At 44.3% G+C, this 72,089-nt stretch overlaps 3 long non-coding RNA genes across 3 annotated transcripts; all 3 read left to right on the forward strand.

Annotated features, from left to right (window-relative positions):
- Window positions 1–24,043: 24,043 nt before the first annotated feature.
- LOC115538010 (uncharacterized) lies at window positions 24,044–24,308 on the forward strand. The gene is made up of 2 exons (XR_003974992.1): window positions 24,044–24,145; window positions 24,269–24,308. It is a non-coding gene; the product is annotated as an uncharacterized LOC115538010 (long non-coding RNA).
- An 18,734-nt stretch (window positions 24,309–43,042) lies between these two features.
- Window positions 43,043–59,216, forward strand: LOC115538067 (uncharacterized). The gene is made up of 2 exons (XR_003975037.1): window positions 43,043–44,060; window positions 58,579–59,216. It is a non-coding gene; the product is annotated as an uncharacterized LOC115538067 (long non-coding RNA).
- LOC115538122 (uncharacterized) lies at window positions 47,577–49,069 on the forward strand. The gene is made up of 2 exons (XR_003975092.1): window positions 47,577–48,155; window positions 48,612–49,069. It is a non-coding gene; the product is annotated as an uncharacterized LOC115538122 (long non-coding RNA).
- Window positions 59,217–72,089: the final 12,873 nt, after the last annotated feature.

The raw sequence follows: 72,089 nt of genomic DNA on the forward strand, positions 1-72,089 counted from the left end.
TTTGCCCCACGTGTTCTTGCTGTGTTGTTGCATGCAGACTGTTTAATGTTTTACTTCACTTTGCACAGTTTCTGTAAAGATCTTCTGAGTGGGAACAGGGAAAGATAGCAGCAGTCAGACTTTTACATTTGATAACAAGGCATACGAACAAAAAAACATGTACCTTTATTTTCTTTGAATAACGTGATACATGTTACATGTTCAAAACATAATAATGAGCAACGTAAGACACAAGAACACAAGGTCAAGATCTTGTCTTTGTCCACGCTGTTCCAATCGGAGGGAGCAGAGCACTGTAAGGCCTTCACCCCAGTTCAGTGTGGACCGTAGGCACACATCATTCACATAATCCCTGTGGCCTTAGGCTTTGAGGCAACCTAAAATAATGTGAAAGCACACCATTTAATTGTTTCACCTATATAGTTGCCGTATAGATTTTCACAGGAAACATTGCAGCTGCCAGACATATATAATTGTTTCACAAGACAGAATACATATTACATGCTATTTTTGGAGAAATTACATGCTTTACAACATTCCAAATGTAGACCTGCATATACAATTTAATCAAAAGATAGAAAAAAACATTTTGTTAAATAACTAAAAAGGTAGGCTGACAGAAGTTTAGATCTTTAAACAGCCTTATAGCAATATTATTAATGATGATTATAATAATACTGTGTAAGTAAACGTACACATTATAAGAAAATGCAAAAATGTGTAAAGGATCTGTGATTCCTATGTCCCATGACACGTAGCATCTCAACCAACATCTGACACCTCATTGAATTATGCAAAAGGACTGTGGGATTTTCTCCTCTTGTTCACCCTTATAAGTTCTCAAGTGTAAAACAGGGCATCTTCCTCCAGGTGAGCTTCAACACAAACCATGTTCTCTGTAGCTGTACTGCTGCTGCTCCTGTCTGCTGGCTCTGGTGAGGCTTCATGAGAAAACGTGTTTGTTCATATTTGAAGTAGCTCATTCATGACCAAAAGCTTATATTCTCTACAGGTGTGAAATGTGAACAGCTTACTCAGCCAGAGTCTCTGACTGTCCGACCTGGTCAACATCTGACCATCCGCTGTCAGGTCTCTTATTCTGTTAGTAGCTACTACACACATTGGATAAGACAACCTGAATGACACGCACTGGAATGGATTGGTTATATTCGTACCGATGGCAAAAAAGTGAAAGACTCCCTTAGTAGTAAATTCAGTCTTGCCGTTGATGAGGCCAGTAAAACAGTAACTTTGCAAGGCCAAAACATGCAGCCTGGAGACTCAGCTGTGTATTATTGTGCCAGAGAGACACAGCATTACAAACTGTTGTCAAGGATGAACAAAAACCCTACACCTGTGAGGTTAGATTACTTTAATCCTCCAGAGGGGGAGCTCTGAACAAAAAAAAATATTCAAAATAGATTATTTAACTCATGAAAATCAGCTGAGAAATGGAGGCGGAGATAAATACCAAGTAAACATTTTGTTTACTTTATTATTCATTGATCATTTAGGCCTACTGATTAACTTACCGACCAACTTGTTTGAAATAGAAAACAGGGATATATTTTGTTAATAACTCATGCAGCTATTTCTCGTGAAGATGTTCACCTAATTCATTATTCTAATTTGTGTTAAATGACTTTCATCAAACTTGCGTTATTTCTATTTTCAATTGTAGTTTTAATTAACATACTTAATCCTCACAGCTGGACCTGGAAGCAAAGCATCAGCCAGACATATATCATTTAATTAAATACAGAACATATAGAACACCTGATTATTAGACGGATAACATTCATTACAACACTCCAAATTTAGACCTGAAATTAAAATGGCATAAAAGGACAAAAAAAATCACGTTATTGAAAAAAAAAAAATAGGCTAAAAATATCATGATCAAGACTTACAGCGTACGCACAATAACACAATGCTTAGATCCTAAAACAGCCTTTGTTCTCACATGACATTTTAAATTATATTGATGTTATTTTTAAATGCAAGCAATTATTAATAATGACATGTATGATTATAAATCTTAATAACCCTTTAAAATAAGAAAATATAAATAATATAAAGAATTATTATAGTAATATGGTTTAAGTAACACACTATCAAATTATGCAAAAACTTGTAAATGATCTATGATTCCTGTCCCCCGAGTCGTGCAGCACCTCAGCCACTCTGTGGCGCCTCATTGGGTTATGCAAAAGGGGCTGTGGGTCTTTCTCCTCTCGCTCTTCCTTATAAGTTGTAAAGCGTAGAACAGGACATCTTCCTCCAGTTCAGCTTCAACACAAACCATGTTCTCTGTAGCTGTACTGCTGCTGCTCCTGGCTGCTCGCTCTGGTGAGGCTTTATGAGAAAATATACAACCCATAAGAAAACATATTGATACATAGTTGAAGTAGCTTATTCATGACCAAAAGCTTATATGCTCTACAGGTGTGAACTGTGAACAGCTCACTCAGCCAGAGTCTCTGACTATCTGACCTGGTCAACCTCTGACCATCCGCTGTCAGGTCTCTTATTCTGTTAGTAGCCACCACACACATTGGATAAGACAACCTGAAGGACACGCACTGGAATGGATTGGTTATATTCGTACCGATGGCAAAAAAGTGAAAGACTCCCTTAGTAGTAAATTCAGTCTTGAAGTTGACGAGGCCAGTAAAACAGTAACTTTGCAAGGCCAAAACATGCAGCCTGGAGACTCAGCTGTGTATTATTGTGCCAGAGAGACACAGCATTACAAACTGTTGTCAAGGATGAACAAAAACCCTACACTTGTGAGGTTAAATTACTTGAATCCTCCAGAGGGGGAGCTCTCAACAAAAAACATCATTCAAAATAGATTATTTAACTCATGAAAATCTCCTGAGAAATTCAGGGGCAGATGAATGCCAAGCTCTCTGGAACATTTTATTTGCTTTGTTATTCATAGATCAGTGAAGCCTACTGACAATCTTTCCGACAAACTTGTTTGAAATATACAAACAGGGATATATTTTGTTAACAACTCATTCAGCTATTTATTTTGAAGACGTCTATCTGGTTCGTTATCCTAATTTGTGTCAATGACTGTTATGAAACATACTTTATTTTTGTTTTCAATTGTAGTTTTAATTAACAGAGTTGGCATATTAATCTTCACAGCTGGACCTGGAAACAAAGCATCAGCCAGACATATGTAATTTTAATTCAAGACAGAACATATATAACACCTTATTATAAGACAGATAACATGCATTTCAAGAATGAAAATTTAGACCTGAAGATAAAATGGTATAAATGGACAGAAAACCTCACGTTATTGAAAACCAAAAAGTTAGCCTTACATATGTCTTGATCCATACAAGACTAACAGCCTACACACTATAACACAAAGCTTACATCTTAAAACTGTCTTTATTCTACCATGACATTATAAATTATATAAATTGTATTTATTTAATACAAATAAATATAAACAATGATATGGATCATTATAAATCTTAATAACACTTAAAATATATGTAAATATAAAAAATATTAATCTGGTTTAAATAACACACTATCAAATAATGCAAAAACGTATAAATGATCTGTGATTCTGCCCCCCGATCATGTAGCATCTCAATCAACATTTGACGCCTCTTTGAATTATGCAAAATGGACTGTGGGTCTTTCTCCTCTCGCTCTGCCTTATGAATTGTCAAGTGTAGAATAGGACATCTTCCTCCAGTTCAGCTTCAAAACAAACCATGTTCTCTGTAGCAGTGATGCTGCTCCTGGCTGCTGGCTCTGGTGAGTTTTCATGAGAAAACATCCAACCAATAACAAAAAATATTGATTAAAGAGCCCATGCCATTAAAATCACATTTTTCCTGTTGTTTGTTAAATAACATAGGTCTGAATAAGTTTGTGAGCTGTGGTAAGTTTGAAATCTATGCAGTTTGTCTGCTGAATGCAATAGGCAATGAAAGGAAAAAGGCAGAAGAAATGAGCCAATCTGGATAAGGTGACACTGTGACGTAGCGTTGTCAAACTATTATTCATGGCCCTGCCCACTTGGTTGGTTCGTAACCACCCACAAGAATTCTGAAGGAGTCGTGATTGAGCTAGTGCTAAATGCTAATACGTGTATGGTAGTTGCTTAGTTCGTAGTAACAGGCTAGTTACAGAATTTTGAATGCAATGGCAGAACGACATCGAAGTACATGAACTGCGACATGCTGCCTGCCGCCGGTTGCCGCGGCGCGAGGCACCACCGCCGCGAAGCACCACCGCCCGGCAGCGGGCAGCCGGGCGGTGGTGCCTTGCGCCGGCAGCAGGCAGCAGGCAGCGCGCGGTTCTGTCTACTACAGATTGATGTGGAAGTGGAAGAACCAGAGACGTCGGAGAACCCGACGAAGTCCTTTGTGATTCATTATATCGTCTGGACGTGCACACAGCTTTTGGCCGTGATAATATGTATTATTTGATATAGATATCTATGTATTATATGATATTATTTAGATATAGAGCTCCAGGACTGTAACGCAAGTGTTGTACACTTCCTTGTTATTTGGATAACCGTTCTGCTGTTGGTGTGATGGCGCATAACACGTCGGACTCTCGTCTCTGGTATTTCTACAACGAGACTCGTAGTGGGGGTTATCTCAGCCATGGTTGAGAATGAATTGGGGGAAAGGAACATTGGCTTTGACTCCCTGAAGTAGGCATGAACCACAACATGGAGGAGAAAGGGATTGTTGACCGCGGTCGTCTCCCGACGGAGCCTCGCTGCCGATGGACCACCGCTTCAGGAGGCGGTGATTAGCGCTGACCGCTGCCGAGGCGGCGGGAAGCAGGGCTCAAGCGGGATACATTCGCGGCCAACAATCCCACACCGTCACTCAATACAATAGAGTGACGTAGACTGATAATCCCGCTATACCCGCCCAAGTTCGGATGTGGGTGGTGGTTGTACCGAAGCAAGCAGACCGAGCCGTCTTGGGTCATCAAGCCTCGTAAGGATAACTCATAACACACTACATGTCACCCTCCCAACCCATAACAAAGGTCACATTCTGGATTTAATCTGCTGCACTGACATCACTCCCACTAACCTCGATGTCATTGATTTCCCCATCTCCGACCACAAAGCTGTACTTTTTGACATTCATACCCAACTACACAAAACCTGGTGACTCACTACAATATCTGCCTCTCCTCTTCCCCTACCACCTTGGCCCCCCTGAAAACCCGCTCAGTCTCATTCACCCACACTGCTCCCTGGTTCACTCCTCATCTGCGCAGCTCAAAGCCACTGGTCGTCGACTGGAGCGACTCTACAATAAGACTCAACTCACTGTGCACAGCCAAATGTATTCTGACCACCTCCATCACTACAAGAATGCCCTCACCACTGCCAAAACCTCATACTACTCCAACCTTATCAACACTGGTACAGGCAACAGCAGAGTCCTCTCCTCAACAGTCAGCCACTTACTTCAGCCTCCTAAAACCCTCCCTCCAGACATTTCCACCACCCAATGCACTGCGTTCCTGGACTTCTTCAGCTCTAAAATCACCATTCACCTACAACTGGCCTCATCTCGCACCCCCTCTGATGACCCACCCTGGATGATCACCTCTGGCCAACCTTTCATCAGCTCCCTCTCTGACTTCACCCCAGTAACAGAACAGACCGTTTCAGAACTCATCCGCAAAGCCAAAACCACCACCTGTCAGCTCGATCCTCTTCCCACCTCCCTTGTCAAAGCATGTCTACCGTCCATTTCCCCCATGATCACCAACATAATTAACTCCTCCCTCACTACTGGTACCGTACCCCCCACTCTCAAGCTGGCTGCCATCACTCCCATCCTGAAAAAACCTGGTGCTGACCCAACTGACCTTAACCATTACCGGCCCATCGCCAATCTCCCTTTCATCTCCAAAACACTTGAAAGGGTGGTTGCCGCACAACTACAGTCCCATCTTGACGCAAACAATCTCCACGAACCGTTCCAATCTGGCTTCCGTCCAAAACACAGCACTGAAACAGCCCTAGTCAAAATCACCAATGACCTCCTCCGTGCAGCCGACTCTGGATTGCTCACCATTCTCATCCTCCTCGATCTCAGCGCAGCATTCGACACCATCTCCCAACCTCTGCTCCTGGACCGCCTGACTGGCATTGGGATCACTGGTGCTGCACTCTCCTGGTTTACATCCTACCTCACCGGCCGCCAACAATTTGTTCAACTAAGCAACCACAAGTCTGGGTGTTCAGGTGTCTCACTGGGTGTCCCCCAGGAGTCAGTCTTGGGTCCACTCCTGTTCACCACTTACCTCCTCCCGCTGGGCACACTCCTCCGTCACCATTGGGGTCCATTTTCACTGCTACGCTGACGACACACAGGTCTACATCTCCACCAAACCCACCGCTGCCATCCCCCCCACCTCCCTCATCACGTGCATGGAAGAGATCCGGAGCTGGTTGAGCAGGAACTTCCTGAAACTCAATGGAAACAAGACTAGGGCTGCAACAAAGAATCGATAAAATCGATAAAAATCGATTACTAAATGCGTTGGCAACGAATTTGGTCGTCGATTCGTTGTGTCGCGCGATTAATAAGTTACTCGTAGGCGCAGCACTGTTTACAGCGGGGTCATCCCTATGTTCCCCGGGTTCTATGTTCCCCGTTTTTCCCAAAAAGGGTCCTATGTTCCCCTGTAGCCATACATACCGGGGAGCATAGGACCCTTTTTGGGAAAATCAATCAATCTTTAAAAATATTTAAACTTCGATGCGACATTCGCGTGATGACAGCCAATCGGCGTTCAACAGCGTGGCCACTGAGTGACATGTGTAACGTAACAGCCAATCAGCGTTCAACCGGCCAACCGGCCAACTCAGTGCAGCGCAGTCCGGGGTGAACTGCAGCATGGAGGAGGATTGTTGCCGTTTGCGACTCCCGGAGCTCTTTATATAATAGTATATAATATAATATAATTGTATAATAATATCACGGCCAACAATACCACGGGAGCTCTCTTAGGGCTTGGGCTTCTCGGGGTTCGTTTTACCGGCGTATGAATAGACTGCGTCAGGTTCTCCGACGTCTCTCCCTCTTCCACAAAAGGTAAAGACATCCAATGGTATTTGGCAGTGATGGTGGAAAAAGTAACAGACCGGGGAACATAGAACCCTTTTTTTTTAAAAAAGGGTCCTATGTTCCCCGGTCACATACATATCGGGGAACATAGGACCCTTTTTTGGGAAAAGCGGGGAACATAGGACCCTTTTTTAAAAAAAGGGTCCTATGTGCCCCAGTCTCATACAAAGAGGGGAACATGGGACCCGGGGAACATAGGACCCGGGGAACATAGACACGCTCCCTTTGCAGCCAGCCGCCGACATGTTGGATCATGGTTCATGCACGCCCACATCGAGCTTGTGTGAGCGACCACAGCTTGTATTTTGGTCATATCTTAACACTGGACTGTAGGCCTACATAAAAGTGTTGTACCTTCACTGTCTTTGGGTTAAAAAAACTCCTTCAACTCAGTATCCGTCTAGTAGTCCAACCGAAAACTGTCAGCTGCTGCTGCTGCAGACGTTGTGCAGACGGGCTCGGAATCGGCACCGCGTGCATCAACAGTCATGAAAGCAATATTACAAGTTCTATTTCAAGGAGTCTCAAAAATGGTATCAATAGGTTTGACCGGTTAATCATGGACATCCCTTATATACATATAAAAGTATATCATACATTGTATGTTTTTTTTTGTGTTATCCCAGTTATGTTTTTTTAATTGTTTTATTATTTAATATTACTTTTAATAGTTCCGGGACGTTGGAGCAATAACCTGGTGTTTTTACACTTCAGTCTGCACTGTGAATTTGAAGTAATGTTCAGTTTTTGAATAAAGATGTGGTAATTACAAATGTTTCTTTTTTTTATCCGATTCATCGATTAATCGAAAAAATAATCGATTATTAAAATAATCGTTAGTTGCAGCCCTAAACAAGACCGAGGCCCTGCTCATCGGCTCCAAATCCACCCTCACCAAATCACAACACACCCCAGCTCCACTCATAATCATTGATGGATTCCCAGTACCCTTCTCCTCCAAAGTCAAGAGCCTTGGCGTCATCCTGGACAACACCCTCTCATTCACACCCCATATTCACAACATCACCCGGACTGCATTCTTCCACCTCCGCAACATCGCCAGACTCCGCCCAACACTGAACCAATCCATCACTGAAATCCTAGTTCACTCATTTGTCACATCACGAATAGACTACTGCAAGGCCCTCCTCACCGGACTCCCCACCAAACTCATCAACAGACTGCAGATCATTCAGAACTCAGCCGCCCGGATCATCACCCGCACCAAATCATCTGACCACATCACCCCTGTCCTCATCCAGCTTCACTGGCTCCAAGTGCACTACCGCATCCAATACAAAACCCTACTCCTCACCTACAAAGCTCTCCACAACCTAGCCCCCAGTTACCTCTGCGACCTCCTCCAAGAATACACTCCCTCCCGCTCCCTCCGCTCAACCTCTGCTGGACTACTATGTATCCCCAACTCACGACTCATTACAATGGGTGCCCGGTCATTCAGCTGTTCAGCACCCAGGCTCTGGAACTCCCTCCCCCCACACATAAAACAGTCAGACACCATTACAACATTCAAGTCACAACTCAAAACTCACCTGTTCAAACTCGCACACAACGTCTAACTGATGGTTAGGATCGTCTTGATTGTTTTTTTGTTTTGTCTTGTTTTTGTTTTATTTATTTATTCATTTATTTATTTTATTTTATTTCCACAATGTCTTGTTTTTAAACGATTTATGATGACTTTATGCTCTGCAAGGTGACCTTGGGTGCCTTGAAAGGCGCCTCTAAATTAAATGTATTATTATTATTATTTAACAATGCTGTTTGCCAATGCTTGTAACTAAGAAAAAATACAAAGCAATCTTTTTACAAACATGTTTATAAGCGGGGAACTACACCAAAGGTATAACATGGCTAAAGCTATAATGGAGGTTCACGTCTCGTAAGAGTTCTGTTGCCGACGAATATATGCTAACAGCAGCTCTCATGCAGGGTATTGCATTATATGGCCAGCTGGACATATCATAGGATATAGGCTACACTCTTAGGAAAATCTGAGGCATTGGAATAGCGGTCTAGTGATCTAAATAAAGAAGAACCTGGATTCGGGGATATACAGGGACGGCTGGTATAAATGGGCTAACAGGGCTAAGCCCTCCCTACCTTTTACAGTAAAAATGAAAAAATATTATTAAAAACCTTTGAACATATTGTTGTATATTTTCGTAGAACCTAAAGCAGCAACAGCACCAAAAAGTGACAGAAAAACCCAGGATATATGATATATCTTGGGTTTTTTCCTGTGAATGGGCTAAATGTATTCAGCCCAAGCGGAGTAGCATAAGCTTCCATTCAATTTTGATTGACAGGTATCGTGACACGCCCCCTTCATATGCTTCCCATTTGGGCTAAAGTCATTCAGCCCAAGCACAGTAGCGTAAGCGGCCATTTCATTGTGATTTGCAGGTGTCCTGACCAGTGTTGCCACAGTTACCTTGAAAAAGTAATCCGATTACTGATTACTAGGTACTCCTTAAAATAGTAACTTAGTTACTTTACTGATTACTTGATTTTAAAAGTAACTAAGTTAGATTACAAGTTACTTTATTAGTTACATTTAGCTGCGACAACACCCCCTGCCACCTCAAAATAAAAAATTACAACCGGTTTTGCCCCCCCTTGTCAACAATTGTTCTTCCATCCCCCCCCCTCAAGGTAGACACTCGCCTCTGATAGATTGAGGTCTTTGGAGACTTACGCTTCACACGCACACTAAACAGGCAGACAGACAGACACACACACACCACTCCATCGCTCTCAACGCCAATCGGTGATCTGGTAAAAAAATAGTAATGCACAGTGACTTTGATGAGTAACTTTAATCTGATTACTGGTTTGGAAATAGTAACGCGTTAGATTACTCGTTACTGAAAAAAGTGGTCCGAGGCCAGTAACGCGTTACTAGATGTAAGAGCCAATATGCCAATAGTTGATTGATAATAAATATTTAGTTTAAAATGATAAAAAAAAATGCTAATAGTAATTTTATGTTAATTCGTAATGTGTAAAACTGTTAATAATTTAGTGAGGTGTAAATGTTAAATATGTTATACTCTATGTTTAACGGTAACGATGGTGACGTAATTCAGTTTGGAGTCTAAAGGTACGAACACACCAAACGCGTACCCGCGTGTAGACGCGTATAAAATCGGCAATTTTTCCATAGGGAACCATTGGTTTACGCGCGTATGAGGCGCGTTCATGCGTTAAGGTGCGAACACACCAACCGCGTACCTCGCGTATAGACGCGTATAAAATCGGCAATTTTTCCATAGGGAACCATTGGTTTACGCGCGTATGAGGTGCGTACACGCGTATCATGCGTACCAAGCAACATTTTACTCGCGTTAGGGGCGTATGAGGCGCGTATATATATATATGCGCGTACTCGAGGAGTTCAAAAAATTGAACTTTTTACGCTCATACGCGTGATACTTAGCCGCAATAGCCAATCAGCGTGGAGCTTGTCCCGACGTCACTGGCAGAGTGATTGGCGTTCTGAAGCTTACAACGTCAAAGAGCGAGGAGGCAGAAGAGCAAAGTTCGTTGATTTGGTGAAATACATAGACCGCCAAGCTAAAATAATGATGGATCCCCTCTTCGGTAATCTACCAGACAGCCGACCAACCACGGTTGTGAAGGTTGAACAAAAGGAAAGACACCCTTTTAGGAGAGAAGTCTGTGGAAGCAGCTTCGCTACCAACGTTTTCACAGAAGATAAAAGGCCTCAAGGAACATATGTGATGCCAGCTAATCCAGGCAAGACCAGGATTGCATTTGAGAAGCCGTGTTTGTACTGCCAGGAGTCTCACACTCTAGCTTCATGCAACAAAATTAAAGATCAGCCTCACAAAGAACGTGTGGAGTTCCTGAAGTCAAATGGCTTGTGTTTTGGCTGCTTAACTCCCGGCCATCTCAGCAAGTTCTGCAAAAGAAGGATCGAATGCAAAGAATGTGTGCTAAGGCATCCAGACATTTTACACATAGTGAAAAGAGAAGGTTCTGTCTTACCTGAGAGGAAAGGCAGTGCTCACGGAAATGAAGTTTCATGTGCTCAAGTTTCTGTCACGCAAGAGTCCTGTAGTCTAACTGGGGCCGGAAAAGCTGAATGTGTGCTGTCGATTGTACCGGTGATGATTAAATCAAAAAAGAGCGACAAGTATGTGAAGACTTAAGCCTTCATGGACCCGGGAAGTACAGCAACGTTCTGCACGGGAGACCTGCAAAAGAAACTGAACGTTAAAGGTAAACCAACACAGATACTTCTCAGCACCATGGGTCAAGACGAACCTGGAGAACAAAAGCTCATAAGTAGCTACGTGATATCAGACCTGGAAGTGTGCGGACTGGAAGATACTGAGCATATCGATCTTCCTAAGGTGTACACTCACAGCAACATACCAGTTCACGCTGAAAACATACCCAGCCAATCCGATATTCAACAGTGGCCATATCTCAGTGAAGTGCGTTTGCCAGGATTGGTAGCAGATGTAGGCCTACTTATTGGAGCCAACTGTCTGAAGGCCATGGCGCATTATTAACAGTCAACATGGAGGACCATACGCCGTTAAGACTGCCATTGGATGGGTAGTGAATGGGCCCATGAGAAAGGAACTGGAGGACACAGAGAACAAACCGCCTCAATATTCAGTGAACAGGATCTCATTGATTGAAGTTGAGAAGTTACTTGTCCAACAGTATAATACTGATTTCCAAGAGCGCAACTACGACGACAAGGAAGAGTTGTCGCAAGAAGATAAACACTTCATGCAGTCTGTGCACAAAACAGCAAAACTGGAGAACGGACATTACAGCATTGGATTGCCGCTTAGGAACGAGAAGCTCCAAATGCCTAATAACCGCTGTGTGGCGGAGCAGCGCATAGCCAGTTTGCACAGAAAGTTCAAGAAGAATCCTGAGTTCTTTGAAGAGTACAAAGCCTTCATGGACAGCATCATAAGCAAAGGCTTCGCTGTCCAAGTTCCGGCACACAAGCTGAACCGTGACGACAACAGGGTGTTCTACATACCGCACCACGGGGTGTATCACCCTAAGAAAAGAAAACTACGAGTGGTCCTCGACTGCACAGCCTCGTTTCAGGGCCGGTCTTTGAATGGTGAACTACTACAGGGACCCGATCTGACCAACACGTTGGTTGGTGTCCTCTTAAGATTTTGTGAAGAGCCAATAGCCATGATGGCAGATATCGAGTCGATGTTTTATCAAGTTCAGAAGAAGAAGACGCAGATCTCCTCCGCTTTCTGTCGTGGCCCAATGGTAACTTGAATGGGCCCATGGAGGAATACCGGATGGCAGTGCATCTATTTGGGGCCACCTCATCGCCAAGCGTTGCTTCGTACGCACTTCGGAGAACCGCTGAGGACCACAAAACCACTGCCACTCCAGAAGCCTTTCAAACAATTCTGCAGAACTTTTATTGTTGTTGATTGTTTAAAGAGCGTAGCTACAGAAGAAGACGCTGCGACATTGACAAGTGATCTCCGCACCTTGTGTGCCATTGGAGGTTTTAATCTAACGAAGTGGATGAGCAACAGCCGGAAGGTGTTAATGTCCATCCCAGAAGTACACAGAGCTAGTGAAGCAAAAGACTTGGATCTAAGCCAATACGCACTACCAGTCGAGAGGACTCTCGGCATACAGTGGGATACAGACATGGATGCTTTCACTTACAGCATGAAGCTGCAAGACAAGCCGATGACGAGGAGAGGCATTTTATCCGTCGTCAACTCTGTCTACGACCCCCTCGGTTTCTTGGCGCCAGTCGTCCTGCCAGCCAAACTTCTGCTAAAAGAGCTTTGTAAGGAGCAGCACGGTTGGGATGAAAGCATTGGCAAAAAACATGCTGAAGATTGGCAAAAATGGAAAGAAGATGTTACTCACCTTACTGACTTCCACGTGAGCAGATGTTTAAAACCTCCAGATTTCGGATGCACTACCGTGGCACAGTTACATCATTTCTTGGATGCCTCTGAGTACGCATACGGCACTGTGTCTTATCTGCTGCTAGAGAACAAGCAAGGTGGGAAACATTGCTCGTTTTTGATGGGGAAATCAAGAGTGGCTCCGCTCAAGCAGGTCACGATACCCCGGCTTGAACTGACTGCGGCAGTCGTGGCGGTGAAGATGGACAAGATGTTACGGCAAGAGCTTCAACTTCCACTCCAACCGTCTACCTTTTGGACAGACAGCCCTACCGTACTCAGGTATATCGACAGTGAAACAGCTCGATTCAAAACTTTCGTTGCAAACAGACTTACACTGATTCCCGAAGCCGTCTCAGTGGAACTACGTCGGCACAGCAGAAAACCCTGCAGATCAAGCTAGCAGGGGCCTGAAAGCCAAAACATTGATGCAAGAAGGAACATGGATTAAAGGACCGAAATTCCTGCTGCAAGGCGAACATGATTGGCCCAAACAACCTGTGCCAAGGAAGGAAAGCCTTCTAGATGACCCAGAGGTCAAGAACATAGTTTCAGTCAACACAGTCATAGTTGAAGATAACGTGGAACCAATTAACAGATTGATCGACTACTACTCGGACTGGCATAAGCTGAAAAGGTCGGTGGCCTGGATTCTACGGCTGAAGGAAACCTTGCGCCAGCTGAAAGATGAAAGAAAGGAGTTCTCGAGAACTGTCAATCAAACCGAAAAGGACCCCGAAAAGCGAAGATCAAAGTTAGAAAAACACATGGAGAAATACAGAACAACAAAAGAAAAGAGACCACTTACCTTAGAGGACATTGTCGCTGCAGAGTCCATATTAATCCAGTTCAGTCAAAGACAACTGTACCGAGAGGATATTAAAGCTCTGCTAAAGGGAAAACAAGTCAGTCGAAACAGTCAGCTGCTCAAGCTGGATCCGAATCTGCAAGATGGCACATTGAGAGTTGGCGGAAGACTCAACAAGTCGGCCATGCCAGAGAACGTCAAGCACCCAGCGGTACTCTCTAAGCACTGTAGAGTCGCCACATTGATCTTGAGAGACATACACCAAAGAACAGGACACTGCGGACGCAGTTATGTCATGGCACAACTAAGAAGCAAGTATTGGATCCCGCAAGCCAATTCTGCTATCCGAAAAATAATCAACAGGTGTGCAGTGTGTCGCAGGATCAGTGGAAGAGTCGGAGAGCAAAAGATGGCAAACCTGTCTGAAGACCGCATCTTGCCAGACAAACCTCCCTTTACGAACACTGGTGTTGATTTTTTCGGGCCGTTCGATGTTAAGCGGGGCCGGAGTACAGTCAAGAGATATGGCGTACTGTTCACTTGCCTTACCCTTAGAGCCGTGCACATCGAAGTTGCAGATAGCCTCGATACAGATTCCTGCATTAACGCGATTCAGTGTTTTGTGTATAGAAGAGGTCAAGTTACTATCATGCGCTCTGACAACGGCAAAAACTTTGTTGGCGCTGAAAGGGAGATGAGGGAAGCAATTCAACTCTTTGATCATGACAAAATCGAAAGAGTCTTGCAACCAAAGGGAATACAGTGGATATTCAACAGCCCGGCAGCTTCCCATCAGGGTGGGGTTTGGGAAAGACAGATTTGAACAGTGTGAAGAATCCTCAATTCTTTGTTGAAAGAACAAGCTGTGAATGATGATTGTCTTCCGACAGTTCTGTGCGAGGTTGAGAGCATCATCAACGGCAGGCCTCTCACAAGTATCTCGGACGACGTGAATGACCTCGAGCCTCTGGAGATCATTCATTGCTGCTGAAGTCGCAACCCACCATGCCTCCAGGCATTTTCAGCAAAAACGACACATACACAAGAAAGCGCTGGAAGCAAGTCCAATATATAGCAGACTTGTTCTGGACCAGATGGACTCGTGAGTACCTCCCACTACTCCAGGAGCGGCAGAAGTGGTCGAGACCGCGAAGAAACATTTCTACTGGAGATGTTGTTTTGTTAGTGGACAGTTCTTCGCCTCGAAACTCCTGGCTCATGGGAAGAGTGGTTGAAACCTTACCGGACTCGAGCGGAGCGGTTCGAAGAGTGAAGATAAAGACCAAGACCAGTATTTTGGAAAGGCCTGTTAACAAACTGTGTTTGTTAGAAGAAGCAGTGTCAAGAAAGAACGTTTAAAAAATGGAAGAATGTCAAGAAACCGGTTTGAGTTGGGCATTGTTTTATTTTGGCTCTTGATGTTTTAGTTTGTAATTGCTTAGTCCACCTGCCTAACCAATTAGGGGCCGGGTAATGTAAGAGCCAATATGCCAATAATTGATTTATAATAAATATTTAGTTTAAAATGATTAAAAAATGCTAATAGTAATTTAATGTTAATTCGTAATGTGTAAAACTGTTAATAATTTAGTGAGGTAAAAATGGTAAATATGTTATTCTCTATGTTTAACGGTAACGATGGTAACGTTATTCAGTTTGGAGTCTAACATTGATTGAAGCTACATAGTTTTTTTAACGTGCGTAAGACCGTAGTTTATATAGCCTAGTTGTTGAAGACGTGTATTTTGTTTGAAGACTTTTAAGTAAACATTTAAAAACGAAGGAACATTGTCTAGTCTTTTCACCGGCGTTGCAAACGCTGTCAGCTGACTCCAACAAGTGGTACAAAGGACGAGTAGGAGTGAGACTGAGTGCCACTATACTAGGTAACGCGTTACTGGAATCACTGGTCGTGACACGCCCCCATTTGGGCTAATTTCATTTAGCCCAAGCACAATAGCTAAGTTTCCATTGACGTTTGATTGACAGGTGCCCTGACACGCCCCCTTCATATGCTTCCCATTTGGGCTAAATTAGTTTAGCCCAAAGGCTGACCTTGGACTTACAGCTCGCACAGTAGCTACAGTACAGTGACCTTCGACCAATCACAGCACAGTAGCGCAAGTGCAGTATGGCGTTTGTGTAGTATGTGTTTTTAAACGTTTCTATCATAATTTATTTATTTATTTAAATGAAGAAACTTTAAATGTATCCATGAAATTTAGTTGTTTCTGTCACACAAATGAATTAAATGCTGATTCATCTATCTGACATTTGATTATTACGCAGTGCATTACGGAATGCACCTTCTTTTACATATTCTGCACCTTCTGCACATAATGCACCTTCTTTTACATATTCATATTCTGACCGCAGGAGTGCGGTCAGAATATGGCCGGTAATAGTGCATTTGTAAGCGGGTCAACAACGTTTCGTATCGAAACATTAAAAAAGCATATTTCTAAATAACCCAACATGACGTGACAAGTGTGTAGAGAAAGTTGCCCCTCTCCCTGCTGCATTTCAGCAACAGGCAGTAACAATAAGGTTCTCTAAGGAATCGGAAATGATCAAATTTAATGTTGCATACAACATTGCCAAAGAGGAGTTGCCATTCACCAAATTTAAATCCGAAATTATTCTCATGAGGAAAAATGGATTAAACGTCAACCCGACGTATAGCAATGAGATGGCATGTGCACAATTCATTGCGGTAATAGGCGACCCCTTAAAGCAAAAGACAGCTGCGGACGTCGGAAACTCCATATACATGCCCTTCATGATTGACGTCTCTACCAAAGAGTGTGTGATCGTCTACAGCCACATTTTGCGCTAAGGGAGACCGGTTAACATTTTAATTGTTTAATAATTTAAGCACAAAAAATGTTTTATTTTGCTTAAAGTGTAATTCCGGCGCAAATTCAACCCAGGATCTTTGTTTTGGCATTAAAACCCATCAAATAAGCCTTCCTGATACCTTTTTCATTGAAAATCGAGTATTATACTTTGCCGGGCGCAATGTTTGGCGTCCATGTTGTTGACTTGGGGCATAGTGTTTCGCTTCCAAATCCGCATTTTTGAACCATTAAATAGCACCAAACATCTGCAGTAGCATGACTAGGGTCCCTACACATAAAACGAAGCACAAACAACTGAGTTTGCAAACCCGGAGTTTATTTAAAAAGACAGTTTAACAAGCATTCGACTTGTGTGGAAGTCCACACAAGTCGATTGCCGAATGCGCCGGAGTTCAGTTCAAGGAGGAAAGTTTTGGAATTTAAAATTTGTATAATATATATTTATAAATAATATATAGCAAGTGTTGACACGTAAATTAAAGGAATTGCATCTGTAAGTTACTTTTACAAAATAATTGAACCATCTCTCTCTTGACTTCAAGCTGTGGATGGGTCGTCTTCTCCGGTGCTTGAGCTGTCCTTCACTCTATGCTTCAATCACGTGTGCAGTGCGTCTTCTGTCAACAACGTGCCATGCTTGATTGTAGCGAACAATTATTTTGTAACTGTAACTTACATATGCAATTCCTTTAATTTACGTGTCAACACTTGCTATATATTATTTATAAATATATATTATACAAATTTTCAATTCCAAAACTTTCCTCCTTGAACTGAACTCCGGCGCATTCGGCAATCGACTTGTGTGGACTTCCTGTAAACACGGACCTACCGGTAATGCTTGTTAAACTGTCTTTTTAAATAAACTCCGTGTTTGCAAACTAAGTTGTTTGTGCTTCGTTTTATGTGTAGGGACCCTAGTCATGCTACTGCAGAGGTTTGGTGCTATTTAGTGGTTCAAAAATGAAAGCGAAACACTATGCCCCAAGTCAACAACATGGACGCCAAACATTGCGCCCGGAAAACGATTTTCAATGAAAAAGGTATCTGGAAGGCTTATTTGATGGGTTTTAATGCCAAAACAAAGATCCTGGGTTCAATTTGCGCCGGAATTACACTTTAATGGTTTAGTTCGAAATGTTAAATTTCAGCTCAATGAAGCACTTTAAACACCTTATTTTTCTTTTTATTTATAATTGTGCTTCAAATAAAGATTCACATTTCTTTACACCTTATTGTTTAAAAATCATTCACATTATATGAAAGTTATGAACAGAGATATAAAGGTGACCTCATGGCGTCTGGAGCCCTGTGAAGTATTGATAAATGTAATGCATTCGTTAGCCCACCCACCCAAAATCCCCACCAGCCGTCACTGAGGATATACAGTACTGTAGCTTGTATCTGGGGGACGAGACAGACGAACGGCAAAACAACCATGGAAACACGGACGCATGTAGTGTGAAAAAGGCCCTTGTTGTCACGGTCTCTCCCACCAAATCCTAGCTTCCACTAGTACCGCCCTCTGTCAGTCTTGTCTGTCCCTGTTTGTTGCTGTCTCAGTGTTTCATGTGCGGGGGCGTGGCCTCCGCATTCCAGCACAGTTCCCCGACCCAGCCTCGTTGATCACCCGCACCTGACAGTCATCTCCAATCAGGATCACCAGTATATCTACCCCAGCCTTCCAACCATTCGTTGCCAGATCGTCAGTTGTACTTACCCTGTTGAGTAGCTTCCCGATTCTTCATAACTGTATTCCTAGTGTTGTAGTTTACTTGTGTTCAAGTCTGCGCATCCCTAATACATCTGTCTCTCTACCAGTCATCACCATCACGACTATACTTCAACCCTGCTCTACTGAGTACCATCATCATCGAATCGTCGGGTGTGACTGGCGGTTCGGCGGCCAGCCGACTCATCCAACCCCGGTTCGGACTACCCGGTCCGTGGATTCAGGATTACCCCTAATTAGGGATGGGAATTGATAAGAATTTCACGATTCCGATTCTGCTTATCGATCCGATTCCTTATCGATTCTCTTATCGATTCTCATTGGGTGAGAAAATAAGTACAAATGTGTTTGTTTGTATTAAATCTCTTTAATATCTAATCAGAAGTGCGTCTAGTATTAGGAAATGGTACATTTTCAAATCAACTGGTCTAGACAAAAAAATATACTTTTGGCTTTTTAAGCCCAAATGCCAACATTATGTGCCATAAAACTAAAAACACAGACTGTTAGTTTAACATGCATCTATTGATGCACTTAGACACATCATCAGTGATGGAACCTGGGGTCATTGGGTGTTTAGGGTCTCGAAACATCATACACCCTCATCCAGGCGACCCAGCCGGGATTGATCAAGTCCCAACTTGTGTCTAAGTAGCATGTACCCACGGATCGCCCCTCTTGATCCACAGCCATCTAGAGGCCTTCTCAGCTGCCTCTGTGGTGGTCTTGATGGCCTTTCTCTGACGTGCACCTGGGACTCCAAGCACGCTGTATGCTTTGCAGAGAGATCGCGCTGCAAAGCCTCTACAGCCCACCTCTATTGGCACACACCAGGCACGCCACCCCCGTCTGGGGCACTCCTCCACTAAGTTGGCATACTTGGCACGCTTCCTCTCATTGGCCTCTTCCATGCGCTCCTCCCAGGGAACTGTCAGCTCCAGTAGGACCACCTGTTTGGTTGAATCTGAGAACAGAACTATGTCTGGTCTCAGGGTGGTTTCCACGATGTGCTCTGGGAATCTGAGCTGCTTCCCCAGGTCGGTCTTCATCTGCCAGTCCGGTGCGGTTCCAAGGAGTCCCGCTGCCCCCCGTGGCTTGAGCTGAAAAGAGTCAAGTAAGAGCTTGTGCCTTTTGGAATGCTAACAGCGCTCATTTGCATTCAACTTGTAACAAAATTCAACTGACATAAACAAAATGAAGTATTGATTAGACAGAGATTTAATAACCGGTTCTCGATTCCCATCCCTACTGGACCATCCTTTAGGAAAGGAAAGGAGCTAATGCTGTCCCACAATTCCTTGCGGCAGGAACATTTTAATAAATTCATCAATCGGCGGTTCAATCAACATGACCGACAGTTATGTCATACAATCATATTTATGTCATAACTGGGATTCACGTCGATAATTATGAATGGACGGGAGGTTAAACTTGAGAAACCATTTCACGATGTGACAATCATTTCCGTTCACCTTTGTGCCTATACTTTTACTTCAGATCCTTGGTAATGAAGTTAATTTTTTTCTCTGGGTTATATAGCCTGCATGAAGCAACTCAAATAATGCAAAGTATCTTAACATGTGCGCTTAGGAGACTATCTTCGGAAAGTTGTAGGTTCACCAGGACAGATCAACGTCAAAATAGTTACATCTTATGTACTTTCCTCCGTTCGCAGTCCAAGCAACTGCTGAATAGTTCTTCAAGGAAAGGGTTCAAATCCGGGATAGCTTTTAACTCACTTTATTGTTAAAGTAGGAATGTTTCGGTATGGTAACTATGACTATGGAACAAACGGAGAGGAGACGTGTTGAACACGTGTGAGAGATATAACTTTAGCTACTTCGAGCCACGGGCAAAGGCCCATGACTGTCCGCGGGTGTGGGTGAAAATCTCAGGTGCTCTCCACCTCGAGTCCACAGGTAGAGAACGTCAAGTGGACGTGGCCTATGCAGTGGCGTGGCCGGGTGACGTAATGGCTCCGCCCCTGTCTAAAGATGAGCTAAAGTAGTTATTGCAGCTTAAGTGTTCGATCCTGCTTCCTAGTGGCTATGTGAGGGTAATGCAGCTTGTGTGTTTGAATCTGCTTCTTATTGTCTATGTGGAGGCAGTTCAGGTTCATAAAATACGTAACACACCTATGCATTCTCCTTCACATCGTTCCTTGACCTCATGGCGTTTTCCATCAAGATCAAAGAAAAGTCGGAATGAAAAACGAAATAGAATGTAGATTCATTAGACCCTAGGCTAAAATGATCCGACTGCACTTACACTAGGCTGCCGTGGTGTAACCACAATGTTCAAAGATGGGCTACTCAAACGCATCTTAGAAACTTTGCCCCATGTGTTCTTTCTGTGTTGTTTTATGCAGGCTGTATGACATCCATTGAAAAATATATAACTTCATTACCAAGGCTGGAATTTAAATAGAAAAACTGGATAAAGCTTCCCAGTCACAAAAGCTAAACAAATTGGTTGATAATATTTAAAGGTGGCAAATGTACAATCGGAAAAAAATCTTACCGCTTTTTTCATTGTAGGATGATTAAGTAGTTTGCTATCATACTAATAATGATTAATGAGTATGATTACTGTATGATATTAATTTTTTGCTTCACTTTAAACAGTGTCTGTAAAGATCCTCTGAGTTGGAACAGGGAAAAGATAGCAGCAGTCAGACTGTTACATTTTTTAACAAGGCATACAAACAAAAAGATATGTACCTTTATTTTCTTTGAATAACATGATATATGATACATACACACAAGAACACAAAGTCAAGATCGTATCTTTGTTCCAATCAGAGGGAGCAGAGCACTGTAAGGCCTTCACCCCAGTTCAGTGTGGACCGTAGGCCCACATCATTCACATATCCCTGTGGCCTTAGACTTTGAGGGAATATAAAGTAACGTGAAAGCACACCATTCATTTGTTTCAGCTATATATTTGCCTTATAGATTTTCACGGCTGGACCAGGAAACATTGCAGCAGCCAGACATATATAATTGTATCATAAGATAGAATACATAAAACATGATATTTTTGGATCAATGACATGCTTTACAACATTCCAAATGTAGACCTGCATATAAAATTTAATCAAAAGACGGAAAACAACATCTTTAAGGTAACTAAGAAGGTAGGCCGACAGGAGTTTAGATCTTCAAACAGCCTTATAATATTATTATTAATAATGATTATACTAATAGTGTGTAAGTAAACATACACATTATAAGAAAATGCAAAAATGTGTAAAGGTTCTGTGATTCCTTTGTCCCATGACACGTTGCATCTCAACCAACATCTGACACCTCATTGAATTATGCAAAAGGACTGTGGGGTTTTCTCCTCTAGCTCATCCGTATCTCTGTCTTGTTTCTCCCCATGTCCTGTCAAATTTCCCTCCTGTGTGATTACTGCTCCCTCCCCTAATGTGTTTCTGCTGTTCCTCGTTGCATATTTTTAAATTGTAGTTTTAATTAGCAGAGTTGGCATATGAATCTTCACTGCTGGACCTGGAAACAAAGCATCAGCCAGACATATGTCATTTTAATTCAAGACAGAACACATATAACACCTTATTATCAGACAAATAACATGCATTACAAGACTCAAAATTTATGCCTGAAAATAAAATGGTATAAAACGACATAACCTCACGCTATTAAAAATAAAAAGTTAGCCCTACATATATGCTGATCCATACAAGACTTTGCACAATAACACAGAGTTTACATCTTAAAACCGACTTTATTCTCACATAACATTTTTAATTACATCAATGTTATTTTCTTAATACAAGCAAATATTAATAATGATATGTATGATTGTAAATCTTAATAACACTTAAAAATATGTAAATATAAAAAAATGGTTTCAATAACGCGCTATCAAATAATGCAAAAACATGTAAATGATCTGATCCTGCCCCCCGATCATATAGCATCTCAACCAACATTTGACGCCTCTTTGTATTATGCAAAAAGGGCTGTGGGTCTTTCTCCTCTCACTGAGCCTTATAAGGTGTCAGGTGTAGAACAGGACATCTTCCTCCAATTCAGCTTCAACACAAGCCATGTTCTCTGTAGCTGTACTGCTGCTGCTCCTGGCTGCTGGCTCTGGTGAGGCATCTTGAGAAAATATCCAACCCACAGAAAAAATATTGATGGATTAAGTATCTCATTCATGACGCAAAGCTTCTATTCTCTACAGGTGTGAATTGTGAACAGCTTACTCAGCCCGAGTCTCTGACCGTCAGACCTGGTCAACCTCTGACCATCCGCTGTCAGGTCTCTTATTCTGTTAGTAGCTACAACACACATTTTATCAGACAACCTGATGGAAAAGGACTGGAATGGATTGGAGGGATTCATACTGGTTGGAAAGGAGTGAAAGACTCCCTAAGTAGTCAATTCAGTCTCACCCTTGACGTGGCCAGTAAAACAATTACTTTGCAAGGGCAGAACATGCAGCCTGGAGACTCAGCTGTGTATTACTGTGCCAGAGAGACACAGCATTACAAACTGTTGTCAACGATTAACAAAAAACCTTCACCGTGAGGTGTTATTACTTGAATCCTCCACAGGGGGAGCTCTAAACCAAACACATCATTCAAAATAGATTATTTAACTCATGAACATCAGCTGATAATAGAGGGGGAGATGAATGCCAAGCTCGCTGGAGTAATTTATTTACTTTTTCATTTATTGATCAGTTAGGCCTATTGACTAACTTACCGACCAACTTGTCTGAAATATATAAATAGGTGAAAATATGTTTTGTTTACACTTCTTATATTTCTTGTGAAGATGTTTAAGTGGTTCATTATCCTAATTTGTGTTAAATTATTATTATGCAATATATATATATATTTGTATTGTCATTTTAATTAACAGAGTTTCCGTACAATCTTAACAGCTGGACATGGAAACAAAGCATCAGCCAGACATACAGGGCCGATGGACTGGGGGTGTACGGTGGACAGGCAAATTACCTTTTAAATTGTATTAATGTTATTTTTTAAATACAAGCAAATATTTTAAAAGATATGATTGACAGATCTGATTCGTGGAAACATGCTGCAGTTAGCGCCTAAAGAAAAGAAAGGAAGCTGGTGCAAAATAACCATTTCAAAGTTTGTGAAATGACTGCTTGGTCTTACATGTATTTGGTTGGAAGTGGGTATAAAGTTGATTTATTATAGCATACCCTACCTTCTTCCATGTACCCCAGCAGTGGCATAAACCTTGCTACAGAGTAAAATACATTCTCTGCTGTTTTGTGAAATATGTGAATAAAACCAGAATATCTTGGTCGAAAACATTACATTATAAACAGTAATTGCATAGTATTAGATTTAAAGAATGCATGTAGACCAAAGAAAAATAACAAAATAAGAACTATTTTGTTCATAGCAGCGTTATGGCACAATCAATCTTAGGGTTAATATATTTACATATTCCTTTGAATGCCCCGCCTGACTTGTAACTGAATATACAAATTGAGTCTCCTCCCATTTGACTCTAACATATATTTCCGAAAACAAACTGTTGGCATCAGTCCTCCACTGCCACTGCCCTGGGTCTGCAACACTCCCACCATGAAAGTCTCAGATAGTTTGTTCCTCATGGCCCTTCTTTCAGGTGAGCTTCACCCCACCGACTCTCTCCAATGGGTAGGACAGAGGAGAACCAGCTGGTCTTTGCTGAGAAATCCTCCAGACTCTCCCCTATCTAAATTCTGTTTGGTTTTGTTTCCTTTTTCAGCGGTTCGTGGCCAGCAACTCACCTCCTCAGAATCGGTGGTCAAAAGGCAAGGAGAATCGGTTACACTGTCCTGTCACGTGACCGGAGTCTCTCTCACTTATCTTCACTGGATTCGCCAGAGGTCAGGACATGGCCTGGAGTGGATCGGATGGATAGATAGTGGAACTGGAACAGCTTTTGCAGCGTCTCTTCAAGGGCAGTTCACCATTACCAAAGACAGCACCAGAGAAGAGGTTTACTTAAATGTGAAGAGTCTGAAGCCAGAGGACTCAGCACTTTATTATTGTGCTAAAGAGGCACATTGACACAGAAGACTGCTCGGCTGTACAAATACTGAGCCCTGAGGCATGACCGGGGCTCCTGCAGAAATGGTTGAAGATGAGCATTGAAGATTGACTAGTATTACAGGGAAATGTATTAAAGGTCCCATGGCACGCTAGTTTATGAATGCTTTTATATAGCTGTTAGTTGGTCCCTAATACAGTACTTACAGCCACTACGAACCAGTCCCACAATGAGCTTTCCACAAAGTTGTCATTTTTTAGAGGCGGGTCAAGGTGGAGGGTGGGGGTGTGGCACTGAGCAGCTTGCGGCCACGGTACCATGCGCTCGTGTTTACATTGCACACAGCTTTCGGCCATTTTCTGTAAATATTCTAGAACGCTCCGGGTGCTCCGGCGGGAGTCCTGGTGCTCTATACATAAATAATATCATATTATACATAGATATCTATATCATATAATATATATTATCATGGCCAAAAGCTGTGTGCACCTCCAGACGATATTATGAATCTCGAACGACTGCGTCGGGTTCTCCGATGTCTGGTTCTTCCACTTCCACATCAATCTAAAGTAGACTGAACCGTGACATGGAGGAGAAAGGGATTGTTGCCCGCGATTGTTGACCGCAATTGTCTCCCGCCGGAGCCCGCTGGCTCCCGCTGGCTACCGCTGGCTCCCGCTGCCCACGTTATCAGAATCCCAAATGAAAATGTTAAATTGTGACGTTGGCTGCCCTAAACTCAGTTTTTCTCAGTTTACATGCAAACATGCAACCAACGTTTCCCAAATCTCCACTCTGGCCGGAGTTTTTAGGAAGAATCGTTTTCAGAGGTGAATTCTCCGTTTGCGTGTAAAAGAAGGGCACAAACAAAGAGAAATGTTTCAGTTTTTCAAAATAACCATGTACGTGTAAACGGGGTCCAAGGGAAGACCTAAATACACTAGGAGGGGAATGTTAATGAGGGACAGGTGAAAGCAATCACGGTGGGTGAGGGCAATCGAAGATGGAAGAAACACAAGGACAGGGAGTGAAGTAATCAATGCAGAGGGGAAATGTGACACACTGTAAAAACGAAAACTTAAAATTGTTGGTCTCATGGAACACCAGGAAAGCGTGTGGGCCAGACATGGTGTCACCGGCTACCCTCAAGCACTGTGCCAGCGAGCTGGCTCCAGTGTTTACGGACATTTTCAATCAGTCTCTTCAATTATGCCATGTACCTGCCTGTTTCAAATCTGCTGTCATCATCCCTGTACCAAAAAAGCCCAAGATCACCTGCTTGAATGACTACAGACCGGTCGCCCTCACCTCTGTAGTCATAATAATAATAATAATACATTTAATTTAGAGGCGCCTTTCAAGACACCCAAGGTCACCTTACAGAGCATATAGTCATCATTCAAAACTATGTAAAACAGACTAGGAATAAAATAAAAACAGAGGTTAAACATGAAGAATAATAATAATTAATAACACTCAAAGACGCCTACAGTGAAGGGGGAACCTTACTAACCATCATACTATCATGAAAGTATTTGAACGCCTGGTCCTCTCCTATCTAAAAGCATCCACTGACCACCTCATGGACCCCCTTCAATTTGCATACAGACCCAACCGCTCAGTAGATGATGCAATCAACATAGCCCTTCACTACATTCTACAACACCTGGACTATCGGAACACCTTTGCAAGAGTCCTGTTTGTGGATTATAGCTCTGCCTTCAACACCATCATTCCCGACCTCCTCCATAGCAAACTGACCCATCTGAACATCCACCCCCTCACCTGCTTATGGATTACAGATTTTCTCACTGACAGGAGACAGTATGTCAGGCTGGGCCCGCATCTATCACAGCCCCGCACAGTTAACACCGGTGCCCCCCAGGGTTGTGTGCTGTCCCCCCTGCTCTTCTCCCTTTGCACGAATGACTGCACCTCCCGTGACCCGTCTGTCAAGTCCATCAAGTATGCAGACGACACCACCCTGATAGGTCTCATCAGCAACAACAACGAGTCTGCCTACCGGAGGGAGGTCGCCCATCTAGAGTCCTGGTGTGCAGTCAGCAACCTAGAGCTCAACGTCAACAAGACAGTGGAGATGATTGTGGACTTCCGAAAAAAGGTTCAGACATATCCCCCACTTGTCATCAACAACTCATCCGTCACTGTAGTCGAACATTTCAAATTCCTAGGCACAACCATCACCAACACACTGAAATGGGACAATAACATCACTCAACTTGTGAAGAAAGGCCAGCAGCGCCTGTTCTTCGGCAGCTGAGAGGACTTCAGGTCAGCCCCCCCATCATGGTGCAGTTCTACAGGGCCATCATTGAGAGTGTGCTTACATCCTCACACTCGGTCTGGTATGACTCTGCCTCTGCCCGCTCTAAGGCCAGGCTCCAAAGAGTCGTACGGGCTGCAGAGCGCATCATCGGCTGCCCCCTTCCTTCCATCAAGGACCTCCACAGCTCCAGATCCCGCAGGAAAGCTGTGAAGATCACAGCAGACCCCTCACATCCTGCCAACTGCCTCTTTAACCGTCTACCCTCTGGACGGCGATATAGGGCCATCATGACAAAAACCTCACGTCACCTCAATAGCTTTTTTCCACAAGCAATAGCCCTCATAAACAGCCCTTGCACATGAGCTTTATGGCTCCTCTCAGCACTTTACTTTATTTACTTTATTTAACTTATTTAACAATTCTATTATTGCACTACCTCCATGGTCATACTGGTACTTTCTTGTATTGTTGTTCTGTCTTGTCCCTTTGTTCTGTTCTATGTTCTATTTGTAATGCTCCAGCCTGCATGGAGAATACCATTCAAAATTCCTAGTACCTGTGTACATGGCGAAATAAAGAAAATTGAATTGAATTATGATTTCTGAGCAAAATGAATATAAAACATTAAGTATTCATGTCAACTGTTCAATGCAATTTAGTCCAACCAACAATGTTGAGTTTTGGGTCAAGAGTTGTATCTTTGTTAGCAAGACACACGGGTTTAAGTCAGACTCTGTCTGAGGCTGGGCCAACTACGGTGCACATGCGCATTTCGACACTTTGGAAAATACAGGGTTTCCTAACGGGATTTTCAGATGGTAAATATTGTGGCGACTCTTACCCCCCGGGGAGTCTGGGTATTCGTGATGCCGGTTGGGAAAAAGGGGTTTATTGCCTTTTGTCAATTTGTTTCTGTTAGGTTAAGTGGGGTTAACGGGTTTGGCGTCTTTATTGTTTGTGTGTTGTTTATTGTGCGTAGTGTTGCCGCCACCGTTACCGAGACTTGCATGTTCGTTGGTTGGCTGTGCGGTGCGCTGTGTGTTGTGGGTGTGTGTTAAATAAAGGCAGCTCTCGGGATCGTGCGGTGTATGAGGCACGAGAGTTGCGTCACCGTTTAACCTGGGCTCCCGTCTCGTGCAGAACAAGTTTGACCATAATGTCAAACTTGTTCTGCACTTTGGTTTGCTGCATTTAGACAGCGATCCTCTGCTGCTGCTACATGTTGCTTGTTCTATTGCTGTCTGGCATTCAGAAATGTAAAATTTAAGTTTCCAATTATTATTTCTAATAAATTGAACTTAAAACTTGTTTTGCATTCTTTGAAATGTTTTTTTTTTAAATAATATTAACCTTAATTTGAAATATTAAGTTAACACCCCTGACTTATTTTTTTGAGTTTTGTAAAATATAAAAATCTTAGTTGGTATAACTAACTTTCAAGTATGTCTAAAGAAGAAAATTATCTTTTGATGGGCTCAAAACTCAAAAACTGATTGCAGTAAGTTGCCTTGCAATTTTGAGTTTTCTCAACTCTATTGGGGGTCTTGACTCTGTGGGAATGGAGTTGAAAAGATGGAGGGGCAACACATTCCTCCGAGCACCAAAGTCAAGCAGAGCACACATTTCCAGTCCATATATCAATATTTTAACACACATGTCATCTCCCTGACTTGCAGTACAGGTCACCACTATACCTATGTCGGGTGCGGTGTTCTTATTGACTGTCCGAGCTTGCTGTCAGGGTCGATGGGGTGAAGGGCGATTTCTCTGCATATGCCCTAGACCGGAGCAGTTGTGGCACTGAACATACCCCATAGGCATTTTGACATTTGTATCTTTCTTCTGGCGCCACTGCTGATTAAATCTCCGAGCCCTCTCTGGTGAGGCGACGGACCAGACAGCTACCCCCACTGGCTCCAAACAAGCAGGCATGCTGTTATTTTCACGTACCGTGGCGGCCCTGGCTCTCTGATTTACAATGCTGCGTTGGCCAGGCTGCATGAATTTTGTGACTGTTCTGGCGGCGCTCCTGATGGTCTCGTAGCTGTGCGTGATGTCATATGCTCTGGACAGAGTGTGCGACTGCTTCTCCAGTAGTTCACACTGATGGCGTCCTGCTCCAGCTCTGTACGGTCAGCATACACGATGGACACTTTCTCGTAGATATCATCCCTTAAGAGGTGCAGCGCTTCGTTCTGCCCCCTAACCCGCTGTCTCAATTCAATGCCGATGGCTGCTGCCTGCTCAGAGCGCGGCCCGTAGGCAGTCACTATTCCAGTAACAATCTGCCGGTAGCTCCAGCGGTCAGATCTGGGATTTTTATGGACGATAGCTCCAGCCGCGACATTCAGGCTGAATCTCAGTTGCACCGCCATTGTTGCATCTGACCAATGATTTGCCCTTGCACAGATTTCCAACCGGTGAATAAAGTCTTTCCAGGAGCCCGTTCCATCAAAATGACCTGGCTTCAATATTGGAATTCTCTCTCTGTATCCATAATGTCACTATTGTCCATTGTCACAACATCTGCCGCTGTGTGTGATGGCCGTGGCGCCGACTTGGCCCTTCTCACAGCTGACTCGCCGTATTGGTAGGTGTCGCGGGGTGGGGCATAGTTATCATCATAGCTTGTTACTCCACAATGTTCCACGGGCTGGGGCATAGAGGGTGGAAAAGGTGTTGATGTGAACTGGGGGAACAGTACATGGGCCGGGCAGAAGGGTTTTGCGCCGTACAATTCACGGGGGTGAACGGGTTAGATAGCTGGTAAGCGGCATGTGGGGCAAACATTTGACCAGAGCTATTTTCCGACCCGTAAGGTAAAGCTGCAACCGGGTTGGCTACCATATGTTTGGAGCAGTCACAGGTTTGCCTATTAAAGTACTTGGACTCACCATTTGCTTTTTATTCCAGGGGCGTTAGGAACGGGTTAGTCAACCGTGATGGCGGTGGCGTTGGCGGCAAAGCTGGGTCGAGCGACGGCGTCAGGCCGTGAACCATCCCTCCGTCCGCGGCTAACATTAGCTCCATGCTAGCCACGAAGGGGTTAGTGCCGTCGGCATATCAGCCGTCCATGTGGTTAACTGGGTCCATATCAGTGTCTCTTACATCCATTTAAAAATGGGTTGGTGCTTACGTTTGAGTACTCCATCTCGACAGGCCTCCTATTCCAAGTATTAGCATTAGCGGTACCTTTAGCTTTAGCTCCGAGCGCCGTCATTCTGCGTCCGACCGTCCAACTTTTTCTTTTCCTATCACTTTTCTTCTTGCTTTGTTTAATCCCGGACGAGCCCCCAGTGTTACCTTCACAGCTTCCATGCTCCGAACCGTAGTTGGAAGCGACCTGGTCGCATACTAATGACTTGGCTCGTTGCAGGTAACTTGCGTCTAGTGGTCCGGGTTAAAAGAGCCGAAGCACAAACGGTGAGGCGTTGGTTGGTTGCAGCAATGAACTAGGCTTTATTCCTTCACAGTGGTACATTTAAAAGCATCAAAGGCACTTGCTTGCTAGCTTTCAGCTGGATATTGGATTACACTTCAATCACATTGCACCGTAGACTCAGACTGATTCCCGCGCTGTCAATCGTTCTTCCCTACCCACAACAAACCTGTTCTACTACGTCACACACATGCGCTCTACACACATATTTTCCCAACAAGCCGCCAGTGGGAGGCAGAGATTGCAACATGTGTCTTTCTTTACAATTTATTTGTTACCAGCATTCGTAGTGTTGATCAGCAGAGAAATAGTCTGCCAAAGACGTTGACTGCTTAGCAACCGAAGACGCTGGGGTTGAAAAGTTACGAGACTACTTGAGGAGTGGTACCAAAGACGTCATTATAGGCAAAAAGTCCTTTGTTTTCCATGACAGCGGTCAATTATACTTAGCAAAGGTGAATTATCAAATATAATTCACCGCCGGAAGTTCTGAAGAGCCCATGCAAGTGAACGGAGCGTTCCACGGCATTGAGAAGACCCGTGTAAGAATCCATAATAATTCAACTCGAATTTCTTTTCTTCTTTATTTACAAGTGGTGGGTACAAAATGAATCTTGACACAATCTGGTAGGGACGCGTCCCCGGCGTAATCGACGCCTATGGCCAACTCATGATGCGAGACAGTGTTCAGCTGTGCAACAAATATTTTTTCCTTTTTCAATCTTGACGACTTTTGTAGTGCTGTGTGTAGCCACACGTTTGGCCCTTCTGAATTTAAACACAGTTATTTTCCTTTCCTAGCTCCTCTTGTTTATGTTGTTACCTTAGCCATGTCATGTCACGTTGTCAACATTGGATACAAGCAGAAGAACATAGTGGGTCATATGTCCGATGCTTCTTGGAAACATTTTCTTCATAAAACGTGCCAGACCGATTTTGTAGATGTAGGGTAGTTGCCTTTTCGCGACCATGGATGGCGCTGTTGTGTTGTTGTTGGTCCTCAGCGGTTTAGCGATTGTGGCCTTTTGGCCTTACAGGCCACCGTTTTGTTGCAGGGATTCGCCCGCGCAAGCGCCATTTTTGTCAGTTGTTTGTTTCTCTGCCGTAAGGTAAGCTGCATAAACGGTGCTCTGTTTAAATGTAAAGTACTTATGTTTTATCCGTATGTTTTGTGGTAGAATGCTAGCCGTAGGTGAATCCTTCTCTTCTTTCTTTTCTTTTTTATACTTATGTCAGTTGTTTGTTTCTCTGCCGTAAGGTTGAACGTTTGAGCTGTGAATGAGAGAAATAAACGGCGGCGTGGTCCGAGCCATAAATCAAGAAAACCATCCGTGTGTCCCTCCTTCCGCACCCCCCCCAACACCTACACCAAACACAACGCAGAGTCCGGGTGTGGAGTGGCGTGAGCTCGCACGGCCTGGGTTACATCTTTGGTGCCGTGACCCGGATTTGTGGCGCTCCGAGGCCGAAGAGGAAGCGAGGCTGGCCGCAGCCCCTCAACGCCGCCGCCGTACTGAACTGTGTGTGACGAACTGAGTTATTCCTGTGAAGGTGCATTGCCAGGATCTTCATCCTATCCAGCATATCCTTTGAAAGTTGAAGTGCATCTTATTTTGTTGTGTTTCCTATGTAAGACATTTCCATGATATTCTAAAGAGACGAAAAAAAAAAAAAGTCTTAAAGCTACAGTACCTAAATGAATATTCTGTGTGAAACATTTCTATAAGGATAATTTGTGATTGATATTAAGCAAGTGTTGTTGTTTTTTTTCTCATTCATATTCTCTGTGCTGAACATAGAGTAGTGTAATCACGTTTTGAGTTGAATTAATGTTTTGTGTGAGCTTTTGGGTTATTAAGTGATAATTGTGCCTGCCACACATTTTATTTTGTTTATTACATTCAAACACAGCTACACCCATTCACAGTCAAGCATAACAAGTAATTCGCACACACACATACATTTTATTCTGCTGCTTAAATCTGAGACAGAGAATATTGAAGATGATGAGTGACCATGCAGACTCTCCACTGAAGCAGGGTCTCACTGCAGCAACATCAGGCCCACCCACCCCTGTGCCTGCAACAACCCACAGCTATGACTCCCCAAGCAGAACGCATACTCACTTCCCCAGTGAAGGAGCTTCCACCAGTCGCCAACAACCATCTGTGAGGTCAAAGCTAACCACCCAGTTCCTCAGGTCCCCTACTCAGCAGCTGCAGTACCACACTCCAGTCCGGCTGCCCACAGACTTTGGACTGGGCGCACAGCTCACCCCATCACCCCCAATTCTGTCCCCCTATACTGATCCCCGTGCAGCTCCAGCCCAAGTGTCCACATTACCAGCCCCTGTAACCCCAAGTGCAACTCCCCCAGTGTTCCAGCCGGCTGTGCACATTACCATGCCCCCTGTCCTCCTGCCCCAGACCAGTGTGCAAAGGCCCCCCACAGTCACCCTGCCACCTCAAAGCCCCCCATATCCCAACTTCCCAGAGACACAAGTCATACAGCAGCCCACCATGAACCAGCCAGCTGTCTCCCCTTATCCAACGCAAGTTTATCAGCCAAGCCCCCAGGTCCCCACCAGCGATACTGTTCCCTTACCTGCACCCCAAGCCCCCATGTTGAGTTTCCCAACACCACACACAATGAACACTATGAATAACCCCTCTACAGCTGAACAGACCTCCCAAGGCACAGACTATGGACAAATCCCCCAGTTGCACATGTCACAAGCTGCTGCACACCATGCTCAGATTCCCCTGCACTCATCTGCCACCAGTGCATGGGGCCCCACTTCAGCTGCGCCCACCTCTCTGAATGTTGCCCATGCTGCTTTCAACTACACATCTTCTCCCCCACCCAAGCCCCAGTATATCTACAGCCCCCTGCCTCAGTCCCTCAAGTCAGCATGTATCCAGATGCAGTCCCCCAACACGCCCTCCTGCCTCCATCTTCCATCCAGCACATGCTTGCACCTCTAAACGCCCCTGTCAGAGCCACAGCCACCCCAAGCCCCCCACCAGCAGCCTATGGCAGTTTCCTGCAGACTCATCAGGTGAAGAATGTCCAAGTCTTCACTGGTAACGCTGACAGCAAGATGCTTATAGAGGACTGGGTTCGTGACATGCAATATCTCCTGGAGGCAATAGAGCTCCCGCCCCATCTCCGCTTCTCCACTGTGGTACGTCACCTGAGTGGTGAGGCCAGGAAGCTGATCCTGAATCTACCCCCCATAACCAAACCCCTGAGAAGGCATTTGAAGAGCTGAGGGCAGAGTACGGTGACACACAGGGCTCCCTGGACCCACTGGCCGACTTCTATGAACGTGGCCAGCGGCCAGGTGAGTCTGCCTGCTCTTATGCTATAGCACTAGAGGCAACACTGCGAGCTGTAGAAGAAACCCAAAGAGGGGGCAAGCTTTTCCCTGACCGTGACAGTAAACTCACCCGACAGTTTCTAAGAGGACTAAATGAGGAGGAGGTGTACATGAGGATTGCTCCAATGAAACCTCGGCTTCTGAGCTTCCGGGAGCTGCAAGATGAGCTCAGAAATCTGGCAAAAGAGACAAAAAAGTTCCAGTCATTAAACAAGTCAAAGAAAACCTATGCACAGGTCCAGGTTGCATCAGAGTGTACTTTAAATATGAAGACAGACAAAGCTAAACATACATCAGAGTGGTCAGAGCTAACAGATCTCGTCAAGAAATTAGCCCTTTGTCAAGAGGAGCAGATGGCTAAGCTGACGCACCTTGAATCAAGAATGGCTGCTCCCTTCTCTGCCCCTGTCCCCCCACCAAGAGCCCGGCCGCCCCCCGGACCCACAACCCAGACTTCAGCTGTCACATGCTACCGTTGTGGGAAGCAAGGACATATAGCCCGGGTTTGCAGAGCAGTCTTCCCAGATCCCAATCAGATATGGGCCCAACAACCTCAGCCCATGACCCCTGCAGAAGGGACCACACCTCACCCCACTCTGCCTTTAAACGGCTAGAGCCCATGGTCACCGGGGCGACTATGGGCAAGCAGCAAGACCCCCCACTGCAGGTGAGCAAGACTGGTGATGGAGAAGAGGATACCCCTTTAGTGGGCCCCAGGAATGAGGGGGAGGTGGAAGTCAATGGAATGAAGTGCAGAGCGCTCATTGAGGCTCTCAGATAACCAGTATTACACACCAATACTGGTGCAACCACCCCATCCTCCAGACACAAAAGCTCCAGCCCTCTAAAATTCCCATTGAAGGTGCAGCCGGTCAGAGTGTAACTTACCATGGTGTCCTGCGCATCAACTTGACTGTGTTGGGAAAAGAGTTCAAGAATGTGCCAGCTTTTGTTGTAACTGACTCTGAGTATCGCTCCTCTGTCCCTCTGCTTGTGGGAACTAATGTCCTCCGTGCCTCCAGAACCCATCTCCGAGCAACCTATGGCCAGCAGTTTCTCCACTAGGTCAAGCAGAGCCATCCAGAGTGGTACACTTCTCTGCTGGAGATTGGGGGCATAGAACATAATGATGTGGATGACGTGGTGGGCCCTGCTGTGTACACTGGCCGCAAGGTACACATTCCTGGGGGAAAAGAGATGGATTTAATGTGCAAGATAAAGGCTGGCCCACAAAGAAGGACTTACACTGCAATGATTGAAGGTCACTCCTCCCTGCAGCTCCCCCAAGACCTCTTAGTCGCCAAAGTCCTCGCTGATGTAAAGAGAGGATGTGCCCCTGTCAGGGTAATGAACCTGTCCCAGCAGACTATTACCATCAAGCCTCACACACATCTGGCCAAAGTTTCCCTGGTGAACAGCGTGGTGGACTTTTCAGACAAAAAGCAGGGCCAATGTCACGAGAGCAAGAGCAAAGAGACGTGCATGAGTCTGGATCAGGTTGTGGCGAGCTGTGGAGTGGACTTGGGTGAAGCAGCAGTTGAGAATGAGCACCAGCGCTCCCTCCTTAAAGATCTTGTGGAGAGGAATGTAAGTGTGTTTTCCCAGCATCCCATGGATTATGGCCACACAAAGACAGTGCAGCACGACATCCCTCTAGTTGATTCCAAGCCTTTTCGGCTCCCTTATCGCAAGATTCCCCCAGGACAGTGGCAAGATGTGAGAAAGTTGTTGATTGAGATGGAGGCTACAGGAGTCATCAGGCCCAGTAAGAGTCCGTATGCTTCACCTGTAGTGCTTGTGACCAAGAAGGACGGCTCTTTAAGGTTGTGTATTGACTACAGAAAGTTAAACTCCTGCAGCACAAGAGACGCCTTCCCCCTGCCCAGAATAGAAGAGGCCCTGGAAGCTCTGGGGCAAGCAAAGTTCTTCTCTACACTGGAACTCACGTCGGGTTACTGGCAGGTGGAGGTGGCGGAGCATGACAAACACAAGACAGCATTCAGCACACCGATGGGGCTGTTTGAGGCCAACAGGATGCCCTTTGGACTGCAGAACGCCCCCTCCACCTTCCAGAGACTCATGACCTGCTGCTTCGGAGATCTGAACTTCACTCACCTGTTGATTTACCTTGATGACCTCATCATATTCTCCAAAACTTTTGATGAGCATCTGGAGAGGCTGCAGCTGGTGTTTGATCGACTCCAGGAGCATGGCTTGAAGTTAAAACCCTCCAAATGCCAGCTGATGAGGCAGGAAGTGCAGTATCTGGGTCACTTGGTGTCTGCTGAGGGAGTCCGGACAGACCCAGAGAAGATCAACAGGGTTAAGGACTGGGTGAGACCCACAAACCGGAAGGAAGTGCTGCAATTCCTGGGGTTCGCTGGTTATTACCGCCGGTATGTGAGTGGATACTCCGCACTAGCTGCTCCCTTGTACCGCCTCACTACTGGTGACCCAAGGAAGAAGAAAAGAGGCGGGAAGAAAAGTCTGGCACCTGACCCACCCTTCTTGTGGACTTGTGATTGTGAAGAGGCTTTCCAGACCCTGAAAGAAAGGCTGACGACCGCTCCAGTCCTGGGCTATCCTGATTACAGCCTGCCTTTTGTCCTTCAGACGGACGCCTCAGGGGAGGGGCTCGGCGCCGTCTTGGTGCAAGTTCAGAGTGGAGCAGAGAGGGTCATAGCATTCGCCAGCAGGGGTTTGAGTCCAGCTGAGACGAGGTATCCTGCACACAAACTCGAGTTCCTCGCTTTAAAATGGGCGGTGACAGACAAATTCTATGACCACCTCTATGGGCGTAGATTCTCAGTCCAGACAGACAATAACCCTCTTAAATATGTCATGTCCTCTGCAAAGCAAGATGCTACGGGCCAGCGGTGGGTGTCTCGGCTGGCTGCCTTTGACTTCGATGTCCAGTATAGGAGGGGCCAGAGCAACGCTAACGCGGATGCCCTCTCCCGTATGTCCAACCAGGAGGTCACCGAGGTCCTGCAAACGTGCCCCCAGCAGGTGAGGTCCAGTGAGCCCAGGCATGGTGTGGGACAGCCCACACAGGACCCAGTAAACCCCACAGCCAGGAGCACGTCTGCCTCAGAGAAACCCCAGTCTGAACCCCCCACACTTAATGAGCCCTACAGAGACATAGGAGTGGAGTCACTGCCTGCCATGACGAAACAGGAGATCCGCGCAGGGCAGAAAGAAGATCCTGTCATCGGCCCTGTCCTGCACTACAAGAGTCTCGACCAGAAGCCGAGCCGCAGCGAGAGGATCAGTGGTGGTGGGCAGGTGTGCCTTCTCTTAAAGGAGTGGAGGAGGTAAGTGATCAGAGATGGTATCATGTACCGCCGCATCCGAGACAGCCAAAGGGGAGCAGTGGAGCAGCTAGTACTGCCAGAGAAGCTGCGTGAATCAGTCAAGACGGCTCTTCACAATGACTCAGGGCACTTAGGTTTGGAGAGGACTGTGCAGATGATAAGAGAGAGATTTCATTGGCCACGCATGTTCCAGGAGATAAAGGCTTGGTGTGAGCAGTGTGAGAGGTGCTGCCTGAGAAAGACCCCAACTGCAGGAGTAAAGGCTCCCCTGGTCAGCATTCATAGCAGTGCCCCCATGGAGCTCGTATGTGTGGACTTTCTGACTCTGGAGAGGTCAAAGGGCGGCATGGAAAATGTTCTCATCGTCACTGACCACTTCTCACGCTACGCACAGGCGTACCCCACTAAAGACCAGAAGGCCAACACTGTTGCCAGAGTGCTGTGGAAAAACTTCTTCTGTCGGTTTGGTTTCCCTGCGAAATTGCATGCAGACCAGGGGCGCAATTTTGAAAGTGCTGTTGTGAAGGAGCTGTGTAAGTGTACTGGCATCACCAAGACCCACACAACCCCCTATCACCCCCAGGGCAACGGAACCACTGAAAGGTTTAACCGCACCCTCATGAACATGCTTGGGACACTGGAGCCTCACCTGAAGCCGCGGTGGCATGAATATGTGGATGCAATGACACACGCCTACAACTGCACACGCCATGACTGTACTGGTTACACGCCGTATTACCTGATGTTTGGCAGGCATCCCCGGCTCCCTGTCGACCTGATCTTCGGGCTGCAGACCACTAATGAGCCATGTGAGTATAGTGAGTATGTCCAGACTCTGCATGACTGTCTGTCACAAGCTTATGCCCAGGCCAATCAGACCTCTCACCAAGCCAAGGGACAACAGAAAAAATATTACGACCAGAGAGCAAAGAGTCAAGTCTTCAACCCAGGTGACAGAGTTCTGGTTAAAGTGTGTCATGTGGAGGGGCGGCAGAAACTGGGAGACAAGTGGGAGCCCCGGCCATACATTGTGGTGAAGAAGCAGCCCAGCATTCCTGTGTATGTGGTGCGCTCAGAAAATGGCAACACAGAGAGAGTGGTCCATCGCAATCTCCTCACACAGTGTATGTTTCTTCCAGTCGATCGGGCTGGTGGGATGACAAGAGGAGAGGTAGAACCGGACACAGAGGAGAACATGGAGGATACAGAGAACATGGAGATGGAGAATACAGAGGACATGGGAGAGCAAGCCGGAGAGGAGTCAGACAGAGTGGAGGACTTGGAAGTGGATAACCCGGAGGACAATGTGGAGAAGTGTGTACCTGGGACAATAAATGGACAGTGTGAACACACAGAACTGGAGGAAGTGGATACAGAGACGGGACGAGTGAGTGAAGGAGAGGAGGGACATTTAACAGCCAGGGGCACCAGCCTGCCTCCCAGGCCCAATGTTCCGAGGAGGAACGCGCCGAGAAATCGACGTCCCCCCAAAAAGCTGTCCTGTGAGCTACGAGTCGTGGAGTCAGAGGAGGATTGGCAGAAGATAGAGAGAGGATGGAAGTTGTGGCAGAGAGCCAAAGCAAGAAGAGCAGCAGGACACATGTAGCTTAACACAGCAAAAGCACCCACCTTAATGGGGGGGTACATGCACACATTTTCATCATAAAACACTGCACACCACACTTATTCATTCTTCACATGTTTATTTTGGCAGTTCTCTTTGTTTATGTTTAATAGGTGGTCCTTATTTTGCTTATTTTGTTATGATGACTGAGACGCCATCAATTAAAGAAGGGGTGGATGTAGGGTAGTTGCCTTTTCGCGACCATGGATGGCGCTGTTGTGTTGTTGTTGGTCCTCAGCGGTTTAGCGATTGTGGCCTTTTGGCCTTACAGGCCACCGTTTTGTTGCAGGGATTCGCCCGCGCAAGCGCCATTTTTGTCAGTTGTTTGTTTCTCTGCCGTAAGGTAAGCTGCATAAACGGTGCTCTGTGTAAATGTAAAGTACTTATGTTTTATCCGTATGTTTTGTGGTAGAATGCTAGCCGTAGGTGAATCCTTCTCTTCTTTCTTTTCTTTTTTATACTTATGTCAGTTGTTTGTTTCTCTGCCGTAAGGTTGAACGTTTGAGCTGTGAATGAGAGAAATAAACGGCGGCGTGGTCCGAGCCATAAATCAAGAAAACCATCCGTGTGTCCCTCCTTCCGCACCCCCCCCAACACCTACACCAAACACAACGCAGAGTCCGGCTGTGGAGTGGCGTGAGCTCGCACGGCCTGGGTTACATATACATTTTATTCCTTAGTAATTAGCTACATGGGTATGCCGTCTTTCAGAACCTTTCAGCACTAAAGAGAGAAAACAGAGGGCATCCTCATTGTACCCAGCACTTCTGAAAATGCACTTCCAAATGCGTCTCTGTCCCCAGCACATTTCAAACTAAACTGATGCCAATGCACTCAGCACGAGAATATTAACATAATTTGGATTATCATTGCTTCGTTGTGAAATCTGACAATGGAAGGGCCGTTTTGACTAAATCAAAATATGGTTTGGCAACGTTGAGAAGCTATACAATAATTAACGTCACTTGATCATTTGGTCAAAAAGTTAAGAACTTACTTACTGAATTTTTATATTATAATGGTAAAATACATTTCTGTTCTCAAAATGACGGTTAACGTGTATAGATTGTCTGGCAGAGACCAGGCAAAAAATAGCACTAGCCAGACATATCAGATGTTTAAATTTGAATATTTATTGGCTTTTATTTTCAAAGCTGAACCTGGAAACATTGCAGCAGCCTCATATTGTATTGCAAAATAGAATACATGTAACATGGTACTTTTACATAAATAACACGCTTTTCAAAATTCCAAACGTAAACCTGCCTATAAAATGTAAAAACTAAAAACTAGGCCTATATATAACATGTTACATACAAGACAGACAGCATACAACAATAACACAATGTTAAGATCTTAAAAAAGACTTTACTCGCACATTATATTTGAAATTATAATGCTTTTTTAAATAAAAGAAAATATCAATAATGGTTTTCATAACAATGAATCTTAATTTGCCGAAAAAGGAATGGTTATAATAATAGTGTGTATGTAAATGTCCACGCTATAAAATATGTGTAAATTATCTGTGATCTGTGATTCCTGTCCCCCATGTCACGTAGCATCTCAACCACCATCTGCCATCTCATTTAATTATGCAAATAGGACTGTGGGTCTTTCTCCTCTTGCTCACCCTTATAAGTTGTCAAGTGCAAAACAGGACATCTTCCTCCAGTTCAGCTTCAACACAAACCATGTTCTCTGTAGCTGTACTGCTGCTGCTCCTGGCTGCTGGCTCTGGTGAGGCTTCATGAGAAAACATATTTATTCATTTTTTAAGTAGCTCATTCATGACCAAAAGCTTGTCGTCTCTACAGGTGTGAACTGTGAACAGCTTACTCAGCCAGGGTCTCTGACTGTCCGACCTGGTCAACCTCTGACCATCCGCTGTCAGGTCTCTTATTCTGTTAGTAGCTACGCGACAGCTTGGATCAGACAACCTGATGGAAAGGGACTGGAATGGATAGGCGATGAAGGAAATCTGAAAGACTCCCTAGGTAGCAAATTCAGTATTTCTGTTGACGAGGCCAGCAACACAGCTACTTTACAAGGACAAAACATGCAGCCTGGAGACTCAGCTGTGTATTACTGTGCCAGGCGCCACAGCGTTACAAACTGTTGTCAAGGATGAACAAAAACCCTTCACCCGTGAGGTGTTATTACTTGAATCCTCCAGAAGGGGAGCTCTGAACCAAACACATCATTCGAAATAGATTATTTTACTCATGAAAATCAGCTGATAAATAGAGGGAGAGATGAATGCCAAGCCGTCTGGAACAATTTATTTACTTTATTGTTCATTGATCAGTTAGGCCTCATTACTAACTTACTGAAAGACTTGTTTGAAATATACAAACAGGGAGAAATACAACTCATACAGCAATTTTTTCTGACGATGTTTACCTGGTTCTTTCCCCTAATTTGTGTTGAATGATCATTGTGAAACATGTATTATTTTTGTTCTTCATTTGCATTTTAATCAACAGAATTGGCTTATTAATCATCATAGCTGTACCTGGAAACAAAGCATCAGCCAGACATATATCATTTTATCACAAGACAGAACACATATAACACCTTATTATTAGACAGATAACATTTCTTAAAATAATCCAAATATAGACCTGAAAATGAAATGTTATAAAAGGACAGAAAGCCTCACGTTATTAAAAAACAAAAAAGTTAGGCCTACAAATATCATGAACCATACTAGACTTACTGCATACGCACAATAACAGAAAATGTTAATCTTTATTCTAAAATTACATTAGAAATTCTATGAATGTTTTTTTTTAAATATGTAAGTATTAAAACAGATATGGATGATTATAAATCTTGATAACCCGTTAAAATAAGAAATTATAAATAAAATAAAAATATATAATGGTAATATGGTTTAAGTAACACACTATCAAATAATGCAAAAAAACGTGTAAATTATCTGGGATTCCTGCCCCGCAGGTCATGTAGCATCTCAACAAACATTTGCCTTCTCATTGAATTATGCAAATAGGACTGTGGGTCTTTCTCCTCTCGCTAAGCCTTATAAGTTGTCAATTGTAGAACAGGACATCTTCCTCCAGTTCAGCTTCAACGCAAACTATGTTCTCTGTAACTTAACTGCTGCTGGTCCTGGCTGCTGGCTCTGGTGAGGCGTCATGAAAAAACATCCAACCCATAAGAAACATATTGATTCATGTTTAAGAAGCTCATAAGCTAATAAATACAGAAAGTCAAACTCTGAAGAACAAACAATTACGTTATTAGTTCAAAACATAAACAGGGCAAATATATGTATTGATCAATCCTACAGCCATTTGTATTCTGGAGATTATGTACTGGTTTGCTATCAGAACCTTTTTTATTAGAATTAATACATTTTCATTAATTCATTAATCTAACTTTTAGAAACCGCCGTATAAAGATCTGAGTTGCTGCTGGAAAAGCAACGGCAATGTTATTACAAGAAATTTACATTTAGGGCATTTAGCAGACGCTTTCATCGAAAGCAAAATAGAATACATGTAACATGGTACTTTTACATAAATAACACGCTTTTCAAAATTCCAAACGTAAACCTGCCTATAAAATGTAAAAACTAAAAACTAGGCCTATATATAACATGTTACATACAAGACAGACAGCATACAACAATAACACAATGTTAAGATCTTAAAAAAGACTTTACTCGCACATTATATTTGAAATTATAATGCTTTTTTAAATAAAAGAAAATATCAATAATGGTTTTCATAACAATGAATCTTAATTTGCCGAAAAAGGAATGGTTATAATAATAGTGTGTATGTAAATGTCCACGCTATAAAATATGTGTAAATTATCTGTGATCTGTGATTCCTGTCCCCCATGTCATGTAGCATCTCAACCACCATCTGCCATCTCATTTAATTATGCAAATAGGACTGTGGGTCTTTCTCCTCTTGCTCACCCTTATAAGTTGTCAAGTGCAAAACAGGACATCTTCCTCCAGTTCAGCTTCAACACAAACCATGTTCTCTGTAGCTGTACTGCTGCTGCTCCTGGCTGCTGGCTCTGGTGAGGCTTCATGAGAAAACATATTTATTCATTTTTTAAGTAGCTCATTCATGACCAAAAGCTTGTCGTCTCTACAGGTGTGAACTGTGAACAGCTTACTCAGCCAGGGTCTCTGACTGTCCGACCTGGTCAACCTCTGACCATCCGCTGTCAGGTCTCTTATTCTGTTAGTAGCTACGCGACAGCTTGGATCAGACAACCTGATGGAAAGGGACTGGAATGGATAGGCGATGAAGGAAATCTGAAAGACTCCCTAGGTAGCAAATTCAGTATTTCTGTTGACGAGGCCAGCAACACAGCTACTTTACAAGGACAAAACATGCAGCCTGGAGACTCAGCTGTGTATTACTGTGCCAGGCGCCACAGCGTTACAAACTGTTGTCAAGGATGAACAAAAACCCTTCACCCGTGAGGTGTTATTACTTGAATCCTCCAGAAGGGGAGCTCTGAACCAAACACATCATTCGAAATAGATTATTTTACTCATGAAAATCAGCTGATAAATAGAGGGAGAGATGAATGCCAAGCCGTCTGGAACAATTTATTTACTTTATTGTTCATTGATCAGTTAGGCCTCATTACTAACTTACTGAAAGACTTGTTTGAAATATACAAACAGGGAGAAATACAACTCATACAGCAATTTTTTCTGACGATGTTTACCTGGTTCTTTCCCCTAATTTGTGTTGAATGATCATTGTGAAACATGTATTATTTTTGTTCTTCATTTGCATTTTAATCAACAGAATTGGCTTATTAATCATCATAGCTGTACCTGGAAACAAAGCATCAGCCAGACATATATCATTTTATCACAAGACAGAACACATATAACACCTTATTATTAGACAGATAACATTTCTTAAAATAATCCAAATATAGACCTGAAAATGAAATGTTATAAAAGGACAGAAAGCCTCACGTTATTAAAAAACAAAAAAGTTAGGCCTACAAATATCATGAACCATACTAGACTTACTGCATACGCACAATAACAGAAAATGTTAATCTTTATTCTAAAATTACATTAGAAATTCTATGAATGTTTTTTTTTAAATATGTAAGTATTAAAACAGATATGGATGATTATAAATCTTGATAACCCGTTAAAATAAGAAATTATAAATAAAATAAAAATATATAATGGTAATATGGTTTAAGTAACACACTATCAAATAATGCAAAAAAACGTGTAAATTATCTGGGATTCCTGCCCCGCAGGTCATGTAGCATCTCAACAAACATTTGCCTTCTCATTGAATTATGCAAATAGGACTGTGGGTCTTTCTCCTCTCGCTAAGCCTTATAAGTTGTCAATTGTAGAACAGGACATCTTCCTCCAGTTCAGCTTCAACGCAAACTATGTTCTCTGTAACTTAACTGCTGCTGGTCCTGGCTGCTGGCTCTGGTGAGGCGTCATGAAAAAACATCCAACCCATAAGAAACATATTGATTCATGTTTAAGAAGCTCATAAGCTAATAAATACAGAAAGTCAAACTCTGAAGAACAAACAATTACGTTATTAGTTCAAAACATAAACAGGGCAAATATATGTATTGATCAATCCTACAGCCATTTGTATTCTGGAGATTATGTACTGGTTTGCTATCAGAACCTTTTTTATTAGAATTAATACATTTTCATTAATTCATTAATCTAACTTTTAGAAACCGCCGTATAAAGATCTGAGTTGCTGCTGGAAAAGCAACGGCAATGTTATTACAAGAAATTTACATTTAGGGCATTTAGCAGACGCTTTCATCGAAAGCAACTAACAATAAGTACATCAGAAAAGTGAAACAGTATATCGCTGTTGGTACAATAAGAATGTTCATAGAACCCAGTGCAAAGCACCAACAATCACTAGGTTAACCCATCCCCCGTATTCAACAAAGATAGATATGTTAACATGCTACATAAGTAAGCACTGTAACTAAATATGACATATACACCTGCATCCATTACAGCTATGGCAGATAAGTTATCTGGTTCACTTGCACCTCTTTGTAACTATAGTGGTTATGTGGAGTGCCTTACTGATGACCTCAACATTGCCTTGTCTGTTGCCATTGATTCAGTTGCTCCGAACGTAACTAAAAAACGAACATTGAAAAAACCAGCCCCCTGGTTTAATGCAGAAACGCGCATTCTGAAGCGAAGCTGCAGGATCCTTGAATGCAAATGGCGCTCGACTAAACTTGAGGTCTTTCATCTTGCATGGCATAACAGTCTGCTCACCTATAAGGGTGCGCTGACTATTGCCAGGAACGCCTACTTTTCCAGTATCAACAACTTGAATAGAAACAATCCTAAGTTTATTTTTGACACGGTGAGGAGTCTCACTCAGAAACAGACTCAGACCGTAGTTTGCTCGATCGTGGCAGGTGAATTAATGGATTTCTTTGAGAATAAGATTCAATCAATGAGAGAGGAAATTGACGTTTGCCGTGGGGCTTGTCCTACACATCCTGTGGGGCAGGATGGGGTCCTGCCAAGTAGGATGGGGAACTCTAACGGAACTCTCTTGGAGTTCAAGGCAATTCCTTTGGTGGAACTTGAAAGGGTGATAAAGGCATCAAAGCCAACCACTTGTATGTTGGATCCTCTCCCTTCCAGGGTTCTTAAGGAACTTCTTCCCACGGTGGGGCCTGCCTCTCGCTTATGAATCTTTCGTTTTCAACAGGAATTGTTCCTTCCAATTTCAAGGCTGCAGTGCTAAAACCGCTACTCAAAAAGCCTGGCCTAGATCCTGAATTAGTCAGGAACTATCGGCCTATATCGAATCTGCCCTTCCTGTCCAAGGTATAGGAAAGGATTGTAGCAAAGCAAATCATTGATTATCTGACGAGGAACAATCTCTTCGAACCTTTCCAGTCGGGGTTCAGGAATTTCCACTCAACTGAAACTGCTATTACAAGAGTTGTAAATGACATCCTTCTTGCTTTGGATAAAAATACAAGCTCAATGCTTGTGCTGCTGGACCTGAGCGCTGCGTTCGATACGATCGACCACAGCACTCTTCTTTACCGTCTTGAGCACTATGTTGGTTTCGGGGGTACGGCTCTTGGTTGGCTTGAATCGTACTTCACAGATAGAACCCAATTTGTGCTTCATGAGGGTTCAGAATCAAAGCACTGTAAATTACGCTTTGGCGTACCACAAGGGTCGGTCCTTGGTCCATTACTTTTTGCAATCTACATGCTTCCCCTGGGCGACGTTATCTGCAGCTTCGGAATTAGTTTCCATTGCTACGCGGATGACACCCAGCTCTACATTCCTGTAGATTCCGGGGACTCGGCCCAGATTCAAAGGGTTGAGTCCTGTCTGGCTGCTGTGAATGGCTGGATGTCACAAAATGTCCTACAGCTTAACACTGGGAAGACAGAGCTGATAATTATCGGCACGAAGCGGGACCGGGAAGAGTTTGAGGATGTCTCTCTGTGGTTGGATGGCTTCGCCATCCCACAGAGTGCGTCCGTCAAAGATCTTGGTGTCCTGTTTGACCCTCAACTATGCTTTGACCAACATATCAGAAGTATAATTAGAATTGCCTTTTTCCATCTGAGAAACATTGCAAGAATCAGACCAATGTTATCTGCAGTGGATGCAGGGACACTGATTCATGCTATTGTTTCGTCAAGACTGGACTATTGCAATGCACTGTTCTCGGGATTACCGAACTCTACCACAAAAAGTCTACAGCTGGTACACAATACGGCAGACTGCTGACCGAGAAAGTTTGATCATATCACACCTATTCTCGCCTCTCTGCACTGGCTACCAATACATTTCAGATCAGACTTTAAGGTGCTATTGTTAACCTATAAAGCCTTGCATGGATTATCTCCATCCTACCTGAAGGACCTGATCATTCCTTATAGTCCTTCTCGGTCCCTCCGGTCTTCGGGAGCCGGCCTTCTTTCATTGCCGAAGGTTAAAAAGAAATCGGCTGGACGGGAGCGTTTGCCTATCGAGCCCCCTTCCAATGGAATAGGCTGCCATCAGCGATCAGGGAAGCTGACTCTGTGGACCTATTTAAAGGAAAGCTCAAAACGCACCTCTACAATCTTGCATTTGGAGTTTAAAAACGACAGATGCGAAGTGAAGACCACTCTGTTTGCTTGTGCTTTTCTTATTACATTATACATTCCCACTATGTACTTTTCCGTTCTAATTCACTATTCTGTGTGTTCTAGCGTATTGCGGGTACTGGACTGGATGCCTGGACTCTCCTCATGGATAACCGGCCAGAACCCCATCACGTATCATGTATTTACCTGTATGTCAATTGTGGCACCCATTGCACTCCTGACCATCCCTGGAAGAAGGGATCCCCTACAACACGTTTCTTCTCAAGATTTCTTCCTTGCTGATTTCAAGGGAGTTTTTTCTTGCCCGTGTGGGGGCATGGGTAAAGGGGGGTGTCGCAAATATTTGGCCTGCTAAGCCCTTTGAGACTGTAATGGTGATTAAGGGCTATACAAATAAAATTGAATTGAATTGAATTGAATAAGTAAGTACATTAAGTATCAGGATGTACAACTAACCCAGTGTCACAGAACAACACAGTCTCACTCCCTACTTGTCAAATGTGTGACGCATGGACATGGATCCCTGGCCTCAAATTCCGACGAAAAATGTGTACCTTTTGTGTTGATTTTCGACGTGGGGGTCCGTCAGACAATCATGTTAATGCCTCACTGTCGGATATACGAAAGGAAATCAATGTCCATCAACGGTGATGCCGTCACGTTATGCAACTATTGATTTGTTTGACATGATCAAAAAAAAAAATATGCAGACCATCAGAGCCATCTACCTTAAACAGAAGAGGATTACGGCCACACATGAAAAAAATAAGTAAAAAATCGGACTTTATTCTCAGAATTCTGAGAAAAAAGTCAGAATTCTGACTTTAATCTCAGAATACCGACATTAATCTCAGAACTCCGGGTACCTGTAAGGACCAACCTCTGTGGGAGAGACACTTTGCTTCATGCAATAGGAGGAAACCACACGCAGAGTAGCCAGTAGCCCTAGCCTACTTGTGCCGAGATGTCTTCCTTTAGTGACTTCTTGCGGGTTCGAGGGGTTCCCAGAAGAAGCCATTTCGTTAATGGAAGACCAAAAGTTGAGTGAAACTGGAACATGTGTTGTTTTGGTGCCAATTTCACTCACCTTTTGGTCTCCCATTAACAAACCGGTTAATGATACCCGTAGTTCTGACTTTAAAGTCAGAATTCTGAGGAAAAAGTCAGAGTCAAAGTGTGGCCCTCATCCTCTTCCCTAACCTTAGGTTACTTTAATCTTTCACAATTGTATTCAGCTCTGGTATAGGTAACGTAAGGTAAAACAAATCATAATAATGATGATGATGATGATATAATAATAACTATAATCATTGAATATTCTCACTTTGTGTATCTCTGTTGGCCAATCAAGTCCATCATCAGCGATGCCGTCAATCTATGCGCCAGGATCATTGCGCTTCTGAACTCAGCAGTAAGTACAGCTCTGACTTTGGCTTACAAAAATGTGAAAAATTTAAAAAAAGTTTTGTTTGTTGACAATCTCGAAAGTGCACTGTTAAAAATACATGGGATAGAGATGGATATAAGTGGTCTAGCTGCTCAATCAATTCTGCTCAAATTAAGATAGCATTTAAGGAAATAATCGATTTTATAATAATCAAATTTTGTGTGCGTGTGTGTGTGTTATTTTCTGTGGGCCAGCCTTTTTGCCTCTGAAATCTCTTCATCTGTTCTTTGTTAAAAAATATATCATGTCTACCTGATGTTGTTTTGTGTGTGTGTGTGTGTGTGTGTGTGTGTGTGTGTGTGTGTGTGTGTGTGTGTGTGTGTGTGTGTGTGTGTGTGTGTGTGTGTGTGTGTGTGTGTGTGTGTGTGTGTGTGCGCGTGCGTGCGTGCGTGTTGTGTAAATTTCATCATGGCTCGAAAGAAGTTTAGGCCCTGCCCCTCCTGCCAAGAACCTAACCAGGTGAGGGAAAAGTGGAATAGAGCATTAGACCTATGTCCAATGTTCTAATATGTGGTTTAATGTTATACATTTCTCCTTAGTAGGTCACGTGGACACTAAAGTATGCTCCTACTAAATTACTTTGTATGATATCTGTGCTGTGTTACAAAACAGGGATAATGTAAGATGTCTGGATTGATATAAATTTCGATTGCTTGTTTTGCACCAAATGCCATATGCGTCATTGATTAGAGTAGCCTGGGTGCCTCAAAGCTCTGCCACTTTCACTGTATGATTATCATCCTTTGCCATGATCTGTTGTGTACTTACTTAAACTCTGGATAATCCTGTGTCAATCCAGAGACGCATATTCTGAATTGCATTGTGCTTCATTTGTGCCTCTTTCCTGTATACAGCCAAATTAAACGCTGTATCTTGAATGTACTTCTTCTCTGTGACTGTGGATCTGATGTCTCACTTTGGTATACTTTTACCAACCCAGGTGAGCCGAAAACCTGCAGCTGTTGTTTCACAGCTCTCTAAAACAAGGGAAAAATAACGGCTAAAACTGTGTCCTTGGACAGGAAGTGGGCGGAAGGGGTATAAAAGTTAATATTTCATTGAGCATTAATGATTTGCTTCACTTTCATTAATATTGTGTGATAGGGCAAGGACCTAATTTTACAAAAAAAAGTGTAATCTGTTAGTGAATTGAAGTGTAACAAATTATTTATGTTTCTTTGTCATTTGACTGACATGCATGGAATAGACTTTATTTTTGACCGGGCGCTCATGTACATTTATTTACATATACAACCGGCTACGTTGTAAATAAAACCTATGCATGCTACTGAACTCTCTGTTTCTGCTAAAGGCAGATCACAGAATTCAGACCCAGTCACTATAAAGCCATTCTTGCATGATTATGCAAGTAGATAACATGCTCCAAAATAGGTCAAAGTATCTGGAGGAACGCGGTTCCCTCGCTTACTGCAACACCACCTTCTACAGGCCACAGAAAACACACATCACACCGGGACCCGTTTAGAGGTATAGAAAGAAAATCAAAAAATACAGAGAAACATGAGAAAGTTTTCAATTGTCCGACCAATAAAGCCACAGTAGATGAGTTACATCATTTAATCTCCCCCATTTAAATATATAACCTAAAGATAACTATTTAGAAAGTGTTCCATATTCTTGAATTCATGCTAGTTGGCGTATTTTTAGGTGGAAGATGAGGAGGAGCGCTGTTTGAACACGTTAGCGGAGGACAGGGCTGAGCAGGCAGGACCATAAAGCATCACCACAGGCCTAAAAAGCCTCTTGGAAAGCAGAAGTGAAACTTGGTCACTTCAGTGGTGCATTAAAGACACCAGGTGCGAGACTAAATATGGCAGCAAGGGAAATATGCTTCACATTTTAATATCAAGAATGATTTACCTTAGTCTTTTTGTCGGTTTTGGAATTTTCTGGACCGTTGCCCACAAACGTATTTAAACTTGTACCCACTGGTTAATTTCCTCCCAAAAAAGTTTTGACTTAAACAATTGTTGATATTCAAAGATTTCCTCATTTTACTAAAATAAGAAATAAGTTCTTTTTGACTGTTTCTGCAAGCTGTAATAATGCCTCTCCTTCTTTTCCCGATCCGACTCCTCCTGCCACACAGCCATGAGGTTCTTTTTGATGATTGACCTACACTCAGTTTACCCCAGCCTCACTTTTACGTCCACCTCTTTCCTTCGTGAAGCCCTTTTCGCTGCCCCATCCGCTAGCTCATTCCGATATCTTTATGAAACTTTACCGGTTGATTAGCCACATGATTAGAAGAAGAAAATACATTGGAAATTTTCTGTAATTGTATGTTAAGATATGCGCAAATGTGCATATATTTTGAAACAAAGAATCGGACCAATGGAAAAAGCCAGGGTCAAAATATTTTTTTCTTGTTGTTCCTATATTAAATAGAAAAATATTTACAAAGGGGATTATGGATATCTCCTTTCGTTATCCAGTTAATCAGAAAATACTGCCAATGCCTTAAAAATTTATTGCCGCCCTATTTTTATGTATAAAATGTCATGTAAATCAGGCCAAGAATGATGTATCAACAAATCCCCAAAATCTTCATATGGTAGCTGAGAATAAGATTCTAAAGTTTGGTGTATGTAGGTGCTACAGAAGTGGAGATTCCTTGCTTGGCGTGTGAGGAAAAACTCATTTTGAGAAAACGGCCTTTAAAGATTTTTATGGCAAAAGCTAACCAGGAAGCTTGAGAGCATACCACGTGATACATTCGAACCAATTGTCTTGTCGGAAATTGAGTCCAGCCAATCAGATATCAGTTTTATGTTGTGCAGCAGATCGAGTGCTTTCCAACGATACCACGGAACACCTATGACAGAGACCGGCTGTAATTTGAAACGGTGCGTAATAAAGCAAACTTTTGGTGAATCTTCTGTAAAATTCAGAGGCGCAAGTTGACAAACTATAATAAAACAAACACCTAAATGTTTTGTTTTTACTTTTTTCTTCTTTTGTGTGAAACATTACATGTTGATGGTGCAAAATGGCCCAAAATGTCAAAATTGACCACTGACTGAAAAATCGATGATTTTGCCTGCCGTGTCTCGCCTTAAGATGCCCGCCAATGTTGCAGTTCTCTCATAAGATAACACACTTATGCTGCTATCCATTTGGATTCACGAAGTGGTAAAGCCGCAAATCTCCCAGCTTTCTTGCGGCATTTCACTGAGGCACGCACCCTTTTGGTCTTAGTATCTCGTCGCTTTCAAAGTAGAGCGAGCAGAGCTGTACAACTCGCAAAGAAGATGGCTGTGCCCATAGTTAATGGGGGATGAGATGTATTTTCTTTCTATTTGTACCACGTTGGTGGTTTAATGTCGTTTTTAAAACCTCTTACACACTTGATTTCATTGCTGCTTTAATCCGGTCACCAATATATGCATTGCACGGTCTTGCTTTGCGTGCAATTCAATGTAAAGTTTTGTTTTGAAGCTGGTTTGCTAAAGAGGCTATGTTGCTAATGATGACTAGCCTGCTACTACTCCCCCTCGTGGCTCAACAGAAACACAAATGGCAAACTGGAAGGCTGGCGCAAGGGAAATACGTCACGTTCTCGTCGTTCGTACCAGCGTACCATCCAAATGGATAGCAGCATTACATCTATCTCTGGCACTGGTAGAACTGGGTGGTGGCAGTCAGGAGATTGCTGGTTAAACCTGTGCACACTGATTACTCAATGTGCAACAGGTGTGCAGCCTCACCCAGCCCCATTCTCGGCCAGGTGAGGCTGCTTAAACCAGCCATCAACCACACAAACAACCACACACAAACAGTGGCATTTAACTTACTTTCGCTCCGTATGTGTGAGACCAATCATGTTGCTGGGAGCCTATATCTTTAAGTTCCTAATTCTCAAACAAAAACTCTTAAAAAAGAAAGTTTGAAATCAAAATCGTACAGACTGTACAATTGTAGGCCTACCGCTATAAAGTCTCCCTAACAGGTAACAAGCCGAAAAAAACAGTACTATCAAAAACATGCTTCTTGTTTGAAAGATTTTTTAAACAGGTAGGCGTGTATTTGAGGGGCAGTTTCATGTCATCAAACAGTGAATCAATCAATTAGTTAACGTAAGATAAGATACAACTTTATTAATCCCCCAGGGGGAAATTCGGGTGTTTAAGCAGCAAGAAGTAAGACAGCCAAAACTGAAACTGTAGAGATAGATGCCAAAATAGTGCCATAGTATTTCTGTACAAAGCAAAAAGTATTATTTCCTCATATACATTTAGTTGGCGACCCAATTAAAATCTCCCGCGACCCACATGTGGGCTGCGGGAGATCCAGTCGGTGGTAAAACTGCTCTATGCAGTCTATATATAATACAGTGGCTGCTGGGCTACGGTAGAATAAAATGATAAGGAAAAAGGCTTCAATGCTTCCTTTCTTTTCGAGTGTATCGAGTATAGGGTACACTGAACCATCCTTTAGGAAAGGAAAGGAGCTAATGCTGTCCCACAATTCCATTGTGGGACAGCATTAAGAAATAACATTTTAAGAAATTCATCAATCGGCGGTTCAATCAACATGACCGACAGTTATGTCATACAATCATATGTATGTCATAACTGGGATTCATGTCGATAAATATGAATGGACAGGAGGTTAAACTTGAGAAAACATTTCACGATGTGACAATCATTTCCGTTCACCTTTGTGCCTATACTTTTATTTCAGATCCTTGGTAATGAAGATATATTTTTTTCTCTGGGTTATAAAGCCTGCATGAAGCAACACAAAGTATGCAAAGTATCTTAACATGTGCGCTTAGGAGACCATCTTCGGAAAGTTGTAGGTTCACCAGCACAGATCAACGTCAAAATAGGTACATCTTATATACTTTCCTCCGTTCGCAGCCCAAGCACCTATGCATTCTCCTTCACATCTTTCCTTGACCTCATGGTGTTTTCCATCAAGGTCAAAAAAAGTCGGAATGAAAAGGGAAATCGAATATAATTCCATTCGACCGTAGGCTAAATAATCCGACTGCATTTACACTAGGCTGCCGTGGCGTAACCACAATGGTCAAAGATGGACTACTCAAACGCATCTTAGAAACTTTGCCCCATGTTTTCTTACTGTGTTGTTGCATGCAGGCTGTATGACAATCCATTGAAAAATATATAACTCATTACCAAGGCTGGAATTCAAATAGAAAATTTGGATAAAGCTTCCCAGTCACAAAAACTAAACAAATTGGTTGATAATATTTAAAGATGGCAAATATACAATTGGAAAAAATCATACTGCTTTTTTTTCTTTTAGGATGATTTAGTGGTTTGCTATCATAATGATTAATGAGTATGATTGCTGTATGATATGAATTTTTTGCTTCACTTTAAACAGTGTCTGTAAAGGTCCTCTGAGGGGGAACAGGGAAAAGATAGCAGCAGTCAGACTGTTACATTTTATAACAAGGCATTCAAACAAAAAAATATGTATTTTTATTTTCTTTGAATAACATGATAGATGATACATACACACGATAACACAAAGTCAAAATCTTGTCTTTGTCCACGCAGTTCCAATCAGAGGGAGCAGAGCACTGTAAGGCCTTCACCCCAGTTCAGTGTGGACCGTAAGCACACATCATTCACATATCCCTGTGGCCTTAGACTTTGAGGCAATATAAAGTAATGTGAAAGCACACCATTTAATCGTTTCACCTATATAGTTGCCTTATAGATTTTCACGGCGGGACAAGAAAACATAGCAGCAGCCAGACATATATAATTGTATCATGAGACAGAATACATAAAACATGATATTTTTGGATAAATGACATGCTTTACAACATTCCAGTTGTAGACCTGCATATACAATTTAATCAAAAGATGGAAAACAACATTTTGATAGAAAACTAAGAAGGTTGGCCGACAGAAGTTTAGATCTTCAAACCGCCTTATAATAATATTATTAATAATGATTATAATAATAGTGTGTAAGTAAACGTACACATTGTAAGAAAATGCAAAAATGTGTAAAGGATCTGTGATTCCTTTGTCCCATGTCACGTAGCACCTCAACCAACATCTGACACCGCATTGAATTATGCAAAAGGACTCAGGGGTTTTCTCCTCTTGCTCACCCTTATAAGTTCTGAAGTGTAAAACAGGACATCTTCTTCCAGTTCAGCTTGAACACAAACCATGTTCTCTGTAGCTGTACTGCTGCTGCTCCTGGCTGCTGGCTCTGGTGAGGCTTTATGAGAAAATATCCAACCAATAAGAATACATATTGATTAATAGTTGAGAAAGCTCATTCATGACAACAATTCTCAACAGGTGTGGACTGTGAACAGCTTACTCAGCCAGAGTCTCTGACAATTCAACCTGGTCAACCTCTGACCATCCGCTGTCAGGTCTCTTATTCTGTTAGTACCTACGCGACACATTGGATCAGACAACCTGAAGGACATGCACTGGAATGGATTGGATATATTTATACCGGGGGCAAAAGAGTGAAAGACTCCCTCAGTAGTAAATTCAGTCTTGCCGTTGACAGCTCCACTAAAACAGTAACTTTGCAAGGGCAAAACATGCAGCTTGGAGACTCAGCTGTGTATTACTGTGCCAGAGAGACACAGCATTACAAACTGTTGTGAAGGATGAACAAAAACCCTTCACCGTGAGGTGTTATTACTTGAATCCTCCAGAGGGGGAGCTCTAAACCAAACACATCATTCAAAATAGATTATTAAACTCATGAACATCAGCTGATAATAGAGGGGGAGACGAATGCCGAGCTCGCTTGAACCTTTCATATTTTGATCCGTTAGGCCTACTGTCATGGTTGTCCGTTTCCTTGTCTGGTTTTGGTGTGTTTCCCTGTGTTTCCTGTTTTACTTTGGTATCTCTGTCTTGTTTCTCCCCATGTCCTGTCAAGTTTCCCTCCGGTGTGATTACTGCTCCCTCCCTAATGTCTTTCAGCTGTTCCTCGTTGCGTGCCCTGTGTTTTGTATTGAAGCCCTTGTCTTTCCATTGTTCCTCATCATATCATTGTTGTTTTCTGGTGAGTTGTGTCCTGTGTGTTACCTGTGTTCTCGGTGTTCCTTGCCTTTTTGACATTTGGAGTTAATAAATTGCCCCTTACCTGAACTGTCTGCATTTGGGTCCTACCTCCCTGCCTGCACCCGCTAACTCTTAACAGAATGATACGACCACGATGGGCCCAGCAGACATTCTGAATTCGGTCCGAGATCATGCCCAGTTCCGGCTCCTAGATCAAGGCCAGTCCCGGCCCCTAGTTCCAGGTTTCCGACCCCTGCCCCAAAGTCAAGTCCCCGTCCCCCGAAGCTTTCCAGTTCCCAGTCCCGGAGTTCCCCAAGTCACCCGTTTCCTCTGAAGCAGTCCGGGTCCCGGCCCCGGAGTTCCCTGAGTTCCCTGTGTCCCCTGAAGCAGTCCGGGTCCCAGACCCGGAGTCCCCCAAGTCCCCAGTTTCCCCTGCAGCATTCCGGGTCACAGTCCTGGGATTCCCAGGTTCCCCCGTGTCCCCTGAAGCAGACCGGGTCCCAGCCCCGGAGTCCAGTCCTGATTCCCCTTTAACGCTTCCGGGTCCCGAGCCAGCTCTCAAGCCCAGCAGTCTCGAGCCCACCCCCGCATTCCCCGCTCCCAGGTCTGGTTCACCTGCTAAGTCCGGCGATCCCAAGCCCACACCCAGGTTTGCCTAATCATCGTGCGGACCTCAGGTGGTTTCTTTACCTATTGGTCAGTTGCGCGACCTCCAGAAGGGTTCCCTCGCCTTCGTCTTCGACACTGCCGGCCTCCAGAAAGGGATCCCTCGCCTTGGTCTTCCCGATGCCGGCCACCTGTGGGGCTTCCTCGCCTTCGCAGCTGCCGGCCTTCAGAGGGGTCTCTTCGTCTTCACCGCTGCAGGCCTCCTGAGGGACTGAGCACCCATCGTCCTTGCCGCCGGCCTCCTGAAGGGTTCCGCTTTCACTCTGCCTCTGCTTGCCTCCCAGGCTGTCTGCCTGAAGCTCCCTGCCATACCCTAGTGCATCTTTTCTGGCCGCCCTCCTGACACCCCTCCGTTCTGCCCCACTCCTGTTCCCTGGCCAGCCGGTCACCCTGTGCACTGCCCCATTCCAGTTCCCTGGCCAGGCCTCCTCCTGGCTCCCCTCCACCCACCATATTTGGGTTTGACTTTCTTCTTTTTCTTTGCTTGTTGTGGGTCGCCTGGTTGTCGACTCTTAAAGGGGGGGCTACTGTCATGGAATGTCTGCTTCCTTGTCTTGTTTTGGTGTGTTACCCATTACTGCACCCTCCCCTAATGTGTTTCAGCTGTTCATCGTCGTATCATTGTGGTTTGTGGTGAGTTGTGTTACCGGTGTTCTCGGTGTTCCGTGCCTTTTTGCCTATTGGATTTGATAAATTGCCCTTTACCTGAACTGTCTGCATTTGGGTCCTACCTGCCTAACTGCACCGCTAACTCTTAACACCTACTGACTAACTTACCGACCAACTTGTTTGAAATACACAAACAGGGAGAAATATTTTTGATAACAACTGAATATTTTTGCGTGTTTCATTATCCTAATTTGTGTTAAACGTTCATTAGGATTTTTTCATTGACATTTTAATTGTTACAGTTGATGTATCGCAATGGCGGGGCACACCAAGTTTTTGGCAGGGTTCTCTAAATATTCTAGAACACTCCGGGTGCTCCGGCGGGAGTCCTGGAGCTCTAAATCTAAATAATATCGTATTATGCATAGATATCTATATCATATAATATATATTATCAAGGCCAAAAGCTGTGTGCGCCTCCAGACAATATTATCAATCTCCAACGACGGGTTGTGTCGGGTTCTCCGACGTCTCTGGTTCTTCCACTTCCACATCAATCTGAAGTAGACTGAACCGCGACATTGTCTCCCACTGGAGCCCCGCTGCCGGCTGCAGAGCCACCACCGCCTTGGCAGCGAGCAGCGCCGAGGCACCACCGCCGCACCTCGCGGCGGTGGTGGCTCGCGGCGGTCGTGCCTCACGGAGGTCGTGCCTCGCGGCGGTCGTGCCTCGCGGCGGTGGTGCCTCGGCAGCGGGGCTGCGGCGGGAGACAATCGCGGGCATCAATCCCATCTCCTCCATGTCGCGGTTCATGTACTTCAGGGAATCAAAGCAAAAGCTCCTTTCCCCCAATTCCTTCTCAACCATGGCTGAGATAACCCCCACTACGAGTCTCGTGTTGGAAATACCAGAGTCACAGAGAACCCGAGGTTATCCAAGTAATGAAGAAGTGTACAACACTTTTATAACAGTGTGTGTATTCACACACACACACACACACACACACACACACACACACACACACACACACACACACACACACACACACACACACACACACACACACACACACACACACGTGGCGCTTGCATGGTCGTAGCTCATTATCTCATTGGCGGGCCAAATTCTCTGGGCGGGCAAAGCAGAGAAAGGGGAGGTAACATCTCCGCGTGTGACGACATATGGGGAAAATTGCAAATCGGCGCGTCTGAGCTTTCTCTTTTCAAAGGCAGAGCAGGATACCTAGTGCTCGTTTTACACTTAACGCCATTTGTAGCTACTGGGGGACCATAGGCAGACTAGGGGAACTCATATTAACGTTAGAAAACCTCTTAAAGTGAAATTTTCATGCCATGGGACCTTAAATCTCCACAGCTGGCATCAGCCATATCTTTTTAATTCAAGACAGAACACATATAACACCTTATTATTAGAAAGATAACTTGCCTTACAACACTCCAAATTTAGACCTGGAAATAAAATGGTATAAAAGGACAGAAACCTGACGTTAACATAAGCAAAAAAGTTAGCCCTACATATATCATGATGATCCATAGCCTACAAGACATACAGCATACGCAAAATAACAGTTTACATCTTAAAACTGCCTTTATTCTTACGTGACATTTCACGTTTTATTCATGTTATTTCTTGTAAAAAAGAGCAAATATTAATAATGATGTGTATGATTATAAATGTTAATAACACTTACAAATATTTTATATTAAATATTATGGTAATATTGTTTAAGTAACACACTATCAAATAATGCAAAGAAACGTGTAAATGATCTGTGATCCTTCCCCATCCGGCTCGTGTATCATCTCAACCAACATTTTCCGCCTAATTGAAATTTGCAAATAAGACTGTGGGTGTTTCTCCTCTCGCTGAGCCTTATAAGGTGTCAGGTGTAGAACAGGACATCTTCCTCCAGTTCAGCTTCAACACAAACCATGTTCTCTGTAGCTGTACTGCTGCTGCTCCTGGCTGCTTGCACTGGTGAGGCTTCATGAGAAAACGTATTTATTCATATTTGAAGTAGCTCATTCATGACCAAAAGATTGTATTCTCTACAGGTGTGAACTGTGAACAGCTTACTCAGCCAGAGTCTCTTACTGTCCGACCTGGTCAACCTCTGACCATCCGCTGTCAGGTCCCTTATTCTGTTAGTAGCTACATCACACATTTGATCAGACAACCTGATGGAAGAGGACTGGAATGGATTGGAGGGATTAGTACTGGTTGGAAAGGAGCGAAAGACTCCCTTAGTAGTCAATTCAGTCTTGCCGTTGACGGCTCCGGTAACACAGTAACTTTGCAAGGGTAAAACATGCAGCCTGGAGACTCAGCTGTGTATTACTGTGCCAGAGACACACAGCATTACAAACTGTTGTAAAGGTTGAACAAAAACCCTTCACCGTGAGGTGTTATTACTTGAGTCCTCCAGAGGGGGAGCTCTGAACCAAACACATCATTCAAAATAGATAATTTAACTCATGAACATCAGCTGATAAATAGAGGGAGAGATGAATGCCGAGCTCGCTGGAACCTTTTATTTAGTTTTTTATTTATTGATCGGACAGACCCACTGACTAAGTTGCCGACCAAGCTATTTGAAACATATAAACAGGGAAAAATGTATTTTGTTAACAACTCATGCAGATATGTTTGCTTGTTTCATTATCTTAATTTGTGTTAAATGATTATTATGCTATATCTTTTCTTTTTGTTTTTCACTGTCATGTTAATCAACAGAGTTGCGTTATTAATCTTCACAGCTGGAGTTGGAAATAAAGCATCAGCCAGACATAATTTTATCACAAGACAGAACACATATAACCCCTTATTATTAGAGTGATAACATTCCTTAAAAGACTCCAAATTTAGACCTGACAATGAAATGTTACAAAAGGACAGAAAGCCTACGTTATTAAAAAACAAAAAAGTTAGGCCTATAATATCATGATCAATACAAGACTTACATCATACACACAATAACACAAAATGTTGATCTTAAAACAGCCTTTATTCCCAAATTACATTTAAAATTATATTAACATTATTTTTTAAATACGAGCAAATATTAAAAAAGATATGTATGATTATAAATCTTAATAACCCTTTAAAATAAGAAAATAAAAATAATATCAAAAGATATTATAGTAATATGGTTTAAGAAACACACTAACAAATAATGCAAAAATGTGTAAATGTTCTATGATTCCTGTCCCCCGAGTCGCGCAACATCTCAGCCACTCTGTGGTGCCTCATTGGGTTATGCAAAAAGGACTGTGCGTCTTTCTCCTCTCGCTCTGCCTTATAAGGTGTCAGGTGTACAACAGGACATCTTCCTCCAGTTCAGCTTCAACACAAACCATGTTCTCTGTAGCTGTACTGCTGCTGCTCCTTGCTGCTGGCTCTGGTGAGGCTTCATAAGAAAATATACAACCCATAGAAAATATATTGATTCATAGTTGAAGTAGCTCATTCATGACCAAAAGCTTGTATTCTCTACAGGTGTGCACTGTGAACAGCTTACTCAGCCAGAGTCTCTGACTGTCCGACCTGGTCAACCTCTGACCATCCGCTGTCAAGTCTCTTATTCTGTTAGTAGCTACTGGACAGCTTGGATCAGACAACCTGAAGGACACGCACTGGAATGGATTGGTTGGATTCGTACGGATGGCAAAAAAGTGAAAGACTCCCTTAGTAGTAAATTCAGTCTTGCCGTTGACGGCTCCAGTAACACAGTAACTTTGCAAGGGCAGAACATGCAGCCTGGAGACTCAGCTGTGTATTACTGTGCCAGATGGACACAGCATTACAAACTGTTGTCAAGGATGAACAAAAACCCTTCACCCATGAGGTGTTATTACTTGAATACTCCAGAGGGGGAGCTCTAAACCAAACACATCATTCAAAATAGATTATTTGACTCATGAAAATCTCCTGAGAAATTCAGGGGGAGATGAATGCCAAGCTCTCTGGAACATTTTATTTACTTTGTTATTCATATATAATTTTAATTCAAGACAGAACATATAACACCTTATCATTAGACAGACAAAATGCATTACAAGAATGAAAATTTAGACCTGAAAATAAAATGGCATAAAAGAGCAGAAAACCTCACGTTATTGAAAACCAAAAAGTTAGCCTTACATCTATCATGATCCATACAAGACTTACAGCCTAAACACTGTGACACAAAGTTTACATCTTAAAACGGTCTTTATTCTATCATGACATTATAAATTATCTACATTTTATTTATTTAATACAAATAAATATAAACAATGATATGGATGATTATAAATCTTAATAAGACGTAAAATATATCTAAATATAAAAAAATATTACATTAATCTGATTTAAATAACACTATCAAATAATGCAAAAACGTGTAAATGATCTGTGATCCTGCCCCCTGGTCATGCAGCATCTCAACCAACATTTGACGCCTCTGAATTATGCAAATAGGACTGTGGGTCTTTCTCCTCTCACTCAGCCTTATAAGTTGTCAAGTGTAGAACAGAACATCTTCCTCCAGTTCAGCTTCAACACAAACCATGTTCTCTGTAGCTGTACTGCTGCTGCTCCTGGCTGCTGGCTCTGGTGAGGCTTCATGAGAAAACATCCAACCCATAGAAAATATATTGATTCATAGTTGAAGTAGCTTATTCATGACCAAAAGCTTACATTCTCTACAGGTGTGAACTGTGAACAGCTTACTCAGCCAGAGTCTCTGACTGTCCAACCTGGTCAACCTCTTACCATCCGCTGTCAGGTCTCTTATTCTGTTAGTAGCTCCTGGACACATTGGATCAGACAACCTGAAGGACATGCACTGGAATGGATTGGAAGGATTTATACCGGGGACAAAAAAGTGAAAGACTCCCTTAGTAGTAAATTCAGTCTTGTCGTTGACGACTCCAGTAGTACAGTAACTTTGCAAGGGCAGAACATGCACCCTGGAGACTCAGCGGTGTATTACTGTGCCAGAGAGTCACAGTGTTAGAAACTGTTGTGAAGGATGAACAAAAAACCTTCACTCGTGAGGTGTTATTACTTGAATCCTCCAGAGGGGGAGCTCTAAACCAAACACATCATTCAAAATAGATTATTTAACTCATGAACATCAGCTGATATATAGAGGGGGTGATAAATGCCAAGCCCTCTGGAACATTTTATTTACTTTATTATTCATTGATCAGTTAGGCCTACTGACTAGCTTACGACCAACTTGTTTGAAATAGAAAACAGGGATATATTTTTTTAACAACTCATGCAGCTATTTCTTGTGAAGGTGTTTACCTGGTTCATTATCCTAATTCGTGTAAAAATGAGTATTACGAAACACACATTATTTTTGTTTTTAATTGTAGTTTTAATTAACAGACCTTCCGTATTAATCTTCACAGCTGGACCTGGAAACAAAGCATCATCCAGACATATGTAATTTAATTAAAGACAGAACATGTATAACACCTCATTATTAGAAAGATAACATGCTTCAGAACACTCCAAATTTAGTCCTGAAAATAAAATGGTATTAAAGGAAAGAAAACCTCATGTTATTGAAAAACAAAATAATTACACCTACAAATATCATGATCCATACAAGCAGGGCCGTAGCACCAAATCCTGGGCCCCTATACTATAGGTACTAATGGGCCCCCATGCGCTAAGTTGTTGACGGGGGGGGGGGGGGGGGGGGGGGGGGGGGGGGGGGGGAGACGTGGCCGATAAGTACTTTTTTTTTTTTTTTTTTTTTTTCATGGGCCCCCCCACTGCCTTTGGCCCCCCCACAACTGTCCCCGCAGTCCCCGCAGTCCGTCGGCCCTGCATACAAGACTTACAGCATACGCACAATAACATAAAGTTTAGATCTTAAAACAGCCTTTACTCTCACGTGACATTTTAAATTGTATTATTGTTATTTGTTAAATACAAGCAATCATTAACAATGATATCAATGATTATAAATCTTAATAACCCTTTAAAATAAGAAATAATATAAAAAAATATTATATTATTAGGTTTAAGTAACACAATATCAAATAATGGAAAAACATGTAAATGATCTGTGATTCCTGACAGTGCGTCCTTACGGGTGCACACACACTAGGCCATCTGGCCGTGGCCGTTGGCCGTTTTCACACCTAACCGTGCTCAACTGGCCCCATCGTTCTCTGGCCTGCACTCACACTAGAACATCTGGCCGTGGCCGTTGGCCGTCACAACTGTGGCCTGGACACGGTAGGCTATTGTACATACGTCATCACGTCGTAACACGTCATCACCAAGCGTCCGCTGCATGGACATTAATAAAGTCTGCCGCCAGTCAGAGTTTTAACAACAATGGACAACAACGCAGAGAACACAGTTTGCACTTTGCTGAGCCTGTTGCTTATTTGGAGCCGTTCTCAGATAGAGCCCACTCTGACTGCTGTTTTTTTCGAGTACGCAAACAAGCGTAAACATCGCTTGACGCCATGTTTACCGTTTACCGTTTAATAATAAAGGCTCGTCGCCTTTATTATGTCCATGGTCGTCGCATGGACTATACGCCATCCAGCTCAGGTTGCGTAGCCGTGCGTGTGCGCGTGTCGGCTCATTAGCATCTGTACCGTGGCCGAGTTGGCCTGGCCTGGCCAGACTGGCCACACTCACACTGGCAGATTTGAGCACGGTTAGTGTGAGTGCACCCTCAGTGTTCGCGCTGGTAGGAATGTACACAGCTGTGATGTTGATGGCTGCAAATTCCATTGGAATGTAGAATGGTCGGAATTTAACTGTTAGAAATTCTATATCCTCAGAACAGGGGCTTGAGATAATTATGGCGTTTTAACACCTGTTTTTATTGACGAAAATACATATTGTGACGTTCACCCAACGGTGTTGCAGCGTTGAATAAACAGGCGATGTCTGGCTTGCATCCCCACTCTTTATTTAGCAAATCCAAAGTTTATCTGTTATCACTGTTGGTCGTGACCACGCCGTACATTTAGCCGTAACACAGTTTAACCCCAACTACACGTTGCTTCCGGACCCTCCCTCACGTTGTACCCTAATAACATTAGTGCATAATCCAACACGTGAACATTTGCATAGCTGCTGAACGCATAATAACAGAACCACATTAACCCAGCTCGTTACACAGCTCCCCCCGAACAAAGTATCTAGTCCCGAGTGACTCCACAAAGTCTCTGAAACGGGCCGGCCGACGTCCCTGTCTCCGCGGCCGCGTGGGGGACGCAGGCGCCTCTGCCCGGTGGTTGGGGCAACCCCCCTGTGCAGTGAAAGGTGACTGTGCTGGGAAGTGAGAAGGATGGATGTGTACAGGGGGGTTAGTCACTGTCTCTGGGGAAGTATGTGCAGGGGAAATGGGCTGGTGTGCCCCTGTGTAGCGCAACCTTCTTTCTCTTTCCTTGCAGCTGGACCCGGTAAATTACTTCACCCAGCCGCTCCACCACATGACAAGGCCACTCCCAATGACAGTCCAACTTGGGGCACTGTCCATTCTTCCTGCGGGGGCGGTACACCCACACCAGCTCTCCAGCTTGGAAGTGTTTTCCCTTCGACCTTATATCATAGTTCCTTTTTTGTTTCATGCCCGCTTTCTCCAGCTGGTCTCGGGCAAAGATATGGGCGGACTCCATCCGATCCTGGAGTCTCCTGGCGTACTCTCTCCCCGGAGGAACAGCAGGGGTGACAGGGGGCTTGCCAAAGGCCACCTCCATTGGCGTCCGTAGCTCCCGCCCCAACATGAGGAGGGCAGGCGTGCATGAGGTGGACTCCTGAAGAGCGGACCTGAAGGCCATGAGGACGAAGGGCAGCTGTGTCCCAGTCCCGTTGATGTTCCGCAGTGAGGAATGCAAGCTGCTTTCCCAGGGTCCTATTGAACCTCTCGACGAGGCCGTCGCTTTGGGGCTGCAGGGCTGTGGTCCGGGTCTTATGCATGCCCGTGCGCTCACACATGGCGGCAAAGACCCGCGACTCAAAGTTCCAAGTTCCCTTTGGTCACTATGAATGGTTTCTGCCACCCCGAACCTGCTGAACATGCCCTTTACCAGAGCGTCAACCACCGTCTCTGCTTCCTGATCTGGTATTGCGTACGCCTCAGGCCATTTTTGTAAAATAGGCCATGGCGACCAAAACGTACCGGTTGCCTGCGTCCGTGCGGGGGAATGGGCCCATGCCGTCCACAGCTACTCTTTCCATGGGAGCCGCCACCGCCTGTTGTAGTTGTGCGCGGGACTGATCTGGGGGGCCCTTGTAGGCCGCGCAGAGGTCGCAAAGGCGGCAACAATGCTCTACGTCCCTTCTGACCCCCCCCCAGTAAAACCCCTGACAAAGCCGGTGGAGTGTTTTTGCTACTCCGAAGTGCCCCGCTCCTGCGGTCCCAAGCGGATGCTCTCAGCACAGCGTCTCTCAGTGAACTGAGAGACGCCACCTTTCTTCTCCCGTAGCAGGTTCCTTCCAGGCTCTCTGCAGCACTCCATCCCTCACGCTCAGCGCCTCAAACATAGTCCACATGCCTTTCGTTGCAGTGGATTTCCCAGTCACCTCCTCCCAGGGTGGTCTCTGTCCTGCCTCAACTCGCTGTCGCACCGGTTGTGTGTCCATGTCCTGCTTCTGTTGTGTCTGCTATGGCCGCCTCAACCATCTGCGTTCCGCGGCAGACTGGTCCGGCCCCCTCGTGCATGGGGCATGTCTCCTCGATACGGAGCTCTCTCTCACGCGCTTCTCTCCGCTCACAGTACTGGCACCCTCCCAGTGCGCAGGGGCGGCGGAACAGGGCATCGGTGTTGGCGTGGCTGGCTCCGGCCCGGTGAACCAGCGTGAAGACGTAGGACTGCAGTGTTTCAATCCAGCGCGCAACTTGGCCCTCTGGTTCTCTGAAGGACATCAGCCACTGCAGTGCCGAATGATCTGTCCTGACAGTGAAGGGCCGGCCACACAGGTAGTACTTGAAGTGCATTATCGCCGCCACCATGGCGAGGAGCTCTCAGCGTGTGACGCACTCTCTCCCTCTCTGGCCCCACCGGAGCCAGCACTGCACCCATGGCCACGTCGATGGGGGGTGAGGACGGGGGCCTCCGTCAGTGCCTTCTGGAGGGAGTTGAAGGCTTGTCGGCACTGTGGCGTCCAGGTGAAGTCCCTGTCCTTCTGCAGCAGATGGTGCAGGGGAGCAGCTGTGCAGGAGAAACGTTGCACGAACGTCATGTAATATGAGGCCAGGCCGAGGAAGCTCTTCAGCTTTCATTGGTCAGTTGGTGTCGGCCAGTCGCTCACTGCATGCACTTTCTGTGTGTGCTGATGCCTTCTCCCCCCAGTCTGTGACCCAAAAACTCCACCTCCTTCCTCATGAAGCGGCACTTATTCGGGTGTAATTTCAGGCCCACCGCCGCCGCTCTCTGCAGCACCAGCCTCAGCAATTCCAGGGCTGTTTGGAAGGAGCTCCCATGGGCCAGAATGTCATCCAAATACATCAGACATCTCTGATGGGGGATGCCAGCCAGCACCCTGTCCATAAGTCTTTCGAAGGTGGCTGGGGCGTTGCACAGGCCGAAACTGAGGACCCGGAACTGCCATAACCCCCTGTCCGTACAGAAGGCAGTCTTTGGTCTTGCTTCAGGGCTGAGGGGTACCTGCCAGTATCCGCTTCGCAGGTCGAGTGAAGAGAACCAGGAAGAGCCAGACACTAAGTCCAGTGACTCATCGATCCTTGGTAATGGATACGAGTCCTTCCTTGTCACACTGTTCAGCGGTCTGTAGTCCACACAGAATCTCATCTTGGTGCTCCTCTTTTTCGAAACACCATCACCACTCCCGAGGCCCAGGGGCTGTCCGACAGTTCAATAATGCCATCTCTTTGCATCTCTTCAACCGCTCTGTTTGCAGCCTCACGGTGAGCCATGGGGACGCGCTGGGGACGCGTTTTGATCGGCCGTGCATCCCTAGTGTCTATTTCGTGTTGGACCAGGTGTGTCAGGCCCACTTCATTGTCTGTTAGTGCTAAAATGTCCATAAAGTCAGATAACACCTTCCACAGCTCCTCCTGCTGGCAGTGTGTTTCCATGGCTGTCCTGACCAGGGGTGTGGCTTTGGGGACTGGCTGGGTATTATCAGTTTAACAGTGGGGCCCCCGGGAAAGGTCAATGTGTTCTTCCCCAGGTCCAGCAGACGGCAAGCAGTCCAGCCCCAGTACGCAGGGGTCCTTCACCTGCGCCACCCATACTGTAAAATCCACTGACAGACCTCCCACATTCAACGTCACCCTCCCCTTACCAAGTATAGGGGCCAACTCACCAGTCACTGTCCTCAGCTGCACTGTAGTCTACTCCAACTGTGTCCCCGCCGGAACTACATCTGGCCTCATTAGTGTTGCTGTGGAGCCCGTGTCCACAAGGGCTGTACATGGAGCCCCGTGTATGGTGACGGGAACATGGCAGAAATTCCGAGAATGAGTCCAACCCACCACCAAGGTGGATTCTGTGTTCTCGTCTGTGTTCTCGTCTGTTGGGCCCCTCCATCCTTTGCGGAAACAGCACAAAACCGCACAGTCCCATCTATACGGGACCCGGGCCGTTTCCCTGGCCTTTGGAATGCTTGGAGCACTGTTTGAGGAGATGGCCAGGCTGTCCGCATCCCCAGCAGACCAGGGGGCGTTGGCGAGGCCGTGTGGCTCTTTGCGGCGAATGCATGGAGACAGCCCGTATTAGTTCGGTCATTTCAGCCACCCATGCAGGCTTTACTTCGGCAGTGCATGTAGCGGTTCTCACTGTAGGACCACTCTCCTCAGGGCTGCCTTCCATGGTCCCACCCCCCACAATCTCCCACTCTAGAGTCAGTTCCAGAGCCTCTTGTATGGAGCGGGGATTGGCGAGCTGGGTCTGAATGTGCAGCTCCCAGGGGGTTATGGCTTGGACGAACTGGTCCCTGGCGAGCTCCGTCTGTATCGCCGGGGGCATGTGGGCATAAGCCCTCCTGGCTAGAGCGAACACACGGAGTGGCTCCCCAGGCCGCCTGCGTCTGATGGAAAGTTCAGAGCGTAGGAGACCGGGCTGTTCGCAATGTCCAAAACGTCTCTGCAGAGCCCTAACAACAGCCTCATAATTATTTTGTTCTTCTGGGCAGTAACAGAGCTGCAACAGGCATGCCAGTGCGTCGTCCGTAAGGCATACTGTAGCGCTTTATCATCCTCCGACCAGCCTGCAGCTTGTGACAACAGTTGGAATTGGGTATGAAACACCTGCCAGTCTGCCTTACAGGAGTACTTTGGTGTTTTACACGGGGCCCGGGAAGTATAGGCACCGCCCCTTTGCCACACAGGCTGTGCATTCTCTCCGCTGCTTTGCTTTGGAGGAGCCGACGTGCCTGCAACAAAGCCTCCGTCATATCCTCTGCTCTGTCGGGGGTTCTTGGCGCACATACCCACGTCGTAAGCCATGCGCCTCCCTGTCTCCCTCAAGCGGGCCTTGGTCTCCGCAGCGCGCTCAAACTCCGCCGCCAGACCCTCCGCAAGGGTATAACCGTAGCTCCCCTCCTCCTCCTTAACTTTCGGCCGCGCTCCGCTCCCGTGCGCCATGTCCGTTGGCAGTACAAACAGCGGCACCCCTTGGTAGATCCGCCAGACGGCTAGGATAATGGCAAGCACCGGAGAAGAATCAGTCCGTTGCTTTTACTACAAAAAAATATTCCCTCAAATATTATTACTTTCAAAACGTTGGCCAAAATGGCCAATAATATCATTTTTTATTTGGGATGCTTCTAGGACATTTTGGGTGGATTTTGAACGGTATGTGGGGGGCACGTTTTTTGCAGGACCTGGCAACCCTGCGCTGTTGCCCGAGATCTGGATCCACCCCGGCGTGGTGCCGTCTCCTTTTGACCTTTTGACCCCAGACTTCTGGGGGAATAGCTGAATCAATTCATTAGTCAATCAGAAGCATGTAAATATCTTCCCGGTGGCGTAAGAGGACGAACAAGGTGTCCTTCAACATCTTCCAGGAGATTGAAACGGTGCCACACATGAGCATATTCGAACATGTTTAATGGTAGTAATTAGCTGTCGAAATTGGAGGCCTTAATCAATACTGAGCAGCTATTGATTTGCTTCCCGATAAAGATTTGTCACAAATGACCTGTTATTTAGCATCTACACGTTGAGCTGAGTCCAATGACACCAAGAACGACACTCTAGCTAATGGTAACATGTGTTTTACATGGTACACCTAGGTCTAGGACATGATCTCGGTGTAGCAAGTCTCCATCGGGAAGCAAATCTATAGCTGGTCATTATTGATAAAGGCCTCCAAAATCGACAGCTAATTACTACACCGAAACATATTCAAATATGATCATGTGTGGCACTGTTGCAATCGTCTCGAAACGTAGATGTCAAAGGACACCTTGTTTGCTCTGTTGCACCACCGGGAAGATATTTTCATACTTCTAATGGATTGATTCATATTTTAAGGTTCTCGGAGTGAGACTTTAAGTGGCTGCAGCAGAAGTGTTGAGACGAAAGATGATATCAAGAGATTTATAGAATATTCCCATTCACATTATGATTCTTCGTCGTAACATCCGACCAAACATCCTTTACATTCACAGAGCGAAGATTATGAAAGTCCAGGCTCAGCAAGTGCTCCATCTCGTTGCACCTGCACCCAGCAGCTCGCTTGCAAGATTTTGGCCTGAAGTTCTTCCCAGACCAACACCCTAGCCATCCAACATGCATATCTGAGAATCAGGCCTCTCTTTAATAATGACAAAAAGTTATGAGAGAAACACACATTAACTTTTTGTTATCTCATAAGCTGCGTGGTGCCGGCTCCTTTTGACCTTTTGACCCCCGACTTCAAAAACGTGGCCACAGGCCAGCTGTGTCTACACACCTTTAGCCACAAATGTACACCTCCATCCCACAAAAAATGGGGACTAGAAACTAACCCCTGTCTTATGTAGTCGGACCCCGAGGGCAGGAAGGGGGGGCCTGCCCTCGGGGTCTGACCGGGCCAAGTCTCGGGCAGGAAGGGCCCCCCCTTCCTGCCCTCGGGGTCCGACCGGGCCAAGTTTCGGTGCGGAGGTCCCAGTTAGGCCCTAGAATAAGGTATTAAAATTTCAGGGCGGTAGGACCTTCCTATCTCAAAAACTGTTTTTCCACCACATTCTGAACCATTAGGTCTTGCAGGCTACACTTCTGAGGGGCTTTGTCCAAATGACACTCCATTTGAGAAAACTTTTTTTCTCTAAGGGCTAGAACTCCAAATCTCGGATATGTCGTACACGGGGCCCCGGGAAATGTGTGTAAACATTTTAGCATCCCTAGCTATCTCGAAAAGGTCGGCAAAGGGGCGTGACCTCCAACAGTACAGTAAATGTACATAAGACAGAGGTTAGTTTCTAGTCCCCATTTTTTGTGGGATGGAGGTGTACATTTGTGGCTAAAAGTGTGTAGACACAGCTGGCCTGTGGCCACGTTTTTGAAGTCGGGGGTCAAAAGGTCAAAAGGAGCCGGCACCACGCCGCTTATGAGATAACAAAAAGTTAATGTGTGTTTCTCTCATAACTTTTTGTCATTATTAAAGAGAGGCCTGATTCTCAGATATGCATGTTGGATGGCTAGGGTGTAGGTCTGGGAAGAACTTCAGGCCAAAATCTTGCAAGCGAGCCGCTGGGTGCAGGTGCAACGAGATGGAGCACTTGCTGAGCCTGGACTTTCATAATCTTCGCTCTGTGAATGTAAAGGATGTTTGGTCGGATGTTACGACGAAGAATCATAATGTGAATGGGAATATTCTATAAATCTCTTGATATCATCTTTCGTCTCAATACTTCTGCTGCAGCCACTTAAAGTCTCACTCCGAGAACCTTAAAATATGAATCAATCCATTAGAAGTATGAAAATATCTTCCCGGTGGTGCAACAGAGCAAACAAGGTGTCCTTTGACATCTACGTTTCGAGACGATTGCAACAGTGCCACACATGATCATATTTGAATATGTCTCGGGTTAGTAATTAGCTGTCGATTTTGGAGGCCTTTATCAATAATGACCAGCTATAGATTTGCTTCCCGATGGAGATTTTTGACAAATTACATGTTAATTAGCATCTACACGTTAAGCTGAGTCCAATGAGATCAAGCTCGGCCTCTTGCTACACCGAGATCATGTCCTAGACCTAGGTGTACCATGTAAAACACATGTTACCATTAGCTAGAGTGTCGTTCTTGGTGTCATTGGACTCAGCTCAACGTGTAGATGCTAAATAACATGTCATTTGTGACAAATCTTTATCGGGAAGCAAATCAATAGCTGCTCAGTATTGATTAAGGCCTCCAATTTCGACAGCTAATTACTACCATTAAACATGTTCGAATATGCTCATGTGTGGCACCGTTGCAATCTCCTGGAAGCGTAGATGTTGAAGGACACCGTTCGTCCTCTTACGCCACCGGGAAGATATTTACATGCTTCTGATTGACTAATGAATTGATTCAGCTATTCCCCCAGAAGTCTGGGGTCAAAAGGTCAAAAGGAGACGGCACCACGCCGGGGTGGATCCAGATCTCGGGCAACAGCGCAGGGTTGCCAGGTCCTGCAAAAAACGTGCCCCCCACATACCGTTCAAAATCCACCCAAAATGTCCTAGAAGCATCCCAAATAAAAAATGATATTATTGGCCAATTTGGCCAACGTTTTGAAAGTAATAATATTTGAGGGAATATTTTTTTGTTGTTGTTTTAGCAGCGAAATGCACCGTGTGCGTGTGTGCGTGTGTGTGTGTGTGTGTGTGTGTGTGTGTGTGTGTCTGTGCGTGCGTGTGTGTGCTTGTGTGTGCTTGTGTGTGTGTGTCTGTGCGTGTGCGTGCGTGTGTGTGTCTGTATAACACGCTATTTTATGTTGAAATGCGACGTAATCCAGTGTTCACGAAAAGTACACTGTCAACGTATGCTTTTGGCGACTGGGTTGGCTCTCAGATATACGTGTTTCTAACAAGATGATATCATTAAAAGTTACATAAAGTAACAGTTTAATAACACAAACGCAGGAAGCACGTGAGCTGCTAGTTTAGCGAAAGCAACCTGACGTCGTTGAAACATGCGAGCGAGCCGATCAAATCCTAATAACTATAAAACTAAAGATCAGACACAAAAACTGACTGAAGATTATGCAAGTAAAAAGTATATTTCTCGCTAGAAATGTTATTAGAAACACGTTTAACGGTGAATCGGTCCTAAAATATTGCATTTCCCATTCAGATAATAAAGATTAATAAAGATCATACACATTCACTGAGTGAAGATTATGTAAGGAAAATGTACATTTCTCGCTAGAAAAGTCATTAGAAACGCGTTTAATGGTGTATCTGTCCTAAAATATTGCATTTCCCATTCAGATAATAAAGATTAATAAAGATCATACACATTCACTGACTGAAGATTATGTAAGGAAAATGTACATTTCTCGCTAGAAATGTCATTAGAAACGCGTTTAATGGTGTATCTGTCCTAAAATATTGCATTTCCCATTCAGATAATAAAGATTAATATAAGCTACGCCGTGTTCCGGAGTC

The sequence above is a fragment of the Gadus morhua genome, chromosome 2 (assembly GCF_902167405.1).
Source record: "Gadus morhua chromosome 2, gadMor3.0, whole genome shotgun sequence".
Taxonomy (NCBI): Eukaryota; Metazoa; Chordata; class Actinopteri; order Gadiformes; family Gadidae; genus Gadus; species Gadus morhua.